General features: G+C 41.4%; 1 protein-coding gene and 1 long non-coding RNA gene across 2 annotated transcripts; one reads left to right on the forward strand and one right to left on the reverse strand.

The window, feature by feature from the left end:
* Positions 1–17,317: 17,317 nt before the first annotated feature.
* On the forward strand, positions 17,318–44,225 carry PCTP (phosphatidylcholine transfer protein). The gene is made up of 6 exons (XM_049636467.1): positions 17,318–17,750; positions 34,960–35,077; positions 37,649–37,728; positions 40,896–41,067; positions 41,940–42,007; positions 43,139–44,225. The coding sequence occupies exons 1-6, from the start codon at positions 17,607–17,609 to the stop codon at positions 43,202–43,204; spliced, it is 648 nt and encodes a 215-aa protein (XP_049492424.1). The 5' UTR covers positions 17,318–17,606; the 3' UTR covers positions 43,205–44,225.
* A 758-nt stretch (positions 44,226–44,983) lies between these two features.
* Positions 44,984–48,644, reverse strand: LOC125926738 (uncharacterized). The gene is made up of 2 exons (XR_007459150.1): positions 48,071–48,644; positions 44,984–47,177 (listed from the first exon to the last, which is right to left on the reverse strand). It is a non-coding gene; the product is annotated as an uncharacterized LOC125926738 (long non-coding RNA).
* Between the last annotated feature and the right edge of the window lie 23,445 nt (positions 48,645–72,089).

Below are 72,089 nucleotides of genomic sequence, written 5' to 3' on the forward strand. Positions count from 1 at the left end.
TCCCACTTTAGCTTCTCATGTGTATGGGTCAGAACAGTATCTAAAATTCCTTAGTATTTTCTTTGTGGTGGGATCGCAATCTTACCACCGTCAAATGTATTCTGTACACCAGCAAGGATTTGGACTCCTAGCATGGGAACTGCACAGGGCCTTTGTCAAAAGTACGGGTTTCTGGGCTCTGTGCACTGCATTACAGAATCAGGGTTTTTGGTTTCATGTGTGTGTGCAAGAACGTGTGTGTCTCAAAAGGTCAGGAATCTGCATTTTTTTTATACGTGTCCCAAAGGGAGTTGAGAGCCTCTGCGTGACATTAATATAGCAAGCCATCGAGGGTTTGAGCCTAACCAGACCACTCCCCTGGATAAAACCCAGCAGTGATGTCTCTTCATTGAAGGTGTGGAACCTCAATAGGATATACAAAGCCTCCCACCTCCCACGAACCAGCCCCTTCTTCCCCAGCCTCAGCCCCGGCTTGGATCAAATTAGGAGTTACAACTACAACGCACTTTTTCATGTTCCTTATGACCTGTTGGTTCCTACTTGTGGAGACTCAAGATGATGTGTATTCCTCTTTCCCAACTATCTCCAGCATCCCCTTGACGGATGAGCCCTTCCCCATCTTCAGATCAGGCAGGCATCGTGCCCTTCTGCCGTGTCCCCACCTGCTCGAAGCCAGGGTTTCTCAAGCTGGGCATGTTTGACATTTGGGTCTGGATGATTCTTTTTTGTGGAGGGGCTGACCTGCTCATTGTACGATGTTTTGCAGCATCCCTGGCCTCTACCCACTAGATGCCAGTAGCAGCCCCCAAGCTGAGAACCAAAAATGTCTTTGGACCTTGCCCAAGTGTCCCCTAGGGGCAAAACTATACCTGATTAAGAACACTGCTCTACTTGGGGCACCTGGGTGGCTCAGTCAGTGAAGCATCCAACTTTGGCTCAGATCATGATCTCGCAGCCTCATGTCAGGCTCTATGCTGACAACTCAGAGCCTGGAACTGCTTCGGAGTCTGTGTCTCCCCCCCCCCCCCCCCCCCTTGTCCACTCACACTCTCTCACAAATGAATAAATGTTAAAAAATTAAAAAAAAAAAAAAAAGAACACTGCTCTACTTACGTATAGTCCTCACCAAATTATGTGGCAAGTAAGCTGTTTGCTTGTTTATCTCCTCTGAGAGTCTGAGAGTTCAAGTGCAGGGGCTGTAAAAAATGCATTCTTGTGACCCCTGTGCCAAAGCATAGCACCTGATGCATAGTAGACATAGAACATGTATTCCCTGTGTAGCGTAACTTTGAGCGTTAGATATCAGAAGACCTAGACTTTAGCTTATCTTGGTCGGCTCTGTTGCTTAAAATGTTGTGACTGTGGACAAATCGGGTAGCGTCTCTGCGCTTCGGCTTCCCTCATTTGGTTCTGGTTCTTTTCTGCTTTGTTCTGGGATGGCTGCTTCCTGGTATGCTGACCTTTAATGTCAGTGATAGGAAATTAAGCAGGTTTTGCATCTGCAACTGCTCAGAATTCACAGTGTTAGAAGAGAGACTCATCCACTCTGAAGGATGATTTTTTTCCCCAATATACCCTACGAAATACCTCTCCAGTTATTTATTATCTTCAAGAAGGGCTCCCCCCCCCCCCTCTCTCTCTCTCCCTTCTTTATGACTTTCTTTTATATTCTGGGCAGGCCATCGCTGTGGCCTGTGTGTTCTCCCAGCACTGTGGTGGGCTGGTTTATGTATCTTGCTCCCTCCTTTTAGCAGAAAGAATTAGTTTCCAGATTGAATTCAGCTGACGAGGACCCCTGTTGCAGGGAAATGTGGACTCTGCCACCATCAACTCCCTTCCAGCTGCAGCTGGCCAGGGCTTTCCGTTAACCGTTTCGTGCTCTGAACATGGAAGTTGCAAAAACACTTACAAATTGTAAAATTCTATACAAACGAGTCAGAAGGTCCCAGACACTTATCTTTTAGTCTGCAAGGGGGCTTGCAAATCATCTAGCCTACCTCTTTCATTTAAAAAAAAAAAAAAGTTTTATTTATTTTTGAGAGAGAGAAAGAGAGAGAGAATGAGTGGGGGAGGGGCAGAGAGAGGGGGAGACACAGAATCCCAAACAGGCTCCAGGCTCTGAGCTGTCAGCACAGAGCCCGACACGGGGCTCGGGCTCACAGACCGAGAGATCATGACCTGAGCTGAAGTCGGAGGCTTAACCGACTGAACCACCCAGGCACCCCCTAGCTCTTTCATTTTAAACTTGAAAACAGTGAAGCCTGAACAGATTAAGTCACTCACTCATTACTATTTTCTTTGCAGGTTCTGACTATCTCAAGAAGTCAATCTGAATCATTCTGTTGCTTTCTTAGTGCATCACAGCTAATCTTTATTTTCCATCTTTTTATATACTTCATGATCCTCTCTTTAAGCTTAAATTAACAATTTCCTTTCAAAAAAATAATTTCCTTTCAATAGGGTTTGAGGATGTCTCATCTGAAAGAGGTGAGGGATTTTTTTAAAATAGTGAGCTCTGTGTTTCTATGTCCACAGTAGCACATGGTTTAGAGGGATGAACAGGGTTTTGTTTTGTTTTGTTTTACCCCCAAGGGACAATTTTTTTCATGCAAATTGAAAATAGCTCTATTCTATTCCTTACATTTTTTTTTTCTTACAACTTTCTTTTAAAAACTTCCTAGGCAGATTACCAGAATGTGTTCGTAAAAAGACAGCTGTTGAGAAAATATGTGGTGCTCATTAGCCACTAACATGTTCCCATTTGAGAATTTTGGAAAACTTGCCGTGTGAGTGCACTGCTCTATTAGTTTACCTGATGACTTTATTAAGAAGCTTGGCAACTTGCTGTAGCCTGACAGTCTAGGATTGCTCATTGCTGACCAACAGTGGTGCTTCCTTGGGGACTCAGGTGAGTAAACAAATCTAGCGGGTAGGGAGAGACTGACCTAGGATTTCAAACTTGTTTTGCTAAACAAGTACTGGAAAAAAAATAAAGAAAGAAAATAAGAAGACCACCATCATCCATAACTATGATTGGTTCTTGAAAGAAAGGGTACTATTGCTCAAAACCAAAAAATCCAGGATATAATCTCACCACACTGATTTTCCTTTTCACATTTTGAACTGCATGTCTCCAAACTGGTATTTAGAAACCACCAAACCTAGATTAATTATAATGGGAATTGTAATGTCAAATCCTATATAAAAAAAAAAGGACTAAAAATTTGTTTGATTCATATTGGTATTAACTACTGCTCATATCATTTGGTTCTTCAGTGAGGCCAAGGTGTTATTTATGTCTGAAGATTTCTAGATTATTGGAGAAACAGCACGGCGGAATCAGTATGCCCAGACTCACAGAGCCAGCTGGGAGAAATTCCAACTTTGCCACCACATTCCATAAACCACTTAACTTGTTTGTTTCTTCATCTTGAACAAACGGGTCTATTTCACAGGATGTTGCATCAAATAAAATAATAAATCTGCAAGCATTTAATAAACTATACAGTGGTCTGTAGCTGTGAGATTTTGTCAATAACTCTAAACTCTGTGGGCTTAAAAAAATTAAAACCTTCTCTAGGATGTTTTAATCTGTCTGCAATGTCTGATGAATTTATAAAACTACATTTTACGTAGGAGATTACAATATATAAAGTATGTGTCAATGCCTGGCATAAGCTAAGACACTCAATTATTTTTAATTTCCTTTACCCACTGGGAGTACACGTTTGACTCTCCACATAACGTAAATGCCGAACATTTTGTAACATAAGTGATAGCCAAACTGCAATTATGTGTCTATGATCTTTTTGAAATTTTCTTGGATACATGAGTGAAAAGAAAATCAAAATAACTTTCAGGTTATGAAACCATTCAAACCAGCTACACACTAGCTCTTTCACCTCTGCGCCCTCTACTGGCTGAAGGTCTGTATTACATTAGCAAATTTTACCATTTCAAACAAAAGGATCACAATTTCCCTCAGCGTGTGACTGAAAGTCCTAACACACAAATCGCCACTTTAAAGAATCATGGTGTCTTCTTTTTTCCTTTTTAACAACACCAGGAAAAATTATTCATAATGTAAAAATTAAATGGGGATAAAAACAAGTAGGAAATAAAAATCAAATGTCAACTTCATCTTCAATGGAACTGTCAAGATTGTGTTTTATCTTTACTCTATTTTCTCTACATAAGATGTATGTTATTTGTCTTACAAAAATAGGATTATGCTGTATATAATTTTTACAAACTTGCTTTTAGTACTGCTTACAGCAAACATCTTTCAATGTCAATAAAATGGACCATGTAATGGTTACATAGTATTCCATTGCAAGGATGTCCCATAATGCCTTTATAAATATTTATAAAGTACACATTCAGTTTGATTTCAGCTTTTCTTATTGCTGTGTTTTAAAAAAAAAATTTTCTCTTATGGCCCATATTCTCCATGAAGATATGTCAGAAGCTAAAGCAAAAATTGATAATACTTCATGAACAATATCGGGGGCTAAAAATGATACATCAGTGCCCAAGGTCTCCATATACTGTATAGTCAACGATTTCTACTTCCGGTTTCCATTTCCTGTACTGAATATGCTTTTCCACTAAATCGTATTAACATATATTTATCATAAGCAAAGAGTGAACATTTTTAAAAGACTTAAAGTCTTTTTCTCAGTAAAATTCATGAAGATATTTCATCTCAAAAATGAGAGTTGGCACCATGAACAAGGAAAAATCTGAGGTCTGGAAAAACTGGGTGAAAATTAGAAATAGATTTACCATGTTCAACTCCCAGTGAAGGAAGGAATGTCCTCTATTACACTGAGAAAAGCCCAATTAGTGAAGCTGAAGGTAAACCAGAGCGTTTTCTCAAGGCTCACAGGTAATAATAATTAATTGAAAATAATGAGAGAAAAAGATAGGAAATAAGGAGTCTGAAAGGTGTAGTTAGTGCAAAGCAGGAATTCCATAACAGGAGCTGGAACCATGAGAACACAAGCAAAAATAAAAGCAACGGAAGAAGAAATTTTTGAGCTAAATAAATATTTGAGTCTGAAGTTTTAAAATGGTTCATTGAAAATAAATTAAACACGTGCCTTGGTATAACCAGGCAAAACTCCTGGACATAAAAGGCACATTAAACTTTCTGTTAGAATGGAGACTTTTAAAGGAAAACAAATATGTATCTTAGAGAGGAACACAAGTCAAGCTATTCTCCCTAAAGCTAAATGCCAATCTTCAATGTTTATAGGACTTTGAGGATTAATCAAAATTAAGAACTCAAGAATAGTGAAGATGTAATTTAAATTTTCCTTTCACAAACTTCCTTTCAGAGCTCCAGTGAGGAAAACCAACAAAAACTTAGTGCTCTTGTTTGTGGAGCAGGGAAGGGGGGGCTGGAGCTACACCTGCTAGTTTGCCCTCTGTCCAATGATGGAGCCAGAAGTCTCTCCTCAGACATTTTGAAAACCACTGTTTCAGTCCATTTAATAACATGGGGAAGGAAAATAATTATATAGCTATTGAAAAAGCTAGGTGAATTTAACGTTTTTGCCTCCCCTGGCAATATGATTGTCTATGTAGAAAACTAAGAACAATTTAAAAATGAATGGAGCCTGGGTGGCTCAGTTGGTTATGTGGCTGACTTTAGCTCAGGTTGTGATCTCATAGTTTGTGAGTTCGAGCCCCATATAGGGCTCTGTGCTGACAGCTTGGGATTCTCTTTCTCTCCTTTCTCTTACTGCCCCTCCCCCCACCAACTCTCTTTCTCAAAATAAATAAACTTTAAAAAAATGAATGGAACTAATGAAAGAATTTAGTAAGGTGGTCAGTTTATAATATACATTCATATATATGTATGCATATATTACACATGTATATATACGATCAACAAAATATATGTATATACATACAATGTATGTATGTATATAAATGCATATAGATTTATAGATTTATTATATATTATTATGTATTATTTATTATATATACATATATATATATATATATATATATATGAAGATCAACAGAATTCTACTAATTCACTCAACAGATATTTATATACCAGATGTGTGCTAATAACTAGGGACACAGTGGTGAGGGGGATGGACAGGTCTAGATGTTGAACTTATGCTCTGATGAAGGAGACAGATGCTCAACTAATTACAGATCAAGATCAGTGCTAGAAAGCAATTAGCATTTATTTGCTTACTTTTTATTGTTTTCCTCCTGCAGGTTCCAGCACAAGTGGAAATCAAATTTGTACAGGAAAAAAAGGCAAAGGCTGAGATAGCACATAAAAGAGGCTGGGAGAGAAGACTCTATAGAAAAAAGATTTGGGCTAATGCCTGACAGATGAGAATGAGTGGGGAGTGTGGGGAGAGCAGCTGAGACAGAGAAAAGCTCAGGGGACACTTGGAGTGACCGCAGACACTGAGGGACGGAGGCTGGAGCACAGTGAGGGGACAATGGGGAAGATGGGGATGGGGGCACAGGAAGGTCTAGTCAGAGGGAGGCATGGGACACTGTAAGGGGGGGTGAGAACTCTTAATGTTGTTTTATGCAATGTGAAGCCGGTGGACGGTTGTCAGGAGAGGAGTGACAGGAGCAGTGGACACCACATTTTAATATAGCACTCCCTGTCTCTCTGTAGGGGGAGTGGATGTCTTACCGACTGGTGGGAAGGACACTGGGCAGTCAGGGGAACAGTGATGGTAGCCTTGGCCGGAGTGGGCAGTGTGTATAGAAAGAAGTGAACAAACTCAAGCTATGTGGAAAGTACAAATAGCAAAAACTATTGAGCAATTGTATGAGGGGTTTGAAGGACAGAAAGTAGTATCAGTGTAAGGTTTTCAAACTTCCAAACAAATTTGATGGACACACGACCGTAGGGAGATGGTGGCAAGGAGAGGCCACGCGAATGAGGCCTTTGCCCAGGTAGAACTGGCCTAGGTTAAGCAGGCAGAATTCACCAAGGACTTGGTCTACGTTCCCAGAGAAGACAGGTAGGCTTCTGACCCAGACTTGAGAGCTGCCCTCTGCGAGAGGATCCCAGGTGTACAGAAGAAAAGGGCAGCGGTGTTTATGCTGATGAGTATCAGAGTGTAATCTGGGGGCCACAGCCCAAGTGAAACCCTAAACTTTTGTCTGAAATGCCCTAGTGTTGACCTCAGGTCCCCTGCAGTGATTAGTCAGGGCAGCGGAAGGGACTTGGAAATACAATACTTCCAGCTCATCTCTGGAATCCCTTTACTGGAAGGAAGATGGTTGGCAACTTATTCTCTGACCCCCTTCCAGGATTTAAACACCCGGTTTTCTGAACAGTCAATTTTAAGAAAGTTGACATAAAGTATATGTCCCATTAGGTAAAATTATAAACCCATCTTCCCTAACATCGGGTTTGTATGTCTTATTTTTTAGCAGAGTATATAGACTAGGGATCTTCAGTCTGTATGGGTCTGTGACAATATGGTTTGACTAACTGAATCACCAAGTTGTTATCCAAAGTATTATCTCTGTGTGCCTTAATTCTCTTATTCTAATTCTCTCTCATAAAATAAAAATGGTGCCACAAAAGACCCTGAATAACCAAAGCAATCTTGAAAAAGAAAAACAAACCTGGAGGCATCACAATTCCAGACTTCAAAGTTATATTACAAAGTTGTGGTCATCAGGACATTATGGTACTGGCACCATAAAATTAAAGTGCTGGAATATAGATACAGATGTAGATAGATATAGATATATATCACATAAAATAATTTCTCAAACTAATTGTTCATGTGTTCATGAGGATGGCATCTCACAACTTTGTACCCTCCAATTGCTGTTACGGCCATAAAAACATAAAAGATCACACTTAAGGAGGATTCAGATATTGTCTTTAACTTATCCTTTTATCTATTAATGTACTCACTTGTTTGATAAATATTTACCAATGATAAGTATTTATCAAACAATTGAGTACATGAATACATAAGCGAGAACAAATTAAAGGCAATATCTAAATCCTTTTCCGGTACTAAATGTTATAGTTTTATGGCTAGAATGGTTCATAAAAAGTCTTTTAGGAGTGAAGACCTTCATGGATATAATTGAGTTGCAGCTACATTCATTGTTTTGTGTCTATCGATCCTATGTTGGTAATAGAAGATGTAGGTATGAGAAAGTAGGCTCTAGAACCCAATAGGACTGACTCCAAGCCTCAGCTCTGCCTTTGACCTACCCCTGTGACCATGGGAAAGTTCCTTCATTTCTCTAAACATTAGTTTCTTCATTTAAAACCTGGAGATTATAATGGAGCTGATTTCAGAGTAGTATTGGAAGGATTAAATGAAAACACTTAGCATAGTTTCTGGCTCATAATGAGTACTCAGCAGGCTTAGGCTATTATTAACTGACTTACAGGTTATTATTTTATAAGCTTTGGAGCCCAGTAACAGCGTCATCACCCTCTTTATTTTCTCCACTGCCCTAGCAAGGCAAAACTCTTGAGCATTTTAATAAGAGCAAACGTTCAACAGTACAAGTCAAATAGAAGTAAACTGATTTGGACAGCCATTGAGACAGATTAAATTCAACTCAGCTATAGAATTGAGCAATAACTATTGAGAGAATACATTACATAAGGGTTCACTTTCACATTACAGAGTGCTTTCATTTGTATTATTTGTATAATCCTCTCAGCAAATCCTTGAGATAGGTATTATTTTTATATTACTGTTGAGTAAGTAGGTTTAAAAAATTAAAATGATCTCCCCAATTCTTAAAGTGACTAGAACCCTGATCTTTTGACTCCAAAGCTAGCTTTTGTGACCATGACTCTATCTTGGGAATCCACAAACCAAATTAGTTCTGTGCTGTGAAAAATATCACTGTGGGAATCTGATCTTTACCCAGATGTTTTAACCATGATGCCATATAGTTTGTTCTTTCCTCAGTTGCTTACTAGTAACTAAGGACAGGTATACTTTTAGTCCCCCAGTTAAAAAAACACACATAAAACAACACTGATCAATCACAACAGGTAATCTATAGCTGTTCTCTGTGCAAAGTTAGGCATTTGTGAACATTCATTATTCATTCACTCATTTTACATGGTATTCCAGAATAGTGTTTTTCTTTTCCTTCTGCTATTTTTAATGGGAACTATAGTATTATATATTTATTGGAATTATTTATTTTTTATTATTTTTTAAATATCTTATTTTTGAGAGAGAGTGGGGAGGGGCAGAGAGAAAGGGAGCCACAGAATCCGAAGCAATCTCCAGGCTCTGAGCTGTCAGCACAGAGACTGACGTGGGGCTCGAACTCACAAACCGTGAGATCATGACCTAAGCTGAAGTCAGACACTTAACTGAATGAGCCACCCAGGTGCCTCTAGAATTATTTCTTTAACTTGTTTACATTACACAAATTTCAAATATATAGGAAAGTGCAGAGAATAGTATAACATTCATGAACCCACTACCCAGCATATACATTAATATTGTGCCTTATTTGCATCATAATTTTTTAAAGAAATAAAATGGAACAGCTACTCTTGAGAAACAGCTACTCTTGATGTTAACATGAATCCTTCCCAGTTACATTTTGAAATTTACAGACTAAACACTACTAAATGCTATAAATATAAAATATCTTATTCTGTACATCCTTCTGCAACTTGTCTCCTTCATTCAAGAGTGTTTTCAAGATTTGTCTACCACAGACAAGTAGATTCTTTTTATTAAATGTTTATTTACTGAGAGAGAGAGAGAGAGAGCGAGCATGCACATGCAGGTGCAAGCCAGCAGGGGAGGGGCAGAGAAGGGGGGTGGAGAGAGAATCCCAAGCAGGCTCCATGCTGTCAGTGCAGAGCCCAATGTGGGGCTCCATCCTATGAACCATGAGATCATGATCTGAGCTGAAATCAAGAGTCGGACCCTTAACCTGCTGAGTCACCCAGGTGCCCCCAAGTCGATTTTTGTTTGTTTCAAAAGCTATATAATGGATATACCACACTTTATTTATTCTGTGTTTGGAGAATATTTTGTGTTGTTTCGAATTTTTTGCTACTGGAACACTGTGCCTATTTACATAATTATTAGCGGTTCCCTCAGGTATACCCATCAAAATGGACTGCTGAGCCAAGTAGCATGTGGATAGTCAATTTTAATAGGTCTTTCCAGGTTGTTTTTCAAACTATCATTTACATTTTACCTAGAACATTTTATGACAGAGTTTTCATTTCCTTGTATATTTACCAACTTCTAATTAAAAGAAAATTTTTTAATGTTTATTTTTGAGAGAATGAGAGTGCACGAGCAGGGGATGGGCAGAGAGAGATTGGGACAGAGGATCCAAGCAGACTCTGTGCTGACAGCAGCTCGCCCTATGTGGAGCCGGAACTCACAAACTGTGAGATCATGACCTGAGCCGAAGTTGGTCACTCAATCGACTGAGCCACCCAGATACCCTACCAACTTCTAATTTTTAAGTTCTTGACAATCTAATAGCTATGAAATGGTGTGATTTATTTTGCATCTCCCCACTTACTATGGAAGTTAACTTTTCATGTGTTTATACGCCATTTGGGTTTTTTTCTCTGTTCATATTTTCAGCTGCATTATCTGGGTTTTTCTTATTGATATATAGGAGTTCCATGTATATCACCAATATTGATTTTTTGTTGTCAATGTACCAAATGCCTTCTACCAATCTGTGTGTTGGGTTTTGATTTATCTATAGTGTATAATTGAACAGGGGTTGTTGCTTTCTAATTGAAATGTTATTTTATGGTTTCTGCTGTTTTATGTCTTTAAGAAACCTTTTCTTAACTCTTGGGTCATAAAGGTTTATTTACTTTTATATTGTCTTCTGCAAATTTCAACATTTTGCCTTATGCAGTTAAGTCTTTATACATCTGGAGTTTACATTTTTATGTGACATGATAATGGAAATTCATTTTTGTATAAGGAGAGTCCCTTGTTCCAATACCATTTTTTCTTTACCATATTTCACTATTGTAGTATAGTTGACAAACAACATTACATTAGTTTCAAGGGTACAACATAGTGGTTTGACAAGTCTTTTCATAATGCTCTGCTCACAAGTGTAGCTACCATCTGTCACCATGTAATGCTTCCAATACTATATTTTTAAATTATCCATTCTCTCTCACATGCTAGGGTTCAGTATGCACATGGATTTGTTTCTAGAAGGAAAGCTGTTCAATTATTTATTTTTCCTAGACCTGAGTCAGTATAACAGTATTTTCTTTATTATTGATCCTAATATCTGATAAGGCAAGTTTTCTCCCCCCCCACCTCAGAAAGGTACTTTCCTACTTTTTCAAACTGCTTGATACTGTTAGGGTCAGCCGTTGGGCACGGTAAAGATAGGAGTTAGAGGCTAAAAAAATTTTAGCAGTCAAACGCTTTATTGGGAACTAAGGTTCTGGGAGAGGTTCCGTGACTCAGGGAGTGAGAGTCAAGGAAGCCACGCCTGGGTGTGGTGGGGTAGGGTTTTTAAGCTACAGTGGTTCAGGGTTTAGGTCCGGGTGGGCCTTTTTTCGCGCCAGGTTGTGCTGTCGCCCGGTGATTGGTTGACCTTCAGTTCGTTCTGGCCCGCCGCTTGGGGCTTTCCGTTGGGTTGCGCTAACAAGATGGCCGTCACCTCCACTGTGGTTCCAGGGACATCCTAACAGATACCTTTCTTGTGAAGTTTAGAATAGGTGTGTTAAGTTCTTTGAACACTCTTAATGGATTTTTGCTTAAATTTCATTGGATTTATAGTTTGAATTGATAGTGTTGGGAAAATAAAGTTTTACACCATAAGATGGCCGAGGGGACTAAAACAAGCTCTGGTCTCTAGCTTGGAGACCCCTCTTCTGGGTTCTTCTTGCCCTGTTTGCCCCGCGTGCAAAAACCCACCACAGATGTGGAAGCTGACAACTATAAATTACCCTTCCCCCCCTTCATTCAGAGCTCGGATCTTTGGAGAAACGGTCTCCTCTGAGCCTGCTGGTGTTAAATCGATCCACCAAGATCTCCGAGTGCCGCTTGGTTTTTCCACCAGTGTTCCAGCCTGGTTCCATAACAATGGAAATGCTCTTCTTTAAAAAATTAAATATCCTAATCTATGAGTAAGATGTCACACAGGAATAATTACAGAAAACAACTCTTCTCTAGGTGTTTTAGGCAGAAAGGAATTTGATGTGGGGGATTAACTGCTGGCTAAGCTCCTAGAATAAGTATGTATTTGTTTTGTTTTTTTGTTTTTCAAATATGTGAGGGCAGGGATTGGCTATTTTTTCTTTCTTTTTTTCTTTTGTTTTTGCATTGTCATCAGAGAATGATATATATTCTTTAGTGTTTGTTGAAAATATCTTCTGTGGCTTACAGGGTCATCAATTTTAATGAATGTTTAATGAGAGTTTGCAAATTATACGGGTGTTCTGGCTATTGGGTATGGGGTTCTCTAAATGTCCTTTAGATCAAGCATATGAATTATATGCTAGTGTTCCATCTCTTTGCCAATTTTTTGTCTGCTTGACCAATCAATTTCCTAGAAAAGAGCCTTAAAATGTTCCACTGTGATTGTGAATTTGCTGATTTCTCCGTGTACTGATGACATTTTTTGCTTTACATATTTGAGATGATGTTGTGAAATAAATATAAATTTAAGCATTCAGAATTCCTGAAAAGTTCTGTCCTTTATCATTATCCCATGAAATCCTATTTTTTTTCCTTGCCTTAAATTCTATTTTGTTTGATATTTTTAGAGCCATACAAACTCCTTTTTGTTTAGGGTTTTCTTGTGTATGTTTTCCATACCTTTCATACCTCTCATTTTCTGTGTCATTATATTTTAGTTATTTCTCTTGTAAACATATATAGCTGGGTTTTCTCAAAGTTTCTATTTTGAATAATTTTAAATGTGCAAAAAAGCTGAAGGAATAGAACAACAAAAAAAATGTTTATCTTTCCCCTAAATTCATCAATTGTTTGTATTTTGTCGCTTTTGCTTCTCTTTCTTACAATTACCCAGTTTATCACATCATAAATATTGCACAATTATTTTTATTGAACTCTCTGAATGTAAATCACAGGTATCGTGATACCTTACTCTAAAATTATTTATGCTAAATTGCATGCATTCCATTATATAAATATATACACAATATTACAAATGCATAAGCACACACACTCATATATACACATTTTAATCATTTAACATTTTATTGCTGAGTAATTCATTGATGGGTATATCACAATGTGTTGTGATAAAATCAATTCACCTCTTGAAGGACATTTGTGTTTTTTTTTTGTTTTTTTTTTTCTAGTTTTGGGCTACCACAAATCAAGCTGCTGTGAACATATGTGTACAAGTCTATATACGGACAGTGCTATTTTTTTTCTCTTGGATATATACCTAGGAAGTGGAATGCCTGGATTCTATGGTAGGTGTATTAAAGAAATTGTCAGTTTTCCAAAGTGCTTGTTGTATCATTTCCATTCTGCCAGCAGGGTATGAGTGTTCTATTGCTTCCACATCCTTGCCAGCACTTGCTTTGATCAATCTTTTTAGTTTTAGCCATTCTGATAAGTGTATAGTGGTACCTCACTGTGATTTTATTTTACTTTAAAGTTTTCATTTATTTAGGTAATCTCTACACCCAGGGTGGGTCTCGAGCTCATGACCCCAAAATCAAGAGTCCCATGCTCTTATTTTAAATTAAATTACCCTACTGACAAATGATGATGAATATTTTTTCATGTTCCTATATGCCACTGATATATCTTCTTTGGTGAGCTGTTGGTTTAAACCTTTTGCCTACTTTATTGGTTTGTGTTTTGAGAATTCATTCCATTAAATTTTAACATGTGCAATAGACTAAAACTAATCAATATCTCTTGTTTACCTCCTATAAATAAAACTCTGAACTCACCCTCCCTGTTTTAGGTTTTTGCTCTTTGAGTTCCACTTTGTTTTATTTGTCCATTTGTCTATTTCTTCCCCACCTGTCCATCCCATCTCTAACCTCTCCCTTCTCTTTTTTTGGAACTCCAGTCAGAAATGTTTTAACTTTTCAGTGTATCCTTCATGTCTCTTACTTAATCTTCACCTTTTCCATTTCTTTCTATCTCTGTGTTGCTTTCTGGAGAATTGCCTCATAGCCGCCTTTTTATCTAGCCCTTTATTTCTCTTGAATAATTTTACCTGTTCTAATTTTAGTGACTATTGTATTTTTCATTTGCAGAAGGTTCTCTTTCAGATTTATTTTTTTTTTCTTAGTGTTCCATTTCTAGACCTTCTTTTATTTAGTTGTCATAAATGCATATTGAAAATTACTCATATTGGCCTGTTGTTACCTGTAGTTTTTTGGTTCCGGTAATCCTGTTTGCACATCTGCTAACTCTCTCACATGGAGAGTTGTTTCCTCAGATCTTCGTAACTCATTTATTGTATATGTATCTTCTGTGGGTGTTGTCCCGCACCTCGGTAATTCTCCTGGGTAATTCCATGTGTCCTTCTTGTGAAAGTGTCCCTGTCTCTAATTCTGGCAGGATCTCAGGGGTTTCAGTGGTCCTGAATCAGATCTGGTGCTAATTTCTCTCTTTGTGGCTCCCATACAGGGCAGATGACATAAATTTAGGTCACATCTCTGGCATACACTCGGAGTTTGGTTTCTCCCAGCTGTCTTTTTATTTCTTTCTACTTAAGGCTTCAGGAAAAGCATGAGCTTCCTTGAGGGCCCCATGGTCTACAGCCTGGAGATTTTTCTGGTTTACTTGGAATGGAAGGGTTAGATCTGGAGGGATCCAGGCTTTATGAGGGTGTCCCCTGTCCAACCTCCCACCAACTATGGCCCAATACCAAGTCTTCAGTCCTTGTGTGAGTATTAGAACCCCAGCCCCAGCCCCTGGGGCGTCAGTCTGTTTGGATTTCAGGAAGCTCCAAATATATTATTCCTCTCTTCCCCACCAGTGCTCTGAATCCATGAGCTCTGAGCTCCAAATCCATTTAGATACACGCTGAAGTCTGACAATGGAAATTAGCATTTCCCCTTTATTACAATGAAGCAGAGGCAACTAAAGAATTACAACACTGCCTGAAACCAAACTTGCCCTCCAGGCACAGGCTGCAGTAAAAAGTCTCAATTCCAGTCCCACAGCCCACACTCTGGAATTTACTACATAAACTAGGGCAGATAAAAATGTGTATTTTCTACAAGTAGGAGGAGCCAGAAAGGGTTGATCTGGGCATATCTAATAGTTCCTGTTCTCAAACTCATCAGCCATTTAAATCACACATCTCCTGAGAAGGAGTGTGTGAATGAGTGAGGCCAGGAGGATTACTCTAAAGTAGGGAAGTTCCTCCACAGAGAAATACAGCATGGGGGAGTGTTGGGCGGGGCGGGGGGGGGGGGGAAGGGGTAGTCAATCCCTTCTAAAGATATCCCTTGTGCTTGCATCTCTGGCTTTCATTCTGTCTTCCCTTTCTGAAATCTGGTGCATACTCTTCCTTTATTTTCAGCTAAACTCTATATTTAAGACTATTTTGGTGTATTTTGCCCAGAATTCCCATGTTTGAGGCCAGGAGCTTCAGCTGTCATGTTGTTGGAAGTTCTCTAGAGAGTGTTTTCACAAAGGAAACAGGATGGCCTATTAAAATAGGCAAGTCCTGAAGGAGAACAGGCCGTTTTAGACCTTTCTCCAAGCCTTTTCTAGGTTTCTCTGAGGCTGCACAAAATAAAAGCTATTTGCTTCTTCATTCATAAACTGTAATAAAGTAAACATGTGCATAAACCTCAACATACCCAAATGTATGTGTGCTTACCTTCCGAGTTTAGTAGATAAACACACTTTTAAACATATGCAGTACATGCAATTTGAATTTCTGGCCTTATATCTCCTATCTCACAAAATGCCATTTACATAGCATTTACGTAGCCATTTACATAGCATTGAAACATTGAAGCATTGCAGCTTCATCAAAGCACGCCTTTATAATGGGATTCCTTGAAGATGTTTGAAAATACTTCCTAGGTAATGGGTTTTGATGAAATTTCTTTTTTCAAGCAGTTGAATTTCAGTTTAAATATAATACAGTTTTGGGGCGCCTAGGTGACTGCCGGTTAAGCCTCTGACTTCGGCTCAGGTCATGATCTCGCGGTTCCTGAGTTCGAGCCCTGCTTCAGACTGCGTGCTGACAGCTCAGAGCCTGGAGCCTGCTTCAGATTCTGTCTCCCTCTCTCTCTGCCCCTCCCCTGCTCGTGCTCTCTCAAAAATAAATAAGCATTAAAAAACCATATATATACATATATATAATACAGTTTGTATAAAGAAGAGAGTTTAAGAGGCATTACAAAAACACTAGGAAAATAGGTCTCTAATCTCTTGTGCATTTTGTCTAGAACCATCCTCATAGAACAAAACCGAACCAGCTCATAATTGAACAAAACAGTAGCATATCTGTGCTGCCAGATCTGATCTTATTTCTCTTTTTGGAAATTTGCATGAACATAGAGTTTGCCTTAATTTCAAGGCTTTAAGTTTAGAAGGAGAAACATTTCAATATAGGAATGCAAAATACACGGACATTTTTATTGAACATGTATTTACTTTGACAGGCAATGTGCAAACATGTTCTGTGTTTATTTTATATGGTCACCTCCTCAGTTCTCACTGATTACACAATTCTTACCCCAGTTTACAGATTAGGAAACATGGATTTTCAGAGCGTATTGACATTGTGGTATGACATTGTTTCAACTACTTACTCAAAGCCAATTACAGGGTGCCGGTAGCACATATACTAACACCCAAAGGAGCTGAGGGAGCAAAAAGATCTTTGAGTTGCACGAAGATCTGAATTATGCAAGCAGCAGAAATCCTCGGTGGACACCATGATACCTTTTAGATTATCTTTCACCCTCCAGGGTGGCAAATTACCTGGTAGACCCATTATGAATTAGGTTATTTAATCCTTTTTGTGCCATGGACCCCTTTGGCCTCCTGGTGAATCCCATGCACCCCTTCTTGGAATAATGTTTTTAAATGCATAACAGAAGGAATAGAAATGACATTGGAACAGTATTCAGTTCTAGCATCTGATCCCGGAGATTTTCAAGCATTTCTGCTCTGTCCCTCTCACCTCCCAAGTGTACCAATCCCCTCAGAGACTTTCCCTGCCTTCTTCAGAGAAGGTAAAGGAGGGACACCCAAGCAGGTTTTAGGAGGTAAGGGGTGGGGAGGAGGATGAGATGGGCTAAGGAGCGGTTTCTGAGATGGCGTTAGTTTCTTCCTTTTCCCTTCCGTCTACAAGCCTCCTCACTCCCCTAGCCCCTGCATCTTGCCCGAGATCAAGTCCAGTACTTCTCTGGTTTTTCTTCTCTTCCATCTTCACGATCTCAGGCCCAGCCCCGCCCACCTCCCTAAGCCCGCCCTTCCGTGGCCACGCCCCCGAGGCTCCTCCCTCCCCATAAATCCCTCCAGTGCCCCATCGCGCCTCTGGTCCTTGCCAATCACGCTGGACCACCCTCTCGGCCCGCCCCAGAGCGCACACCCGGCGGGTCCGCGGCTTCGCCCCGGAGGCGGAGAAGCTGGGGCTGCCAAAAGATGGAGTGTCGTGCGGTCGGCGGCTTCTCCGAGGAGCAGTTCCGGGAGGCCTGCGCGGAGATCCAGCAGCGCGCGCCGGCAGGCGCCAACTGGGAGCTGCTGGTGGAGACCCTGGGCTTCAGCATCTACGGGCTGCTGGACCAGGTAGCGGCCGGCCAGCTGGAGGATCCCAGGCAGTCGCTTGTCGGGGCCAACCTCCCCAGGGGAAGCGCGGGGCAGCGGCCTAGGAAGTCAGGGCCGGAGTTGGTCACGCGGAGCAGGGAGGAGCGAACGCTGGGGCAGTGCTGGCAACTGACTTTGCCCCTGCAGTTGGGAGGTCATCCGAATTCAGCCTAAGTCTGAGGCCCAGGGCGGGAGTGGTTTGTTGGAAGCTAATGATAGGGTTAAAATGCAGGACTGCAGAGTCTGAGCCCCATGCACTTGGCTGCAAGGGACGTGGATCCTCCTCCCGGGTGGGTGCCACTGATGTGTGTATGTTGGTGGGGTGGAGAGAACCTTAGGGTTTGCATACAGGTGGGAAGGAGACCAGACTTTTCAGAAACTGACTGGATGTGCAGGGTGATAGTGTGTGTGCAGAGCAGTGTGGCTGAGAAGGGAGCTAATATCATCTCAGTCATTTTAGTCATTTCATTTCGCAGCTGCCCCTTTCTTGTAAGGGGCACTTAAGAATTTGGTCTGAAGCTTTAGGGAGATTAACTTAAAGGGTAGGAGGAATAGAGTTGGTTATTAAGCAATTCTCCAGGCACTCCCGGAGGCCTTTGGAACCAGGTAGCTTTCCAGGTGGAACGATTGCGTTGTACCTGAGACCTTTCATCAGTTACAGTGAGTGATAGTAGCTGAAGGCACATGGGATAATAAATCACTTTTAGGCAAGTGAAGTGAAATCAAGGTTTACTGGCAGAGAACCAGAGTAGCATAGAGTAGGGAGGCACTCTGAACGTGTGTGTAGCAGGGCCACGGAGTGTGACAAAATGAACAAGAAGCTCACAGTCCAGCGCAGGTGGAATTAATTTCTGAGTGTAATTTCATTAGCTGCCTTGGTGCCAAAGTGGACATGTTTTCAGACAAAATCTTTTATTCTTCTGACCATTCCATTTTCCTTACCAGCCATATCCAGGCATTTGCCAAGTTTTGTCAATTCAGCTGCTCAGACAAGCTTGATATCTGGCCCCCTTCCCTTCCGTTTTCATTCCTTTGTGGTTGGCACTTTGGATGGTACCTTTCACCTAGAGTTGCAGAAGACTTCTGGCCTTCCTCCTTCCTCTCTGATCCCTTCCATCCTACACATTACAGCCTGATCAGGCACCTGAAGGAGAGGCTGTGGTCTTACCACTCCCCTTTCAGTGGCACTGTTGATTGCAGATTTAATACTATTATAATAGCTCACACACTGCATGCTGTCTTATGTTCCAGGCACTGTTTAAGTGCTTCACAGGTATTGACTTACTGAATCCTCATGTCAGTCTTAATGTAAGGCACTGTAATTATCACCTTTTTACCTATATGGAAATGAATGTGTGCAAAGGTTAAGGTGATTGCTCAAGGTCTGAACTGGGATCAGAACTCACCTGTCTACTTCCAGACCTGTGCCATGAGCAGGCTCCTGCATTGCCTCTCTGAGAGAAGTCAAATGCTGCTGGGTAGACTATACAGATCTTTCTCAACTTATGATGGGTTTACATCCTGATAAACCCATCATAAGCTGAAAATATCATAAGCTGAAAATGCATTTAATACACCTCAACTACTGAGCGTCACAGTTAGCCTAGCTGATCTTAACTGTGCTCAGAATGCTGTCATTAGCCTATTGTTGGGCAAAATTATCTAACACAAGGCCTATTTTATACTAAAGTGTTGAATATCATGTAATTTTTTGAAGAGTGTACTGAAAGTGAAAACAGGATGATTGTATGGGTGCAGAATAGTTGTAAGTGTAGTGGTTCACTGCCCCTGCCCAGCATCAGAAGGTACTATATCACGTATCACTAGCCCAGGGAAAGATAACAATTCAAAATTCAAAGTACTGTTTCTACTGAATGCATATTGCTCTTGTACGTTTGTAAAGTCAAAAATTATAAGTTATCCTGTCAAGTTGTTGACTGTATTGAATTGCATTAAGGCTTTTTATTTTATCCTGTTTCTTTTTATTTTTTAATGTTTATTTATTTTATTATTAAAAAAATTTTTTTTAATGTGTACTTTTGAGAGAGAGAGAGAGAAAGAGAGAGAGACAGAGTATGAGTGGGGAAGGGCAGAGAGAGAGACACACACACACACACAGAATCCCAAGCAGGCTCCAGGCTCTAGGCTCTGAGCTGTCAGTACAGAGCCTGACACAGGACTTGAACTCACTGACTGAGAGATCATGACCTGAGTCAAAGTCATCCACTTAACTGACTGAGCCATGCAGGTGCCCCAATGTTTGTTTATTTTTGAGACAGAGAGAGAGAGAGAGAGAGAGAGAGAGACCGAGTGGGGAGGGGCAGAAAGAGAAGGAGACACAGAATCCTAAGCAGGCTCTAGGCTCTGGGCTGTTAGCACAGAGCTTGACTAGGGGCTCGAATTCAGGATGGTGTAATCATGACCTGAGCTGAGGATCAATAGACTGAGCCACCCAGACGCCCCTCATACTTCCTGTTTGTTAATACCATCTAAAGATTTCCACTCTATTGAGATGAGTGAACTAGTTTGGTCCCAACTTACATTTCCAGCTTTATCTCCCATGACTCATCTGCACACCCCTTGTCCTCCAGCCAGCCCAGAGCACTCTACCCTTTACTCCAGTGAGCCTGTGCTTTCTTGCTTTTGTGCTTGTGAGCTGAGACAGTGCCTGGCTTTCTATTGTGTCTTGTTGCCATTGTGTATTGTTACATTGCAGGGCCTGCCTCCCTCCTGTGGGGAGGACATGAGTGGTATTCAGAATAGTTCCTATCCCTACTAATAATACCGTATGTCTTATTTCAACCTGCTTAGGGATAAGGGCAGTCATGGTACACTGATGTAAATTACACGTGCTCCCAGGTAACTTCTTTAAGTTTAAAGGGCGTGGGATTCCAGTAGGTGTGCCCTGAGCCTCAACAGCTAGGACGGAGGGCCATTGCTCCATGGCCACTTTGTTCTCCATCTGTATTAAAATGTCAGGAGGCCCTACTGAGTTAGGGTATAAGCCCTTTCCTAGAACCCTTCCTGGGTTCTAGCATTTTCCAGCATTATTTGCTGCCTGGCCCACTTTGCTAAAGCCTCATTTTCTTTCCAGTTTGACTCCACGTTTTGCCTTCTTCCCGGAAGAGAATTCCCTCTAATTTCCAGTTAGTAAATCTTTTCATCCGAATACAATACCTTATCAAAAGTGAATTCACTTGTCCCACGTTCTGCATAGACCTGCACCTATCTGCCCCAAAGCCCTTTTCTGTCTTGTGGGCCAGTGGTGTTTAATCCACCCTGCATGTTACCATTATGTGTCTTTTCTTCCACCAACCCAAACCATTTTACACACATGAGTGTATATGGCCTTGGGTCCTCAGGTCCCCAACTGGGGGCTCAGACCAGAAGACCTTGGTCCTTCTGTTAGTCTTCATCTTGATTAATCTACTTGACTATTGCTGCAGGTGAGTCCAGGTGAGGTTCAGTATTTCAGTTTTTGCTTTCTGGCTTTTTAAATTCCAACAACTGGGGTAAACAGAGTGGACTTGTTTGGAGCCCTTTAATGTTGAAGGGACAACAGGGGGTACGACTAGTCCATCTAACTTTAGGTAGTGCTACTTTGCCTCAACCCCATCAACATTGGCTTCATTCATCCTGTTTCTTAATAACCATCTAAAGATTTCCACTCTATTGAGATGAGTGCTCTGATTCTCCCCTCTCTTTCCCCATTTTCTTGTTAGTCTAATTTTTCTTGGCATCTTTAACATCCATTTAAGGGATACTGAGATAGGTAATCTGGTAAGTCTTCTTGGATTGCTCGAATTTTGCAGAAGTAAGGTTACACATAGTACCCATGCAAAGGGGACCTCCTCTATCAAAGTATTTACCATGATTTGGCTAAAAAGCATATTTAATAGATGAATATCTCCATCATGATAAAGCCAGTCCAACATGACTTGCATATAAAGCATATTAGTGGCCTCATGGGGTGGGGTAGTGAAAAGCAGGTAACACTAGGAATTTTTATGATAGGAAGAATCGGGCAGCCACCCTTCTCAGTGTAAACAGATTTTGCGGTGGCTTTTATCCATTCCACCAGGTTGACTGTTCCCTTGGGAACAACCTACTATGTGTCTGGATCACGTATAGACATTTATGTTAATCCACCATGAACTGTGACGATGATCTATTTTGCATGTTTTGAAAAGACTGAAGTGTAGGGGCATTTTAGTTATCTGGTGTAAAAAATAAATTATATTAAATTAAAAAAAAGATTGTAGCCTTTTCTGTTTATGTTTTTTATTTATTTTTGAGAGAGAGAGAGAGAGAGAGCGAGCGAGAGCGCGCAAGCAGGGGAGGGACAGAGAAAGAGGGAGACACAGAATCTGAAGACAGGCTCCAGGCTCTGAGTAGCTGTCAGCACAGAGCCCGACACAGGGCTTGAACTCACAAACCACGAGATCGTGCCCTGAGTTGAAGTCGGAAGCTTAATCGACTGAGCCACCCAGGTGCCCCATAGATGGTCACTTTTGATATACAGTATTTTGATACTTTTTCATTTTCTCTTTTTCTATTAAATCACAGGTTTTTGACGTTGAAAGTTTCTTTGCAACCGTTCTGTTCAATGCCATCATCTTTTTCATTCACTTCTTTTTTCTACTTCCTTTGCCTGCTGTTTCCTTCCTCTCTTCTCTTTTTTCCTCCCCAGGTTGTAATGTCAATAACTTACCATTACATAGTGATTTAATTTACAAAATGCTGTCACGTGTAAGTTTCCTTTATCCCTGTAAACAAATCTGGAAGATAGGTAGGGACAGGCCTATTTTCCTATTTTACAGATGGAAATAATACCCAGTTGTTAAGTGAGCCACACAGGACCTAATTACTAGTAACTAGACATGAACCAGCCTACTTTGATAAGCATAGCAGCAAATATACAGCTTGCTTCAAGGCAAGAATTACTTTCTCTTTCTGGAGGATAAGCAAAACTAGCCCCGAACTGCCACATGGTATCATGGGAAGAACATGGGTTTTGGAGGCAGACAATCCTGGGTTAAGATCTCCATTCTGCCCACTGTCATTCATTTTTTTTCATTCAGAGAAGATTCATCAAAGTGCCTCCCATGTGCTATTGCCCTCACAGGCACTGGGGATAAACAATGAATGGGAAGATGTGCCACTGTTCCAATGAATGAGTTCTTGAACAATGAACGACATTCACTGATGAGAATAAACCCATAGCATGTAATGATACATTGGGTGAAAAATGCTATGAAGACAGTAAAGTGGGGTAAAGGGATAGAGAGATGGTATCACAGTGGTGGCCAGGGATGATGTGATGTGTTTTAGATGAGGGAATCTGGAGAACCCTTCTGCCGAGGTAACATTTTAGTGGGGACAGAAATGAAGCGAGAGATTGCATCATGCAAATATCTGGAGGAGAAATGTACCAGAGAGTGTTTTTCAAAGCGCAAGCACATTAGGATCGCCCTGGGAGCTATTAAGACATGACCAAGCCCTACTCTAGAATCCCGGAATTAATTGATCTGGGTTGTGGCCTGGGTAGTCCTTTGAAAAACTCCCCTTTCATTACAGGGGTTGATCATTCTGTTGTCTCTACTTTTGTGTATGTTTGAAATGCTTCATAATCTGGTTTGTTGTTGTTTTTGTTTTCAATGTTAAAACTTCCCAGGAGATTCAAATGGACTTGCTGGGTTTTAAATCACTGTAGTAGGGGGAACACTGAGTGCTAAGTCCCTGAGTCAGGCGAAGCTTGCCTTGTTTTCCAGGAAGAGCCAAAAGGATACAGGACTGGGGTGAATCTATGGTTGGAGAGTAGCCAGGGGCCAGGCCCCACTTACTAGCTGGGTGATGTTATTCAGTTATCTTTTCATTTTGAAATCCCAGCTTCCTCATTTTCAAAACAAGGATAATATTTACCTTTCAGAATTACTGACCTCTCAACAGTCATCAAATGAAATGGTATATGGCACAATGGTATTTCTTTTTTTTCTTCTTTTTGTGTTTTATTTCTAACCAGTTGCCAAGTGATGCTGAAGCTACCAGTCCAGGGACTATACCCTGAGTACCACCAATGTATGGGGACCATCTAGAATGGTGCTGGGGGGTGGAGAGTCCTAGAGAAGCAGTGAGTGGAAACTGAAAGGTAAGAGGGAGAAAGAAGAATATCTTAAGACAAAAGCAACACCATTTGAAGACTTACTCTCCTGATTTTTAAGTTAGTGGCCACCTGGGGGAGTGAATGTTGACTTCTGAGCTGTGCCAAGAAGTCTCCCTGGTAGAGAAGGGCCACAGGTCACTTACAAAAGCGTTCCCAGTGATCTGCAGTCAGGTCTCCTTGGAGCTCTGGGCCACATCATCATGCCAGTTGACACTGTGACATGCCTACAGAGAGTGTGAAATCAGCAGGCAGAGCTTTGCACCCTCAATTTAGACCAAGTAAGTAGTGGTCTGAGCTGATGGGGTTAATGGCTTGACTTCTTAACATTTTTAAATCTGAATGTCTGGCGCTGTGAGAAGGGACTGCCTGCAGTGTGCCTTTGTCCTTTAATGGGCCTTCTAATCAAGAAGTTTGCTCAGGAGCTGACAGCTCTTTTCCAGGGACTGTTCTTTTCTATGCTGTGTACCTACTAAAATACAAAAAGCCTGGCATTCCTAGGAAAATGGTGTTTAGCCAGGCTGGGCTAAGGGACAGTTTGGCCTTTAGGTGGGAAGCACAGATTTAACTCCCACAAGAACAGGTTTACTTCAATGGCTGAGAAGTTTCCACTAGCACCCCACAGGTGAGATCATCATCATCAGGAGTGTCTTCACTTCCAGATTACAGGACTGTTCTGCCCCCTTCTCTCACCCTTTTACCTCTCTGCTAAGGGAGGAGTAGCTACCGGCATGAGTGACCTAATGATTATTGGACCTGGGACACTTATGGAGCCACATTTTACCAGTGGGCAGGGCCACCATGTTTGAATGCAGAGCACCCATGTGTGGCATTCTTCTACCTGCTACAGACTGAGGCCAGCTCTTGTGCTCTCTTGCTCATGCTCTCTCTCTCCCTCTGTGTGTGTCTCTCTCTCTCCCTTTTTCCATATTCCTGAGCAAGCAGCTGGATGGATATATCAGAGCCTCAGGTCTTCCCCTCCTCACCTCTCTCTCCTGATGAGCATGTGGTGTGAGACTGTGTGAGAATGCTGGTCCCAAGGTTTAAATTGAGGGGACTGAGAGGAGAGGGCTGAGCAGGACCTCCCACTCCCGTCTTGGTATAAGCCAGGCTTCATACCCTCACCCTGTCTTTCACCAAATTCCTCCATGGGGATCACAGGAGGTGACTATTAATAAAGCAAAACTCTGATTTTCATTGGGCCTTCAGGACTCTGAGAGCAGAAGTGACTTGTCAGCAAAGATTTGGACATTCTGGATCCCTGGACACAATACCATACCAATTGAACCAGGGGCTGAATTGGAGCAGTGTCAAGTGGAATATGGTTCTTGCTGGGTCTTCCAACCTGCTGTTGACATCAGAGTCACCACCTATGGGTGGAAGGAGAATTCTAGTGGGCCCTTCAGTGGGAATAGTTTGTTACTTCACAAGCTCACAGTCCCTGGACATAATTTTGTGAGGCTATTTTATCCATCAGGGAAATTATGTAAATGAATGTATTCATGTAAGAAAGGGAGCATCCATGCAAATACGAACCTTTGAATTTTAGTCTGGGACTTTTAATGTGTTTTGTTTTTTAGGGGGAGAGAGAGAGAGAGAGAGAGAGAGAGAGAGAGAAAGGAAATATGAATGAGCCAGGGAGAGAGGCAGAGGGGGAGACAGAGACAGAATCCTAAGCAGGCTGCATACTCAGTGCAGAGACCCATGCTGGGCTTGATCCCACGACCCTGGGATAATGACCTGAGAGGTGAAATCAAGAGGTGCCCCTTTAATGTGTTTTTACGACCCAGAAAAGCTTAGATGGGGTGCCTGGGTGGCTCAATCGGTTAAGTGTCTGGCTTTGGCTCAGGTTATGATCTCACAGTTTGTGAGTTTGAGCCCCACATTGGGCTCTCCGCTCTCACTGCAGAGCTTGCTTCGGATCTTGTCTCTCTCTCTGTCCCTTCCCAGCTCTCTCTCTCTCTCCCTCTCTGTCAAAAGTAAATAAACACTAAAAAATTAAAAAAAAAAAAAGACCCAGAAAAATTTAGAGATAGACTTAACCACCTTATTTTGCCATTTAGTTTAGGATAGATACCTCTCCATAGCTACCTTTGGGTGAATGAAAACTCCAAAATATTTGTTCATGTGCTCGTTCAAGCAGTCTTTAGGACCTGTTGTGTGCCTGGCATATGCTAAATCCCGGTGATACCTGATGAATAAGACAAAGTTCATACCTTCAAGAAGCTTTAAGACAATAAAACAAGCACTTTATATATTATATAGATCTGAGTTTCTGACCTTTATCATTTTTTTTTTTCTCTCTTGGAACATCTTCTTTTAACATTTCTTCCAGAGTAGGTCTGCTGCTGAATTCCTGCAGTTTTTATTTGTTTGAAAAACTTTTTATTTCTCCTTCACTTATTTATTTTGAGAGAGAACAAGGGTGAGCAGGAGAGGGGCAGAGAGAGAGGGAGAGAGAGAATCAGAGCATTGTCAGCACAGAGCCCAACGTGGGGCTCAATCTAGCGAACCAAGAGATCATGACCTGAGCTGAAATCAAGAGTATGTCGCTTAACTGACTGAGCCACTCAGGAGCCCCTCTCCTTCACTTTTGAAGGACAGTTTCACTGCATACAGCATTCTAGGTTGGTGGATTTTCTCTTTTAATACACTATGTATTTTATTCCACTCTTGTTTTACATGGATGGTTTCTGACAAGATGTCTGGTGTAATCTGCATCTATGTTCCTCTATAGGTAAAGATTTTCTTTTTCTTTTCTGAATTTAAATAGGATATATTTTGCTACCTAATTTGGATGTAAATTAAAAATAAATTAATTAAAAAAATAAATAAATAGGGTATATTTAAGGTGTTTTTTTTTTTTTTGTATTTGTCCCGTGTGGCGTGCTCAAGATGGGCAGATTTACTTTGAAGGGTGGTCTGAGCCTGCACAGTAAACACCCATGTGATTCAAAATAAAACGTAAATATGACTACGACACAAAGTTTCCTCTCTTACATGTGTAATTGCACTACGACTCATTGGCAGTTCAGAGTTTTCCGGAGTTGTATGTTTTGGAAGTGGTGGTAGCAATGGTCTCGAGCAGGGATCACCAGACTTTTCCTCTAAAGGGCCAGCGAATAAATATTGGAGGCTTTGTGGGCCAAGAGGCAAAATGGAAGATATTATGTAGGTGCTTATATAACCACCTAGAAATGTAGAAACAATCCTTAGCTTGTGGACTGTTCAAAAATAACCAACAGGACAGATTTGGCATCACCTGACTAAAGTATGTTTCTGACACCTGATTGCTCGGTCATTTTAGGATTTATGAGCCTGAGACTCTAGCTGGGTTCTCAGTTTCCTCATCTGTAAAGTGGAAATAATTCCTGTTCTGCCAAATTTGTATGGGGATCCAATGAGAAGATACATTTTGAAACACACAGTAAATTAAATGGTTTTTGTTGTGAGCCATAGCTAAGTGTATATGTCCTACCTAATATACTCCCCAGAGGCCTGGTTTATACCTGTTGTCCTGGTGATATTTTTACCACATCCCTTTCACTCTCAAAAGTATGCTGGTTGGAATGATAAATAATATGGTCATCCTCGCTATAACTATATGCACTTCAACAGCTTTCTTATTTATCCAATGGTATGTTTGGAGAGGTCAGTGACAATCCAGAGGCAGTATCACAGACCATGACCTCAGCTGTCCGATCACTGGCTGCAAGGCCAGGTTCTACGGTCATTATTTGAGTGACTTTAGGTGAGTTTCACAGACTTTTTTTTTTTTTTTTTTTTTACAGCTCTAATGAGGTATCATTTGTATACCATAAAATTTACTCAGTTTAAGTGTACAGTTCAATGAATTTTAGTAAATTTATGGAGTTATGCAGCCTTCATCACAGTCTAATTTTAGAACATTTGTGATATCCCCAAAAGACACTTCTTGTGGTTGTTATCATTACCAGTCCAGACAGCCACCAATCTGCTTCCTGTCTCTGTAGACTTGCCTTTTCCAGAAATTTCTCCGAACTCCTTTAGCCTCAGTTTCCTTGTCTGAAAAATGGGTTTCCCAATGAGCCACACTTCATATTATCATTGCGTGGATTAAGTGAGATAATCCGATATCAGTCCAGTGTCCGGTATTCAATAAGCACTCAGTGAATGTTAGCCATCATTATTATCTTACCTAGCTATGTGCAATCCTTAGGGATTAAACCTGCCATGTTTTCGTAGAGAGATCTAAAATATTAAATCAGATTTACTCAACTGCCTTTTTTTTTTTTTAATGTTTTTATTTGTTTTTCAAGGGGAGAGAGAGACAGAGCATGAGTGGGGGAGGAACAGAGAGAGAGGGAGACACAGAAGCTGAAGCAGGATACAGGCTCTGAGCTGTCAGCACAGAGCCCAATGCGGGGCTTGAACCCACGAACTGTGAGATCATGACCTGAGCCGAAGTCAGACGCTTAACTGACTGAGCCACCCAGGCGCCCCACAACTGCCTTTTCTTTAATCTTGATACACCCTTCCAAGTGGCAGCTGTAGCTTGATTCCTGTCATTAGAATTGATGCTCCTTGGTGAAAAATGCTTACTTTTCTTAACTTCAGAGCCTGTTTACTTGCCACAGAGTGGCTGGAGTTGGTCAGCTTCCACAGTCATAGTTGAGATCTTGTCCCCTCCTGCGGAATGGGAATGAGCTCTTCTTTGAGAGGTTAAGAAAATTCAGCACACACTCAGAGGTGCATTTTCAGGATTAGACAAATGTGATTTATCAAGACTGTCTCCCAGTCAGTGAGGTCAATGCAGATGAACATCATGATTTACAGAGACAGGGTGACACCTTTCTGGATCAGGTGGGGGAGAGGTAAAGGAGGTCTAACAGATTAGTCCTCTGAGGGAGCTGCAAATGTCAAATGCAAACATTGTGACATTTTGGCATTTCTCATATGTAAACACATGAGCTCTTACAGAATTTATCCTGCTCAGGACAAATAAGTGTGCTGTTGGCAGTAGTGTTTCTCAAAATATGTTAACCTTATAAATGCAGTTGAAAATAAAATGTCCAGTTCTTTTGTGCATTTGAATCAGCACTGCTAAGAAATACAACAATCTGATGTTTAGACAAGTGTCCCAGAATAAGAGTATCTTAAAAATTACTGATTAGTGAGATCAGTAGCAAATTGCCAAACCCTGTCCCCACACCTCCACCATTTCTTCATTTATAAAGTGGAGATAATAATATGCTTACCTCATAGGATTATTTTATGTATTAATCACCAAGCACAGTGCCTGGCTTCATACTCCATAGATGTTAGTTTCTCTAAAAAATGTGCATTATGTTACAGTTCTGAATCCTCAATTATTTAATATGGAAAAGGGGATCATTGTACCCACCTTATGAATGACAATGACATCTAATATCTGCTAAGTACTTATGTGTGAGGCACAATGGTAAGAATTTTAGATGGATTAGCTCACAATCCTCATAATCATCCCCTTAAGTACAAATTCATTAGACCCACTTTGCAGCTGAGGAAAGCAAGGCTAGTGGGTAGAAGAGCTTTGACCCTACTGGGTTGTGACTCTGAGCCCATGCGGTAACCACCATGGGGTATTTTCTGGTTTTTGAGATGACTCTGGAATAATACACGTAAAGATAGCAAAGCACTAGTCCGTTGAAAGTTCTGTTATTCATCCTTTCCCATTCCTGCCTATCTCCTGCTCTGGATCTGAATCTCTATAGAAGAGGCATCTAAAAAATATTCCTCTGGCTGCTTGGAGGCCTGTTAGACAAACACCAGGCTTAAGGCCTCAGGGGAGCATCTCAGTGGGCGGTCCATTCTGGGTGGTCCAGGGAAGGAGCAAGAGCACTGGCTTGGGGACCAGAAGGAACAGGTTCCCGTCCAGCCTTTGCAACCAACAGCTTCATCAGTGGGACCCTTGGCAAGTCACTGACCTCTTTTACGTAAAGGTCTAAGGCCCCTTCTGGCTCTAAGATGCTATGTGATGGGTCTTCTTTATCTTAATCATTAGATTGTGGTTTGGAACAGTGGTTTGAAGGAAATGTGCAGACAGTAGGGCTAAACAGGAGACACTGAAGGAAGTAGAATGGCCCATATCACCTTCTTTCTGGCTGTCCCAAGTACTAGCTGTGGGACTCAAGCAAGTAATTTAGCCTGCCTGAGATAATTTCTTCACATAAAGATGGAGATAACACTAACATCCCCATCTCTATCACAGAACTCTGTTAAAGATTACATGAGGTAATGAATATAAAACTGAAAACTGAACAATTACTAGTATTAGTAAAATAATTTATAGCAGGTCAAAGTGACCAGAAAACTTCAAATACAGAATGCATGGCTATTGCGTGACTACTGACATCACCAGGGGGAAGTATGTTCCAAGCTCAAAAGCCAAGAATATGTGTATGCCCGATTTCTTCCCAGGGCCAAGGATACAGTAAGTCCTAGCAAGTTTATAATTTTATAATAAAATTTGTTAATTTTTTGTAAATATACTTTTTTCTGACCTAGTGGAAGGAGGTGGCACTTTCTATAACAGTGTGTGGAGTTTCAGATATGCAAAATTAAATATACTTACTGTTGATTAACACTGGCCATGATCTCTTCCCTCTCTTCCTTGACAATGCATTGTAGCAATGCTTATGTACTTCTGTACTGTTTTAATGGATTTATACATAATAGTTTCTCCTTGTAAATGCATCTAAGTCTTATCAGCACTATTCTGGCCGTCTGCTTTTCTACTTTAGAGTAATAATGCCAAGTAAAAACAAACCTGGACTCACAAGGAGAGACTTTTATCCAAAAGGATTATTGCAAAGTGGGGAGAGAGATTATTGTAATAGGGAGAACGCTTTGACCATAAGATCTGTGAATGTCTCAAGAATGAGGCAAAAAGAGTTTTTCTTTTATAGAGATGAGTATACAAGGTGAGAAACCAGTGTGAGGAAGTGAGATAAAAGGTGGCATGCCTGGATAGTAGATCAGAGAATATTTTGCCCTGAGGCTAATCTGTTCTCAGGAGGGGCTGTATGCTGGCTCAGCCTGAGGGTGGGCCAACATTTAGGGGAAGAATGAGAGAAACTTAACCAGTCTGGTTCACAAGCATTTTGTTCTGATCGGATCAGTGGGGACAAGCAGTTCAGCTAATCATTTATGAGGCAATGCAAGGGAATTCAGAGCGTCTGTGTCTGGCCTTGTCACAGGTAAACAAGGGCAGCATCTGGGAGTCTTATCTAAGTCCTATGGGGAATGATGGTTCTTTGCAACAAGCTCTTTTCTGGAACACAAAGGAGAGGGGAGTTTTCTTAACCTTCACTGTTCCCCCAAATCACAGGACTCCTGTAAAATTCATTGTTGGAAAGGATCATTTTTATCAATTAAGATTGCTTTTAGCTGCAAGTAACAGGAAACTGTACAAACAGTGACTCGAAGAGGGGTTTATTTTTCTCATTTAACAAGTAGAGCAGGGGTCAGTAGTTGATGACACTGGTTTAGCTGATCAATGATGCCAGTAAAACAATGAGTCTTTTTAGTCTTCCTCCTCATGTTTGGTACCTCTTCATTACAAAATAGCTGCTGTAGCTCCAAATAGCCATAGTCAAACCAGTGTAGGAGACCGGCAAAGTCATTAGTTGTGTACATTGCCACAGAGGTTCTCTTAGCAAGAAAGAAGGCACTCTGTGCTACGGTAAATCTTCTGTTTCTTCTGGTCACTGTATTCTACACAAGGTATTTACTGATTCTCTACCACCGAATAATTTTTTTTCAATTTTATTCATACATGGAGAATTAGAAAAATATACACCAAGTTTTACAGCATGATAAATAAATGGAGACATTCTTACAAATGATTTTCTGGAGGAGCTTCAGGAAAGCCAAGAATCTCTTGAGTAAACTTATTTGGAATCATTTATTGAATCATCTACTGAATCTTACACATAATGCAGAAAGTTTATATTTCTAATTTTAAGGAGATCTTACACATCAGTAATAAAAACTTTGCCCAAATCAAGCCAAGCTTTATTCCCTTTCCTATCTATTTGCACAAACAATGGTACCCAATCCTGATGAGATGTTCCTGTGCTATTGGCAAGAGTATACATTGGTATAAATTCTTAAAGCCTTATAAAAAGCATGAAGAACCTTAAACTTATAAAAAAGCATAGAGAACCTTTACTAAAATCTATCTCTAAGGAAGAATGAAAAAAATTAGAATTATGGACCAAGTTGGTCCATCTGAAATAATAATTATTCTAGCAATATTTATATTTGTAAAAATATTAGAAACGAAGGACTGAATGAGAATAATTAAATTAGGTCTGATCTCTCCATAGAGAATACAAGTTGTTTAAACCATATTATTCCGATTTTGTAACATATAGAAGTATTTATGTACTTAAAAGAAATAATGTCAGATATTACTAATAGATCTTTGTGGATTATGGGGTTACATGTCATTTATATTTTCCTTATTCAGTTTTTTGCATTTTCCAATTTTCCTATAATGAGTATTATTTCTACAGTTATAAAAAATTCACTTTATTTTTTAAAGGAAAGTAAAATCGTGTGTATGTTTGCAGAGATCCTTGTCAGAAAGAAATAATAGGTGAAAAGGTGCCTTGATCCAAGAATTTTGGTGGGCTGTTTGTTACTTGAAAAGAACATTTTATTGATAGACGAGGGAAGTGTTACCAAGCATTTTGTTCCTCTGGAGTCCTGGCATTTCTCAGTTCTGCCACGAAGGGAGTGTTTAAAGGAAGTTGTAACAATAGTTCGTTCTTCTGTATTCAAGTAAATCACATCGTTTTATTTTTCTCTTTCTAAGAGGGCTTTCTGTTTTTCTTTTCTGTGATATGTATAGGACTGAGGTCACTAAGGACAGTAACTAAATTCAGAAGGGGAAGGGAAGCAGTGTAAGGAAACAGTTTGTCTTAATTTATCCAGATAACCAAAGTTAACTCATTTAAGCTGAGATCATTATCTCAATGCATAATTATCCCTTTTGCTCAGTATGTACAGAAAATGGGGCCCCAGCATTCCTGAACAGGGAACTGTCTCTCTTCCAGAGATGATTAATAAATGTATGAGTATGTATAAACCCTCACTATCTTCCCATCTGTGTGAGGGGAGGGCACAGGAGGGAGAAGGAGGTGTTTCTCCTGATGTTTGTCTTTTGGGGTATACAAACTAGCAGATCTAAATACCTCGCGTGCTGTGCTCACAGCATGTGAGGTGTTTAAATCTGCTAGTTTGTCATTTGCTGGTTGGAAACCTTTGGTATAAAGTCACATACTTTTAGAGCTGGAAGAACTTTATGAATTCCATTTCAATTGCATCTTCCATTTCTTACCAGTTAATTTAACAGATAGATGAGATTCTTAAACTAGGATATGTTTTGCCCTGGGTTATGCCCCCTGAGCCAGGAAGCCCTTGTAGCCTCAAGATCTCTAGAAAGCTTCACCATGTTTACCTCTTGACTTCACATGTTCGATTAGCCAATAACATTGCTTTAGCACATGGAAGAACGTGTCATTCTAAAAGCATCGTTTTGTTTTATTTGTTTGCTTTTGCATGGAACTTAATCTAAAAGCCTTTGGTTTAATCTTAACAGTAAAGCCTTTAGGCAAGAGGAGGGTCAGGAATTGTTAGTTGCCATTGTAGGGAAAGTGAAATGCATAACATGGCCAACTCTAGCCCCAGAACCCTCACAGAGGAGGATATGGTCTCGCATGAAGGAAAAAAAAAAAGGCCAGAGGGTGGGGGGGGGGGGGGCGGGGAGAACTCTCATCCTTTGGAATCTAGAAATGGTCTCTCTCTCTCTCTTTTTTTTTTATAAAGAGGACTAATGTGATTTGAAGCTGATGTTTTATACACAAGTTCTATACATAAAAAGGAAGTTGTTGACAGATTCTTTCTTGGCATTGATAAAAACAATGTGTTCGGTTTCATTATGCCCCATGGATATCTAAAATAGTAACCTGTCCCCTGAGCATTAGCTGCCTATATGACACTCCCACTTGGATGTTTAATAAGCATCTTAAACTCAAAAGTAGAATTCTTGATATCCCCATAGCTCACATATCACCTCTTCCCAAGTGTTCTCTATCTTAGAGCATGGATCTCTCATTTACCTAGTTCAAGCAGAGGTTCTAAGTAATTCTTTACTTTCTCTTCTCCACAGGCAATCTGTCAGCACTTCTTGCTAACATTACTTCTAAATATAACCCTAAATCACTGACTTCTCTCAATCACTGTTGTCACCTCCTTGTTTAAATCACCATCATCTCTTATCTGCAGAACCATTATCTGAAGACCATTGCACTGGTCTTCAAACCATCTCCTTGCTCCCTTATGATCTGTTTTCTACCAAGCATCAAGGATCATCTTTTTATTTAGTGTTCCTCTGTTTAAAGTCACTCATTGGTTTTCCTTAGTAATTAGAACAAAATCTTTATCCCATCACCCTGGTTTACAAAGCCCTGTGGAGTCTGGACACCACTGTCTCTCTGACCTCAGCTCCTACCACCTCTCCAATCCACAGTTCTCTGGATCTTATGACTTCCTGTTTTTTGAGCATGAACGTTCATAAATGTGAAGGTCTTCCCTATACCAGGAATGGGTTTTCCTTATCTTCCCATGGCTGGTTCCTTCTAATATTTAGAATAAGATGTTCTGATAAAGGTTATCCCTCATAGAGGTCTTTCCTTATTACTTGATTACATAGGACACCCCTTGCCCCCAAAACAGGCACCACTGATGACATAACTTTCCTTATATACAATTCAAATTACCTAGATAGCATTTATAGCCACCGCCACCACCACCACCAATGTCTACAATAAATGTATGATCCACTAGAGCAGGGGCCTCATCTGCTTTTTCATTATTGTGTTACCAAGACCACAGAGGAGGTACCTCAATAATTGGTGTTGTATGAACATCTGCTTTTCATATGCTGTGTCATCCGGCTGTCTATTTGGAAATCAATAGATTGTTTTGCCTGTTCTGTTTTTACAGCAGACTGGACTTTATGAGTATAAAGTCTTTGGTGTTCTGGACGACTGCCCTCCGGCTTTACTCGCAGATGTCTACATGGACTTAGACTACAGAAAACAGTGGGACCAATATGTTAAAGGTGAATAACGTCTATTATTAAGAAAAAAAAAATCTAGAAAGTAGAATCTATTGTTACTTATTCCAGCTAGTAGAAAGCAACAGGTTCAATTTCTACTATGTTATGTTTTATTTTTAATTTTGGCATGAAAGTCTTAAGTGTTGGGCTGAAACGTGATTCCTTTGTGATTCCTTTGTGATTCCTTGCATTCCCTTAGCTGCTAGTCTCCAGTTTGCTCTGGGGGCTCCTTTGTTCTCACTGTAAGTTCAACATCATCTCACATATCTAGGTAGTCATAGGCAGCTTCTTGGAGGAGGTGGTGTCCGAGCTTTGTTTTGGAAGTTGAATCAAAGTTTTATCAACAAGAAGAATGCATATAGGTGAGAGGGTGAGAAGGTGAGGGGATGGGGGGCTTGAGGCCATCTGAGGCCCAGGGAACAGCATGAATAAAGGGAGGAAGGCATGAAACAGCATGGTATGTTCAAAAACTGTGAGCAGTTTGGTTTTATTGTGTTATTGGGGTAGCAGAATGTAGAGCTAAGGGAGGAGGAAGGTCCAGAGCTCCAAGGCTCCAGTTCTTAGATTTTGCCCTGAAAGTCAAGGAGGAGGGGAAGGGTGATGCCCTGAAGGAGAATGCCACCTGTGAAAGGCATTAAATAGGGGTTCCTCCTGTCACTTAAAGGTGGGAGTGGCCTCTGCCAAATCAGTCACAGTGGAAGAGAACTGCAGAACTAGCCAAGGTGCATGTAAACTCTGAAAGACCTTTGCTATAGTCAGGACTTTTGGTTGCAAGCAACAAAAAGTTAACAAATGCCAGTGTAAGAAATGGAAAAGAGTTTATTGGTTTCATGGCATTGAAAAGTCCAGGGGTATCTGACTTCTAGGACAGCTGCATCTAATGCTTAAATAACTTCTCCATCTCGACTCAGTTTTCTTCTGAGTTGACCTAATTCTCAGGCAGATTCTTATGTCATGGCAAAGATGGCCACCAGAAGATCCAGGCTTATAGTCTAACCATATAAATAATAACCCCACAGGAACAGGAAGGAGCATTCCACTTTCCTGCTCACGGCAGCCAGAGCCCCACAATTTGCTCTCATGGCCTCCTGTGGATGTTTGTCATGGTTGTGGTCTCCTAGTGTTTTCCAGTACCCTTTCTATCTAGGAAGAACTGTGATACTTGTCCATTCAAGGGAGAAGCCAGATGTTCTCTGTCCCAGTCTCCTCAGGGATGTAATATAGATGTTGCCAGTAAGACACACATGCAGCTTCAATGTGAGAGAGAACTGCAGCGTCCAAAATCAATTTTCTGGTGATGGTCAGGGCTAAGGTGTCTGACACTGGGAGAAACAGTTGCAGAGCCTCTGATGTTTGGTACTTGGCATCAGCCATTCACGCTATGGTGTCTAGTCCGGTAGCAGCAGTAGTTTGGCTTCTCTGGAACAATCCTGAGGTTCTAAGCCTGGCTCTGGTCCTTCTACATATTCTGTGAGCTACCTGAGGGCCTTTACTAAACCACAAGGTAAGACCCTGGCCAGATGCACCATCCCCGAATGAATCACTGTGGCCACATCTTGCTCATTTTCCCAGCCCTGAAATTAATGCTGAGTCAGTCCTGCTTAAACCGCATAGTCAAGGAGGGGAAGGGTGAAGGAGAATGGAGATCACTGGTTCAAGAAGGGGGAGGTGATGCTGAGTATGCAAAGGTCACAGATGTCTACTTCTTCCCTTCCTCTCAAGGGCTGTCTTTAGTCTCTTGTGGCACCAATGGGCAAGCTCTTTAATCCATGGTCTTCTAACAGATTTTCCTCCCAAAGCTGAATTAAAGAATACTTTTCCCCCATCAGCATCTCCTTAAGGGTCTGTCATGGTTACTTCAGCAGCCTTGGCTTGCCTCCTTCTTTAAATAAATGCTTAGTATGAAGGCATACTGCACAGCTTGGGGTCAGAGGGTGTACATGCCATTGAATGCTTTTGCTCTCTCCAGCCAAGTTAGCTGCTATTTGCACAATATAGAACGATCAAATATTAAGGGAATCTGGTCATTGCAGTCGTGGCAGTGTATAAAGAAACAGGGGAGAGAAGCAAGACACTTAGGGTTAGCCACAGCTATGCCACTTCCTAGCTGTTTAGGAAGGACACTGCCCTGGCTAGAACCTTCATTTCCCAGTTGAACGCACTAGACTGGGTGACTCAGTTCAGGGCTAGCTGTAATAGGTCAAGAAATCTAGAGAGAGAAATCAAAAGCAAAACTACTGGTACTCTAGTGACATCTGCTGGCTGCCCTGATTTTAAAACCTGAACGTTTAGTTTTGGATGCCTGATTTTGTTCCATTGCATTGTATTTGAGAATCTTGCTTGTGCTATACAATGGACACATTTTGTTATTTTATTTTTACTGTGTTTTAATGTCTACTAGACTCTGCTCTTGGGCAACAAGCTTTTAGCATTAATGAATCTTATTTCTCCTAGAGTTCTGTGCCTTATGAGTTAGTGGTTTATCATTACCCTCAGAGATAATCACACCTAGGCTTCTTGTTAAATGAAGCCCAGAAAGCTTCCAGATACATTAACTTCTTTTGTTCTCCTTAGAACTCTATGAAAAGGAATGCAATGGAGAAACCGTGGTCTACTGGGAAGTGAAGTACCCTTTTCCCATGTCCAACCGAGATGTATCCTTTCTCAAGGCACATCACTACTTGACTTCCTAAGTGTTTCTGTGCCCCTTGGCTATTGCCCAGTGGTGTCATGCCCATGGCAATGTGGACAGTGTTGTCCTTTGATTCTTGCAGAAACATCTGCTGAAGCTGTTGCTTCTTGTGTGGCTTTTGGAGACCTCAGAGTGTGATTTCTGGGCCTGACCATGTGGTGCGTCTATGATTGTGGTCACTGGAGGGCAGCTCAGACTTTCCTGGAAAGTTTTCTAAGGCTTGAATTTGTTGGCTCCAGAAATGGGGACCTGGAGAGAAGTTCTTCTAGTGTTTACAAATTCCCTCGATCTAGAGGTGGAAGTGAGCACCCAGGGAGGTAAAGTGACAGAGGCATACATACAGAGTGGGGACTGCAACTCACACCCTCACTTTTCCAGCTCTCCCCATCTCCTCTCCAGTTTGAGTGACCCCACAGCGATCCCTCCTTGACTGCTGGCTCTGGGTACTGGGGATATGTTTCTTCCCCAGTTTCCTCATTTATCATTAAAGCAGTTGAATGGAATGTGGGGAGTTTTAGCTAACACTACAAGGTTCTAGGAGGCCCTCTCAGGATAAGCCTCCTATGGGGGATGGAATTTCAAGGACAGGCAGGGTGGGGGCAGGATGACTGAGGGGTGAGGTTTCCACCCCTTCACCGTCCTCTTCAATCACAGCAGTCAAGTGTTTTACACACTGAATTTCCATAGAAGATCCTTTCAGCAAAGGGTCTTGTGGATTAAAAAAAGTTTGGAGAGCCACTGAATTTCTAGCTCTGACATTATACAAGTTTGTATGTTCTTAAATAATTATTCACAAGAAAGAGAAGGAGCATGCGGGTGTGTTTTATAGAAATTGTGTGTGTGTGTGTGTGTGTGTGTGTGTGTGTGTGTGTGTGTTGGCCTCTAAGTGTATGTGTTTACCTTGGCTCCAACCAGATTATAAAATCCTTAGGGGTTTATTTTTATTTTTATTTTTTTTTTAACATTTGTTTATTTTTGAGACAGAGAGAGATAGAGCATGAACGGGGGAGGGTCAGAGAGAGAGGGAGACACAGAATCCAAAACAGGCTCCAGGCTCTGAGCTGTCAGCACAGAGCCCGACGCGGGGCTCAAACCCACGAACTGCGAGATCGTGACCTGAGCTGAGGTCGGACGCTTAGCCGACTGAGCCACCCAGGCGCCCCTTAAGGGTTTATTTCTTGCCCGCATACTGCTAGGTAGTTGGTCCACACATGGTACATATTTCAACAGATCGTGGATTACTTCTTAGGTTTTATGTGGTTACCTCTGATCCTACCAACAACTGTGCAAAGTGAGTTCCATCATCCTCATGTTGTAGTCAAGGGAACTGATGCAAAGAGAAGTCAGAACTTTGCTGTGGTTTACACAACTAGTGGGTGGCAGAGGCAGGTTCTGGACCTGGGTGCAGCTCTTTCCAGAGATGGTGACCTTGACCAGGGCATGAGTCCATCTCTCTGACCTCACTGTGACACTGCTGGGTAGGTCTTAGGAGTGGACACTTGGGGCTACTTGAAGTTCTATTTAATTGGATTTCCAGGCCCCACAGTCCCACAGTGAGTTTCTCATATGCACATATGTCTCTCCACTAAGGGTTAAATTTTTGAGAACAGAGAATAGCGCCGTGGAAAAGAACATTCATTTTGAGCCAGAGATCCCAGACTGAATGTGAGCTTATTCCCTGATTTGTTGTGTGATTTTGGAAAAGTCCCTTCGCTTCTCTGGACCTCAGTGACCTGGTGGTTCTCTGTTCATAGGCTCTATGGAAGGTCCAGCAACCTCCCAACCCTTTGAAGACCTTTGCCAAGTCTTAATAGATCAGCTGATTTTTCCTCAATGGAGTGTCAGGTGATATCTGTCACATGAGCTGAGCAAGTTTTAGGAGAGAGTAGGACAATCTTGGCTGTGAGGAAAGAGGCCTGGGGGAGGAAAGCCAGAGCCAAAGCAAATTCATTTCTCCCCCAAGACATTTAAGAACTTTACTCGTCAGTCCACAGAGAGCAGGGGCAACAGCCCATCCTGCAGGCTGTCTGAGTGAAGGCTGGGACCACTGTGGGTGCTGCAGAGACTCTGAGGTGGCATGGGGCTATGGTTGTTGCTGTTATAGTAAGTATAATTGTGTTATACTTAGGGTGATTTTTTTTTTTTAATTGTTTAGTCTTTGAATTTCTTCTAGTGCAAAACCTAAAATTCTATTGAGGCCTGTCTAGCTATGAAAGTCTAACTAGGTTTGGGGGCCAGATCTGGGCTTGCATTCAGGTTCCAGTTGAGCTATGGGTCTTTGGCAAGTTTCTTTACTTTTCTGAGCCTCAATTTTATCATCAGTAGGATGGGGATACTTACACTGAACTCACAGGGACCATTTCAGGATCAAAACTGGTGCTACATGTAAAGCACATAGTAATGGCTGAATAAATGGTAACTCTCACTGTTTCTTAGGATTAAATTATCTTCTCTAGAATAGTGCCATAGACATAGTGAGTGTTCTACAAGTGTTTATTGAGATGAAATGGCTTTGTTATTTTTGGTGAATCAATGTTGACCCAGAGGGGACATCTACCTACTAAACATTCAGGTGCTTAGGTTTCTTCCTATGACCAGCAGGTGTAAGTAACATTGCTTGGCCATCCTCTGTGCATAGAAGTCAGCAACTAGAGCTTTGGAGGAGGGCAGGACAAAGTTTATGGGGTGCCTGTCCTGCCCTGGTTTCTCCAGTGCCTCCACCAAGCATGCCTGCTGAGCAGTGTAACCCCCTTTCCCTACAGAGGGAAACTTAGCCTCAGAAACAGGGAGTAACCAATGCAGAATCACACTGCTGATGAGTGATCAAACCTCTGATACCTCACAGTGCCTTCTTAGAGAAGGGAGGAGGGGTTTCTGTATATAATTAAAAGCATCAAGGACTCGTTCACAGGTAGGTAAGGCATGCTGTCAAATGAGAACATCAGACAGTATGGGACACCATCTTACAGTGCAGGTAGAGAGACAGGGCAAGGAAGTGAAGTAACAGTATAAGGGAACAAATGCCAGGTGAGAGGAACAGAGTCCTCTCCCTTTGCCTCTGGCTTGTGGGGTTTCCTTCTGCCCATCTATAAGGCTGGCATTGATATCATGCCTTGACTGGCAGTACAGTACATCTACATCCGGCAGCGGCAAGAGCTGGACGTGGAAGGGCGGAAGATCCATGTGGTCCTGGCCCAGAGCACTTCTGTGCCGCAGTTTGCCGAGAGGCCTGGTGTGATCCGGGTAAATCGGTACAAGCAGAGCCTCGCAATCGAGAGTGATGGCAAGAAGGGAAGCAAAGGTAAGGCCGGGGTGCATGTTGGTGCACTGACCAGGGCCACCTGTATCAAGGCCATGCTGATTGTGAGGCACGTAAAATTCATGGTGCTTATTCCCCGAGTTCAGAGAACAGGCACGTGTAGAAGACAACACCCGGAGAGAGACTCCATTCTCCCCCAGAAACTTGAGTGCATGGGGGACATTTAGATCTGACTCAGCCCATTCTTTACTGACTCTTGCACTGTCTAGATGAAATTAGAGCCAGAAGGTTTAGAAACTCTCACTTTAGATTGGTCCTCGGGATACATACGTTGGGCCTGAGGATGGGCAAGAAGGCTGGCAGCACTGTCTCTGAGGACGCAGCTCCTGCCCAGCAGAAACCCAGAGACTCAGGACTTGCTTCTCTGGAGTTCCAGCCCACGTGGAGAAAAGCTGTGAGCAGAGTAGGCATACGCAGCCGCCTACAGGACTGGAACGAGTGTGGCCTTGCATGTGAGGCAAAATCTGAAGCTTAGTTCTGACGCTTTTCACATGTCACCTTGAACATGCCACCTAACTTCTCGGAGCCTCCATGTTATCATTTATAAGCTTGGGTTTGTTCTTACCGACTCCATCGTACCATGAAGGTAATAAAGAGAGAAGTAATTAAATGAGATACTATATCCAAGTGTATAGAACATTGCCAGGCATTTAATGAGTAGCAGCAAAATGTGCCTGTGACTGTGATTTAAAAATGTTTACATATAAATATTCTGGGAGACAGGGAAGAGAAGTGCTCCTGAATCCTGTGCCCCCTCCCTTCTTTCTGAATCTAAAAGGGGAAGGTTGGCAGGGTTTGTTTTTGTCTTTGTAACATTTTTCCTCCTCCTGAATTGTCTTTTCTTTCTCCTCTAGTTTTCATGTATTACTTCGATAACCCGGGTGGCCAAATTCCGTCCTGGCTCATTAACTGGGTCGCCAAGGTGAGATCCCAGGAGGCAGGAGGGGGAAGTGTGTTTGACAAATGTTGACTTAGTCCAAGGGGCTGTCCCGCTGAAGAGACATCCTATCTCAGGCCTAATGAGGCTCTTTTATGAAGCAGCTTGGTTGAGTGACTACAGTTAGGACTGAGGTTGCCAACACCCAGGATGTGGAGGCTGGGACAAAAGACAAAGAATCCTTAGCTAGAATGTCAGACCCTCCCTGCCGGCAACACCCTGCTGGGATCACTGTCTGGATCCTCCCGACAATAGCCTGCTCATTATAGAGAAAATGGGGCCTTTAGACCCTGCCCTGCTTATGGAGGAGCCTGGAAGGCTAACCTGGCTCCAGAGACAACCAGATGTGTCCAAGCCTGGAAGCCCCCAGTTTTGTTACTGCTGTTGTGTTTTGTTTCCCTGTAAGGAGAGGGAACTGCTGTGGTACCGGATCACTGCAGACTGCCTAGGGACCTGGCTTGATGAGAATCATTCAGCCTGCTTTGGAGGAGACCTACTTCTTGGTGGGAGGGCTCAGCACATTCCCTGGAGAGTGAAAAGCGCACAGGCTTTGAGTCAAATACATGTGATGTTGAATCCTCGTCCTGCTTCTGTCTGTGTTATCTAGGGAAGCCATCAATTTCTTCCCTTTTAAAAATGGAGATGGATACTACCGACCCTGTAGAGTAGTAGTAAATAAAGCAGTGTCTGGGGAAAATCTTGTACGGAGTTCGGCACTGACTAAATAATAAAATAGCCTAATCCTTTGCCCCCACAGCCTCACCATTTTCTAATTCTGTAAAAGAAGTCCTTTCTCTGATTTCTCTGGAAGAATCCCACAACCCAAACCAATCCCATTTCCTATGTTTTTTCTCTCCAAAAAATGGTGTCTCAGAAACATCTTAGCTTTTTACTAGTGAAAGCCAAGGCATACAACAGTGTCCCCTGCTGTCTAGTCTCGCCTGTGCCTTGGGTCTTCTGTCATTATCTGTAGCAACATTCTGTTGAAATTGGACAGGGGACCTACTGTCATATTTATTATTCTCAAGGCATCTTTGTTTACCTTTGCCACATCCCAAAGAATCAGGAGTAATGTCTGTGAAGACACAGAAGTGACAAGTCTTCTTTGCTTTGCAGAATGGTGTTCCTAACTTCTTGAAGGACATGGCAAAAGCCTGTCAGAATTACCTCAAGAAAACCTAAGAAAGGGAACGAATGGTGTGTCCATGGAACGATGTCTCTGCAAGTGCCACAGCCCACTGATGCTCAGCTTTTCTTTCACTATTCTATCTTCAGAGGCCTGCACACTGTCCCACACATCATCCCCAAGTGTGTTTGCCTGATGCCTGGCTTCCTTTCCCACTCTCCCCACCCCGGGACTGGCTGCCTTCTTCCACTATTGAATGTGGGTCAGATTAGGGAAACTTTTGCTTGTTTATTTTTAAAAAGGGAAGTCCTCAATAGGGAACACAATCATTCCATTGTGCCATTTTAGGGGAATGGGTGGGTGGAGGAACAACAAATGCAAGGGAAACCAATCCTGGCAAGCTGGCTGCTTCCCAGAATGTGACTTCTTGCAACCCAGGAGGGGCTGCTGGGATGCCATCCCCTTCAGACTGGACTCTTGGTGCATCAGACTGGGAGACACGTGCTGATGTCCATTTGCCTGATGATTTGGCTGGGGTCTGAGGTGATGATCCAGTAAGTCTTTCCACCATTTGTACTTGTAGAAGATCATGAGCTATTTTGATTTCAAACCATGTTGAAACACATGGCAGGCCTGATTACGCACTTAATGTGATAGCCATGTTTTCTCATCATCTATGTCTGGGATTCTCTTTCCCACATGCCACTGGAGAGAGGCTGACCATACCTCACTTGCTCTGCATTTTATCAGAAACTGAGGCATCATGATGGCTCTCTGGTGGTTTGCAAAAGTCAAAATACTGTGCGCACAGCTGTGATAAAGTGTCTTTATATGCAATAAAATGAATTTCCCTTCTAGAATGTTTGGAGATTCTGAAGGGATAAGAGTTCACAACCAGGGAAATATTAATTAGTGGATTGGATGACTCTACAACTTTTTTCTCAGGAATTCTACCTAAGATGTCTGCCTCTTCTACCGCTAAAAGACCTCCAGTTTCCTGTTTTCTCCTGAATTTTCGTAGAGCAAGATATTCTGTGGCTCAAGGCATAGCCTTAATGATCTCAGGGAAAAATTTTAACCACTGTGTGTGATGGCACTGAACCCTGATTAGGGGTCATAGACATTTAGGATGTAAAGCCAGAAGCAAAGGATTTATTAAAATGGGATACCTCAGACTGTATGTTTTCTCTCTGGGAAGAAAACGGATTGAATACCAATAAATACAACGTGACATAAATTTGTCCTGTTTGTAGTTTTCTTCGTACCTTGCTCCTTTTGTGAGAATGAACCAGTTGGGTCTCGTTTGTTTGCAAGACACATCCAACCTGAGTAATGAACTTGAGCATAAAAAAGAATTTTAGGTGCACTTACATGCAAGGCCAGGTGTAAGATGGACTCAGGTTAGGGTTGATAAGACTGACATTAGAATTTGGCTACATTTGTCTTCAGGTTATCTTTGACGTTGGGCTTTGTCTGGTGGCATGATTGCTGCTGACAGCAAAGGGTAGGCCTACATCTTCTCAGGCTCTTGCTGAGCCAAAAAAAGACAGCATTTCTTTCCAGTAGATCCCACACTATCCTATGACTCAACCATATGCCTGTCCGTTCCCCAGTCATTTTGGACATATGGATAGGCTTATACAAATAAGTGAATGCTTCATAAGTTTACCATTAAAAAAATCATTATCAGTAATACAACTGGAATTTAATTTTAGATAGGTGAAATCTAAAAGTCTCTTGTAACAGAGGGCCAAGTTGAAATTGTAAGTATAGAGTCACTGAAACACAGGCACAACGATTATAGTCTTTGAGCAGAGAATCGACATGAAATGGTGTCATGCAAACCATCTTTAAACAGTGTTTAATAATTTAAGAACTCTGAGAACACGAATATGGAGTTTCTAGGTAAAGTAGTACCAAAAAGCAGTCACAAAGTTTGGGATAATTAGTAGAGTTTTGACTCTTTGGCATTTATGTGTGCTAATTTGGAGAAGACAGTCCTACACAGCATTGAAACATGAGGTCATGTGAAAAACTGAGAACCCATGAGCCAATAGTAAATGCCAGAGGTGCAGAAAATGTAGGACTGGTGCTCTTGGGGTTGTTCCCGATTCCTCAGGGTATGCCTCTCTATGACCGCTGGATGCATTGCTTGGAATTTGAAAGTTATATATTGTCATTCCTCTAGCACTTTGGTTCACTTACTCTTTTCCATTCTGTCTCTCCAAATGGACAATAAGATCTCTGGATAGAAACAGTTACTTCACTTTGATTACCAGCCCCTAGGGTTCTAGACAGTAGGCACTCAAGTGAGTGATTTAGAGAGATGGACCAAATGACACACACTCAGAAGGCCAAGCCTATTCAGATATGGAGGTCTAATTCGATTACATTAAACAACAATTCAGGCCACATTATTTCCTTAGTCATTTTTTGTGTGTGTGTGTGTGTGTGGTGAGGGGGCTCTAGATTCCTTCGGTTCCCATTGGTCCTTTATTTGTTAAGGGGTGGCTTTGCTGGTGTGGTTACAGGTTATTTTTTAATGTTAGAGAAATGGTACAGTCTGGACACAGTCCAGTTGATTAGTCAGGATATCAGGATTTTAATGAAAAACAAAAAATAGCACTACTGTTAGAGCTAAATTTTTTCCACAGGTGAATTAGTCACATTGCATAACAATCCAAAGCTATCGACCACATTGGAATTGAGGGGTTCCAGCAAAGGGTCACCTCCCATGAAAATGTTCCTATTTCACAATGACAGTCCTGGCCTGGCTCCCTGGCTGAGGTTCTTCACCCAGAGTCCCCATCTATAATGCTTGTCCTTCAAACCTCCTGCTTCCCAGCTGGATTTGGGAGACACAGAGCAGGAAGAGCCCGTTCAGTTCTTATGTTTCCAGTATCATCACGCAGTTGGCTCGGAGAATTATCCTTAAAACTTAAAAGCTTTGAGACATGCATTCACTGAACAGCTATTTCTTGAGTCTGGTGTCCACCTGGCAAGGGGACCGCCATGGCAGATCCTGGGATGGATGAGACAGGCTTGGTGTTTACCCTCACGGAGCTCGTGGTCTAGTGAAGAAGACACCGTGGACAAGCTGTTGAAAGATGATGAGTTTTGAGAAAGGGCAAGTAAAGGGTGCCAGAGGTTGTAAAACTGGGGGCACTAACCGAGTTTGAGGGGTCAGAGAAGAACATGTTGTAGTGGGCTGCCTGTAGGCTGGAGAAGAAAACTGATCTGCGAGGAAGGAACCATTTACATAAAGCTGCTCTGGCAAGAGAGCCAATCACATCTGAGGAAATACCAAGGCCAGTGTGGCTGGGGCAATGGGAAGGAAGGAGAGGCATCTCACGTGTGGCTGAAGAAGCAGGCAGTTACACCGTGGGTGATCGTGAGAGCCATGGCAAGGATTTTGGACTCTATACCCAGAACACCAATAAGCTTTGAAGTATTTTAGGCTGACCTAAAATCAGCAGTGACCTGATGAGTTTAATCATTCTTTTTTTTAAATGTTTACTTATTTTTGAGAGAGAGAGAGAGAGAGAGAGAGAGAGAGAGAATGAGCAGGGCAAGGACAGAGAGAAGGAGACACAGAATCAGAAGCGGGCTCTTCGCTGACAGCAGAAAGCCCGTTGTGGGGCTCAAACTCATGATTTGGGAGATCACGACCTGAGCCAAAGTTGGATGCTCAACCGACCGAGCCACGCAGGCACCCCAAGTTTAATCATTCTTAACAGCTGCTCATTCCCTCCCCCCTCCATGGTTCCTTCTTCACCACATGGAACAGTCCGTCCAACACTGTCAGTGGGGTACTCTCCAAGGTGCTTTAAGCCTTGTCACTTGGAATCCTCTCCACTGTCAGGTAGAAGGCACAGTGGCTCACACCCAAATCTAGTTTCCGAAGTGGAGCATCAGCCTCTGAAGTCTAACCAGAAAAAGAGAGGCAGAGAACCTCATGGTCCATGCTGGTGTACCCCACACCCTCCAATGGGTGCATCACACAGCCCACACGAGCAGAACTGTCAGGATCTGGAGGTGGGAGAGCAAACAGGCATAAAAAAGGTAAGCAGGTCTGCTTTCTCCAAAGTTTCTTTTTCTACACTCCTCTTCCTCGTGAGAAGACAGAAACATTGTTTGTGTAGGTTCTCAGAGTTTAGAGCTAACAAGACAGGAAGGCTTCAGAAAAATTATTTATATTGCTAATCTACTTGTATGTTTTTGTATGTGTCTGTGTGGATACACATTATATGTACTCCACTTCATAAGACAGAAAAACGGAACTAAGTGACATTAACACGATAAGCCAGGTTGGATGCTAGGCAGAGGAGTTCATAAAGGTGGAACAGATTCTTCCACTGGGGACACAGCAGTCTGGAGAGGACTGAAATAGGTGCACAGTTTATGATAATGACAATGGGATCACCAGCACATGGAAGGAAAACATGTAGTATTTTAGGACTTCGTGGCAAACTGCGGTTAAGACAACAGGTCCAAAATCGAATTGCTTACACCAAGTCCCACTCCCCCAGTGAAGATTTAACTTAATTACAGTTATGGCTCACCCACAAATGGAGTCTTAGACCCGTCAATCAGGAATCACCTGATCAATCCTAGTTAGGTAATCTGCCTGACAAACCCGTGCCATCCCCTAAAGGAAAGTGACCTTGCAATAACCGCGCTGCTCTGTGGTCTAGCATAATTCTCGAGTTCTCAACTCCCTTCTTCCTTTTATTTTGTACAGCTCCTCGGAGCTCCTTTCAATCTGTTACACTGGATGCTGCCCGATTTGAATCGAGTTTTGTTCACATACGCTCTTAAAAGTTCTACCATGCCTCAGTCGATCTTTTACCAGCTCTGGTCAGAAGAGGAAACAAAAAGAGACCCCCAGGAGCCCGCAGGGGCAAGGAGCCACCAGGACCTACCTGCTGAGCCCCCTGAGCTTCTGCTTTCCCGCTGCCTCTGGAGGCTGTACGTCCCTGTTGGATGCTAGCTCTCAGCTCTCAAGGTGTTTCAGATTTGACCCGAGCATTTCTCTCTCCGGACTGAGTCCAGACACCGGCTGAGTCAGATTGGGCCCAATTTAGAAACTGGACGAGGCGCAGGGTGGGCCTGGGTATGACTTAGAAACTAAGACTAGGGGCCGGCTGGGTCCAACATAGAACCCTGGGTGGCTGGCTGTGAGGAGACTGGGCCACGCTTAGCACGAGGACCAGGTCGGAGGGGCCTACTTCCGTCTTAGAAACCGGAAGGCTCTGGGGCTGAACCGGGTCCCACTTAGAAACGGGACCGGGTGTGCGCGGACTGGGTCCCGCTTGGAAACCGGACCGCGTGGGGTCCGTAGAGGGGCCCGCTTCGAAACCGGACCGGGTGCCCATGGACTGGGTCCCGCTTAGAAACTGGGTCCTGCTTAGAAACGGGACCGGGTGGGGGCGGACCGGGCGGAGGAGGACTCGGTCCCGCTTAGAAAGCGGACAGGGTGGGGGCAAATCGGGTCCCACTTAGAAACCGGGCCGGGTCCTGCTTAGAAACCTGACCGGGTGGGGGCAGACGGGGCGGAGGCGGACTTGGTCCCGCTTAGAAACTGAACCGGGTGAGGGCGGATCAGGTCCCACTTAGAAACCGGGCCGGGTGGGGGCGGACCAGGAGAGGCGGACTTGGTCCGGCTTAGAAACCGAACCGGGTGGGGGCGGAGCGGGGGGGGGGGGGGGGCAGTGTGTGGCCTCAGGTGGATGAAATGTTGTTTTAAGCCTGAGCAAGCAGGTTAGCCTTACCAAAGGTAATCTTGAATTACTGTGGCTGCAGTGGAGAACTTCGACATAAAGTTCATCCATTCAGGAGGTGCCCTAGAGCTAAGCACTCATCATAGGGGTAGGGGGAAAACTGTTTTTCCTCCTCTAAAAGTTTCAGGTGGCCAGAGTGTGACCCTCTGGGACACGCCACACACTCCAGGGCCTGCGGATGGGATCCTGAGGAAACTGGCAGAAGCCTGTGAAAGGTAAGAATTCTTAACCAAAATTAGCTTTGCCGTTTCCATCTCTGTCTGTGGGGCCTGGCTGAGAGAAAAAGGTAAAGTTTCATGTTGTCCCTACCCTTCTAAATTCAGATGGGCAGGCAAAAAACATTTGTTAAACAGAGTGAGGTCTTTGCATTGTGACTGGTGAACGCGCTTTTGTATACTCATTGGTTGTCAAACCCTTCCCTCCAGGGACAGCTATTGTCTTCTTGTTTGTCTCATTTTGGGTCCTGAGAACATGGCTTGGCAACAGGTTGGGGACCCTGATAATATAGCTGTACAGAAATGTGGGATGCTCTCCATTTGTGGCTGGGATCCTACCCACTGTTGCCAATTCTTAGGGGAATGGTCTTTAGGTTATCTCTGGGGGTGGCTGTGGGTCTTGGAGCATAGTATCTGTGCCTGTGGTCCCTATGGGGTTGTTCCTTCATGATGGGAAAATTTATTGCTTGTCCAAGGCTGAAATTTGTCAAGGTATGCAAAAGGATTTTTTTTTCTCACTTTCCTTCTTTTTAAAGTAGTTCTGTGGACAGTCGTTGGCCAAAGTGGAAGCTGATATTTATTTAGAGCCTGAAAAGAAATTTGTTTTAGGCCTTACCCCTAAGCTAAAGGATACTATGGACCCAGAAAGAAGAAAAACATCTTGCACCCTTGTCTAAGGATTTACTAAAGCATTCCAAAGACACACGGCTCTGAATCTAAACATAGGAATCTCCTGATTTCCATCTTAGTTGAAGGTCTCCCTGATGTAAAGAAGCAAATTGAGGATAATGTAGTTGGATGGGTGGGACAGTCTCCATATCATTCTGGTTGCAGCCCAGTTCTTTGAGAAATTAAAGGCAATTATGCTTATCTTACAAATCGAATATAAGCCCAGAAATGTGGTTCTGGAAACAGTTCAAAGTCCACTTATCCATTTTTCCAGTCCCCAGATCTCTTCTAATCATTAGAAAGGCTTGCAGATTTTGTAAAAGATCTGGACTTGGGAAACAAGAGTCATTTTTGACGGAACTTGCATTTTTTCTGTGCCTGTTGAGATATACGTATTTTACGTAGTCTTTTCCAGGAACCAAGGGACTTCTTATCGGGGGAGGAAAAAAAAAAAGGCTATTTTGAAAACTAGTTCTGTGAAAAGTCTTAAAAAGTCTCTTCCACAAACATTAATAAAAAGCTATCTGAGCAGGGGGAACTTATTCCATCTTCCAAAAACACAATTTCGATCCAACTGCCCTTTTATAAACTAGTGTCCTTTTATAAACTTTTACATTATCATACCTGTCTTATGGCTACAATTTTAAAATGAAAGCTGTAAGATCTGTTTGAGCTGTTTGTATATTTATGTACAGTTGTGTATTTATGTTATAGGTACATGGGGAGGGGGTTTGTACTTCTGACTGGTATTGCCAAAATTAGTTTTTTATTTTAAAGTTTTAATTTAAATTCCAGTTAGTTAGCATACAGTGTAATATTAGTTTCAGGTGTACAATATAGTGATTCAACACTTCCATACATCACGTAGTGCTGGACACAAGTGCATGCCTTAATCCCCATCACCTGTTTAACCCAGCCTTCTACCCACCTCCCCTCTGGTAACCATCAGTTTGTTCTCTGTAGTTGAGTCTGCTTCTTGTTTGCCTCTCTCTCATTTTCTGCCTTCTGCTCATTTGTTTTGTTTCTTAAATTCCACGTAAGAGTGAAATCATAATGTATGTCTTTCTCTAACCTCACTTAGCATAATACTCTGTGGCCTCATCCATGGCATTGCAAATGGCAAGACTTCATTCTTTTTTAATGGGTGAGTAATATTCCATTGTGTGTGTGTGTGTGTGTGTGTGTGTGTATCACATCTTCTTTATTTATCAGTCAGTGGACACTTGGGCTGTTTCCACTATTTGGCTATTGTAGATAATGCTGCTGTAAACATCGGGGTGCATGTATCCCTTTGGGTAAATACCTAGTAGAATTGCTGGATTGTAGGGTAGTTCTGTTTTTAACCTGCCAAAATTAATTTGAAAAGAGTTCTATTTAATTGGCTTGAAGACAAATACGTATTATATAAATATCCTCTGAGAAATATAGAAACTAGCCCAAATATTTTGCAAGTTCACATGATCTAGGATAGTCCTCAGTAAATAAAAGCTAGTTTAAATTTATTGGTTTAATTAAAACCAGAATTTTAGAGTTATCAGTATTAAATGTAGTACTTTTATTCGACCTCAGTTTACTAAAAGTCAAATAAGCTCATGTTAAATTCATATCAACTTCTGTTACAGAATTTTTCAGCAAGAAAGATAACTTAAATGATTAGCTGTTTAATATCTCATGAAATTTTCACAAATAATCTAAATGTAATGGTTAAGAATAGGTAAATTAAGTAGATTTAAGTAAGACAGAAGTTTATAAATGAGCTTTCCTACAATGATTATGTTTTATATGTTTACTTAAAATTAGTTTCCCAAATCTTTTTGGAACGTTTCAGCCTACATAATCATGTGACGTACTTTTTTATGATAAATCTTGAATTTGGACAGAAATTTGGCAAAATTTGGGGAGGATTTTCTTCACAGACTAAAAGAATAGCCTGAGGCATAGCCGAGGCTGGAGAGTGAGAGACAGATAGCTATGGGCAATTGGGGGTAATAGCTAATAACAGCCAACATTTATTGACCACTTATGAAATGTCAAGCAGAGGCTTAGCACTTTGAGTACATTAAATTATTTCATCCTTGTTCACCTACAAAGACTCTGCGAGAGCATGGTACCTTGTCTTGTTCCCAATTATATTCTGAATACATAGAACACAAAAAATATCTGACTGTCTGCTGAAGGAATGAGTGAATCCATGGGGTAGCAACAACCCTAAAGCCCTATGATCTCAGTTTGCCCGCTATGCCAGAGAGATGGACTCCCCCCAGATTTACAGCTAATCCTGTGCTGCGCTTACTTCTTACCAAAGAGTGGCCTTTGAGAACAAATGAATTTTTGGAAATTTTTTAAAGCTAGACTTGCTTTATTTTTCAGTTATTTTGTGTGTGTGTGTGTGTGTGTGTTTAATTTTTTTGTTTAATTACTTAAAAATTTTTTTTAAATTCTTCTTTGCTACCCATTTTGATCCAACACCCTTAAAGGACTTCTGCCAACTATCTGGAAGTCCACACACTGGAAGGGTATTACTGGTTTAACTGGGGGAGGGGAGAGAGGCAGGCGGCAAAGCAGAAGAAGAGAAGGAACTTTTCATTTGCAGGCCAGAATCCTGAACATTCAGAAAACCTGTATTCCCCCAGGGACAGGTATGGAGGTTGGGTGGGGGCAGCACACCAAATCCATTTTCTTCTATCTATTTTACCCAGTGTTTCTCTAGCGGTTCAGAAACTGAGAAGAAGCCAGTGGATACCAAGCAGGACAAAAACAGCACTTAGAGCTCAGTGAAGGACATACGGCAACTTTTGTTTTATGTCAAACAGCTTACGAGGGGCTGGATCTGTTAAGTGGTCATGAGTGTGGTGTTTCATTTTCCAAGGGAAAGTGAATAATGGTTCTCATCAGGAGCCTGTATTTCAGGCCTGGTACTGAATAATTACTGGACTGCTGAAAGCTTCCATGTAGAAGTTCACCCTCCATTCTACTGCTTGGCTCATGTTCCCATTTGAGCTACTTTAAGCTCTTGTAAACAGTGTTTGTTTTCCATTACAAGCTAGGAAATGTGACTGTGTGGCGACGGTGCTGGGTCCCTGGAGAGGGCCTGCCAGGGAGGCCTCTTCCTCACATCTCATTTCAGTGTGTAACTTGCTGTCAAGGTTGGGTAATCACTGAAGCTCATGTCTTCCCATCCTATTCTGTTCCACTAACTTATAAAACGGCCAGAGACCCGCTTGAGGACTGGCGGATCAACCAGATGTTTCCTGAGCACAGACAGTGTGCATTTCCCCTTGCATATCATCTTGTGAGAGGGGAGGGCTGGCAGGCGCTCACCCCGGCTGACATCATTGGGCGAGGTAGCCTGGGGAAGAATTTCAAAGCAGAGCAGCTTGGCCAGGGAAGAGCTCAGCTGGCAGACCTGTGCTGGGATTAAGTGACCCAGATAACTAGGGAGAAGGAATCAGCAATTTACGTGTGTTTATTCTCTGAGAGGAAGTAGACCCTCCATTCCCTGAATATCCATGGGCTACAGGGTGAACTTCCCCAGTGGCTCCACAGACACAACCAGGAGCATGCTCACTGTATGGCTCCTCATCCAGCTCCTTGTTTTCCCTGACTTTTGCTTGAGGTTGATGTGGGTGGGACAAGCTCTGTTGATTGCAGTGAATAATAATAAATAATAACCACAAATTAACGAGCCCTTCTTTCCCAAATGCAACATAGTGGAGCTCAGTTGCTAAAAAAAATCTATGATTCTGAATCATCTTATAGATCACTAGCTTGTCACATTCAGGGTGGTAGGAATGAATAAAATAAAATAATTTTTTAATATAGAGAACAATTGACATGGAGTTGCCAGCTCCCCCCTAGAAAGGTCATTAAGAATAAACTCAAAGAAATAAATGAATAGAATGTACCATTTACTATCACTATAATTACATAAAAGAAAGTTTGGTTTAACTTCTTTTGTTCAATCCCTCCAAGGAATGTTCTTCATAGCTCATAATCAAAACAAAACTAAGAAGACCTGAACAGTTCCATGTGACCTAGGATCTGGCCCCTGCCTACTTTTCAAACTCCACCTCCTTTTCTTATGTGTCTGTACCTCAAACTTCTCTCTGTACCTCAAACTTGCCTTGGTCTTTGCATTGCTGTTCCCAACATCTAGAATGCTATTCCCCCAGATCTGTATATAGTGCTCTGCCAATGGGGAAGCTTTCTGATATGGCTGCCAATGATCCCTACCTCCTGATATTCATACCCTTGTGTAATCCTCACTGCCCCTCCCCCCCTGCCCCCACCACACATACTGTATGTGACCTGGACCTAAAGACTTGCTTCTAAAGAATAGAATAGAATAGAATAGAATAGAAGACTTTCTTTATTTTTTTTCCAATATATGAAATTTACTGTCAAATTGATTTCCATACAACACCCAGTGCTCATCCCAAAAGGTGCCCTCCTCAATACCCATCACCCACCCTCCCCTCCCTCCCACCCCCCATCAACCCTCAGTTTGTTCTCAGTTTTCAAGAGTCTCTTATGCTTTGTCTCTCTCCCACTCTAACCTCTTTTTTTTTTTTTTCCTTCCCCTCCTCCATGGGTTTCTGTTAAGTTTCTCAGGATCCACATAAGAGTGAAAACATATGGTATCTGTCTTTCTCTGTATGGCTTATTTCACTTAGCATCACACTCTCCAGTTCCATCCACGTTGCTACAAAGGGCCATATTTCGTTCTTTCTCATTGCCATGTAGTACTCCATTGTGTATATAAACCACAATTTCTTTATCCATTCATCAGTTGATGGACATTTAGGCTCTAGAAGACTTTTCTTTAAAGAGTAGCAACAGTGATGGGATGTCACATAGGAATTAGGTTATAAGACTGTGACCCATAGAGATTAGGTTATAAAAGACTGACTTCATTCTTGCTTATTCTCTCTGGCTCTTGCCTACTTGTTCTGATGAAGCAAGTTGCCATTTGTGAGCTGCCCTATAGAGATGCTGGTATGACAAAGAACCGAAAACGGGCTCTCGGCCAACAGCCACTCAGAACTGAGACACTTAGTCCAACAGCCTGGGAGGAACAGAATCCTGCCAACAACCTTCTGAGTGAGACTGGAGGCAGATCCTTCCCTGTTGGGCTTTCCTGTGACTGCATTTCCAGAGGATGTCTTGGTTGCAGCCTTGTAGGAGATGCTGAGCCAGAGACACTGGAACCAGCTAAACCATGCCCCGCTGCAGGCACTTTGAAACACTGAGATAGTAAAGGTTTTGTTTTAAGCCAGTAAGTTCTGGGTTAATTTGTAACTAACACACTGCCTCACTTTATGTAGGTCTCTGCTCAGATGTCTCCTTCCTTAAAGTAGTCTCTCGCCTGCAAAACAAAACAAACCAAACAAAATTAATCACACGTTATTCTCTATCCCCTTACCCTTACTGTATTTTTATTCATGGAAGTTATGACTACTTATATTATGTATTTATTTATTAGCTGGCTTTTATACTAGAATGAAAGTTTAGTCAACACCCACTGTATCTAAATATGAGCACTTATTCATGTCTGAAGAAGGTGGACGTATATTTGCCCTGATAGTGCTTAAGTTTATTTGACAAATGCTTATTGTAGGCTACTATATGCCAGGCCCAGTGATTATAGGTTATTTATTCCTGTTCTCTGGGATCTGGGCCAGTTAATTTTAGTCTGTTGGCTAACCTTTTTTTTTTTTTTTTTAAAGCTAAGTTACTCTTTTGATAATGCACCTTTCTGTGCCTCTAAGCATTTGATAAAAATGCCATATAGGTTGGAGTCAAGGCTAGAGCTGTATGTGCTCTATTGAAGTTCATTGTTGGATGAACATAATTTTTTGAAAAGTTCTTATTTCACACTGTGCTGAAGTCTGACTTTATGCTACTTTCATCTACTGGCCTTAGCTTTGCTCTCAGAAATAATAAAGAACATATCTAGTCTTTCCCAAGCCCTGTTATAATTGCTTCATTAACTCTGCGTCTTTGGGTATACGTTTTATTTATTTCTGCTCTACACTTTTCTTGGATATTTGGTTTTTATTCATTTTATGAGGTTGATATTGCAAATTCAGCTTTCTGCTTGCTTGAGAGGCAGTGTGTGAGCTATAGCTATGGCCCTCTCTCCACCCAGTTTCCAGTGGAAGTGGTAGGGCCCATGGTCCCCAGGGATGGTATCCTGAAGCAGCAACACCTAGGAGCTGTCCTATCTGTCTGTCTTAAGCCCTCACATTCACCTTTCTTATCTCAAGGCAGATTCCTCCATTTCTGGGGTATGTGTGTGTAGGGAGTGGGGGTGGGGTAGATGGTGGCTAATCAGCCTGGCTGTCCTCCTCCTTTCATGGAAAATAACAGAGGGAGACCATCTCTGAATGTGGATCATCCTGTTGTCCTCATCCTTGACAACTGCTTTTTTCTTCCCGTGAGCTCTGATCTCCACATTTCTCTGCAATTTTATCTCTATTTTCTCTTTACTTCTGGGTCATGAGTGTAATAGTTCTTATGTTTCAATCTTTTTGTTTTAATTCTGATGCATGTATTTGTGTGTATGTATTTTGCATATTTAAAAAATATATGACTATGTGTATATTATATGCATAAATATATGAGTATATATTTTTCAGATGGCTTAGCTGCCATCTGAAACCATTATCTCTCCTTCCTTTTTTATCATTCCTTCAGATACTTGAAGATCATCACCATTTTCTCCCTCCTTGGTCTAGACATCTCAAATCCTTTTTCTCCCAGATTTTTGAGAAACAATAGACATACATCACCATACAAGTTTAAGGTGTGCAGTGTGATGGTTTGATTTACATAGATTGCAAAATGATTACTACAACAGGTTCAGCCAACAGCCATCATCCTACATAGACACAATAAATAGAAGAGAAAAAAAGTTTCTCCTTGGGGTGAGAACTACCAGGATCCACTCCTACAACAACCCCCCCCCTCCATAACATACAGCAGTGTTAACAATGGACACCAATGCTGCATGTTACATCCGCAGTTCCTTTAATGATTCTAAGCTACAAGAATTTTCTGAACCCTTCTCACCAAAAAAAACACCTCCTCTATTCCTATAGACACATTATTTTATTTAATAACTCCCAATGTTGAGAGGGATACTCAGAATACAGCGGGATTATTACTTCTTGTAATCTGTGCTCCCCCACCCCCTGACCCGTTCATGCTGTGTGGCAGATCATTTTTTAACCACATATTTATACTGTTGGCTCAGAATAATCAAATCCCTTTCCACCTTCCTTGCAAATTTTAAATATATAAACTCTGTCAAGCAACAGTTGCCCCATCCTCTACTTGTATAATTGATCATTTCACCTAAACGAAAGACTTCCTACTCACCTCTCTTGAGTTTTATCATGTTAGTTTTAGCCTCCACATCCTGTTGTAGTGAAATTTCAGGAAATGCAGAAAAACTAGCTTCAGTTTATTCTTGCCTTCACCAAACTGATGCTCCTTTGATATACTGATCCCCAATGAATTGTGGCTCCTTCCATCTATATAACGTTTTCTCCTCTTATTCATTTATCAGAGAGCATACTATACTAGCTTCTTTAGCTGAAGCCCATTTGAAGCTGAAGCCCATTTTTACTCGCTGAGATTATGTTATTCATTCACTCAGTAAAGATTTATCAAGGGGCAACTCTGTGTGGAGAGCCAAGCTGGGCATTGGTTATACAGAGATAAATGAACAAACATGGTTCTTGACCTTACAGAACTTATGGTAGACTATTTACATTTTTATACTCATTTGTAGACTTGTTATCATACTTATAATTGCTAGCGTTTACATAGTCTGATTTTTACCTTAAAAAAAAAAAAAAAAGACCAATCTTGATAAAGCAAAAACTGTAGTATCTAGGTCGTGGGTTGATGGGTGTTCACTATACAATCCTTTCAACTTTTCTGTATATTTTAAAATTTTCATAATAAAATGTTGGAGGAAAATTTGTGTTTCATAAGCTATATATTTTTTAATGGTGCTCAGCCATGGGAGTGTACATATCCTTTTTAAAATATCTTTACATTGTTTTCCTTTTTATGTAATTCAGGATACTGCAGCCTCCTTCCGCCAGGGTTCTCAGGAGAAATTATCATGTAATAGAACACTTGCGTTGGAGATGGAGTAGGTAGGACTCCAGCACTTAGTGGCTTTGTGCCCCCATAAGTCATTTAATGTCTCTAAGCCTTGATTTTTCTCATCCCTAAAGTGGGGGTAATCATATTCATACCCCAAGTTCTTGTGAAAACTAAATCAAATTGTGTACATGCTCACTTAGCATATTTAAAATGCATCCTGCCCACTTCTACCACTCCCTCCACTCGTCTACTTTGTACATACCATTATTTCCTTCCTTAACAAATGTGAATTAATTAATCCCCATGCATGCTGCTTTTCTTGTTTTACCCTTTGAAAAATAAAATTCCTAGAAACTGAAATCCCTAATGTATTACTGGATGCTTTGGGTTAGCAAATATGGTATCAAAAGATACGAATTCATCCATCACCTTCAAGTTTCCTTTTCAGGTATGGGATTGATGTTAAGGAAATGCTGTTCATATCCTGACCAGGTGGTCTGAAATTGCTGCTATGTTGTAAATGCTTTGTTGTCAATTCCTGTCTTGATTTAGTATGTTTATGCTATTGTCTGTGTGTCCTGATTGCTCTGTCTGCAGTATCTTCCCCCTTCGAACCTGCAAAAGCCCCATGCTTCCTTTGAGAACAAGTTCAATACTGTGTCTTTTACTCTTGATGTTTCCACTGTATCATGTCATTCTCAAAATATCTTAAAGAGCTTACTACTAGATGGTAAGCAGAGAAAAGCAACTCTTCCGTCTTTGAATTCCCAGCACATAGGACTGGGAGCACCACGTAGGCACTTGTTAGAGATCACTCATGGGTGCTTGCATGGATGATGAATCACTAGAATTCATCATCCCTGGGTCTCAGTTTATTTCCATGGAACAAGAGAGATAGCCGTGTTACTTCAGAAGCCTGTTTGAACACTGAAATGCTAGGATTCTTTGCTTTTGTATTATGTTACATACAGTATACCATTTTTTATTTCAAGTATTGTCTTAATGCCAGATTTCTCAAAGTCAGAAGCTTCTTGATTTTTAGGCACTTGGGATTTGGATGTTTATACATCCCCTCTCTCTGACTCTTTGCCCTTAATTGCACCAAGGGTATGATTGAGTCGATATATCTAACCAGTCCCTGACATATCTCCCACTCCAAATAAACAAACATACACCTCCCCATCTCTCTCACCTTCCATCCCCTCTGTCTCCCAGATTACTTAGTTTAGAATATTCCTTCGATCTTGTGGCCTAACTCCGAAGGAGGTTGAATGGATTCCTGTCTCCTGGAGGAGCCTGCTGGGTCTCTGGATAAGTACTAAGATGATGCTAGTTCTTTGAGGCTCAGATCCTTTATCCTCCAGCAGCTGCTGAGTTAGTTTCTTGGAAGATATTTAAATTCTAAATTCTAAGATATTGTGAGCCCCCCATTGATTATTCTGGAGATTGAGCAGCACTCAGGGAAGACAAGGAGGCATATTGTTAGGGAGGCATTAGACCACATCTTAAATGTATTTATCTCTCCTCACCCTTTAAGTGGCAGCATTCTGGACATGTTTAATATTCTCAATTCTCTACTTTCTCTACTAGTCACACTCTTCAAATCCTGTCCACCCTCTCTGACTGCTAAAGCTTATTCATCCTCTGCGGCTCAGTTGAAAATATTACTTCCTACAGAAAGAATTTCTCGATTCTCCTATTGTAACACTTAACAATACTGCTTGGTGATTGATTATTTGTGTGATTTCTTCACTTAACTAAATTTCATGTAGGAGGAGATACCGTCTTTCTTGTTCCTTGTTGTATCCCAAGAGTTTTAGTAGTGCTTGACACACAGTAGTTTCTCATCCTATATCTATGACGTGAATTAATAGTAGTCCCTCTTCTTACGGAAATTGACATAAGATGCACAAAATAAGCGTACGATGTCTATCACTGTATATTAATACAATATGAATGAACAATGTATTAATGCCCCTCATTGTGCAACTCCTAAGGATCCTGTGGACATAATATTGTTTCTCTCATTTGGCAGAAAAGAAAATTTAGGCTGAGAAGTTACATCATTTCCCAGGGTTACACTACCACTAGAAAGTAACAGAATTGGATCTGAACTCTAGCCTTCTGATATCAGATTAAGTGCTCTCTCCATAACGTTGCAGCAAGTGTTGTAAGATTGTACAAAATTCTGCTGCATTGCAGAAATGGGACAATTCACTCCTAAGATAAGATGATATTTGAATTTGGATCTGAAAGAAAAATAAGATTTGTTTTTAATTACCAAAATCAAACAATGACCCTTAGGCATTTTAATGAATTCAGGTAATACAGATGTATTTAATGTAAGATATGAAAGCTCATCCTTCCTTATTCTAATTACATTCCCAAGACATATCATAAACCATATTTGTGTATATATACACTGTGGTGGTTTTATTTGTTTAAAAGGAATCATACTGTAAATACTGTTATTCATCCTCCTTTTTTTTTTTTTTTTTAAGACTTCAGTACAACTTGGACAACCTGGTATGTGTTGTATTTATATTTACAGGCTGCATTGTTAACTGCTGCATTTCATCCTTTCTTAGGAATGTTTCAGAGTGTGTTTAACCAGTCTCCTATTGTGGGCATTTATGTAGGTGGTTTTCCATTTTCTCCTTTGTAAAAAACTGCAGTAATTCTTCTGAGTCCTTGTTAAAGATTTTCTGTCTATCCGTTCCTAAGAAATGGGACCCCTTGTGTCATGGGTTATATGCAATTTAAATTGTGAAAGAGGGGTATCTGGGTGGCTCAGTCGGTTAAGCGTCTGACTTCAGCTCAGGTCATGATCTCATGGTTTGTGGGTTCAAGCCATGCATCGGGCTCTGTGCTGATAGCTCAGAGCCTGGAGCCTGCTTTGGGTTCCGTGTCTCCCTCTGTCTCTGCCCCTCCCCTGCTCATGCTCTGTCTCTCTCTGTCTCTCAAAAATAAATAAATATTAAAAAAAGTTTTAATTGTGAAAGAAACTGACAAAAAATGCACAGAATGTGCCAAAGCTGTAATTGGAGGGCAAAAAACATTCAAGGTGGAGAAAGTCACACAGATAAAGGTGCCAAAAAACGTAAGTCACATTCCTTTGTTGTTCCCCAGATGTTTCAGCATTTTGACCCTTTGTGTGAGCTCTGATGACAAATTCCAGCTCCTGCACAGCGCCCAGAAGCTATTTGTCAGTACGTCTCTTTATCCTCCCTCCTGTCCCTTCAGTGATGAAGTCCCTAGAGGTTAAGCACTCTCATTATTAATCTTAACACAAGAATCTCTGAAAACCAATGTTTGCTGCCCTTTGGTTCTTTACTTTCATGACTCCTCACCACACACAGACCCCTTATTGTGCTATTCACAACTTTCCAGATGAAACCAAAGGCTTGATTCAACTGTAGTCAAAAGAAACGAATTCTCCACAATTCCACACACATACGTGCACTAACCCTCCGCTTTCCACCAGCGACTGAAACTTAAAATTGAATGAACAAGACATGAGATGTTTCTAAAGAGCTATCCCGTCACAATCAGCTTTATAAAGGCACAAATGTGCAGTTGCATTTAATGGTGTTTATTTTAAAACATACGATGTTTACCCTTGAAAGCCTATTATGCATCTCTCACCTTACAGTGAACAAAAGGGCATTGTAACTTCATGTAGGCTGACTGCTTGCTTAAATTTAGGTCTGCACTCAAATGAGAAAAATACTTGAGTATCAGTCATCTTGGAATCCAAGGGACTTATTCATAGAGCATGTGGGGCTCTATTCATAAATGATTTATGTCTTTGTATAAAGGAGAGTGGGGGTTGTGTGTGTTGCTCAGAGAACCATCGACTGCCTCTCCTGAGTAATTTATACAAGATCAATATTTATCAAAGTGAGCCAAGAATTGTGCCATAACTCTCAGAGAGCCAAATACTTCGTTTACAGTTCCTTCACCCATGGAAGGGAGCATGACAGATTAAAATGTTTGCATAAAAGCTACTTAAAGTGGTTCTCACTTGGTTCCTGTTGCTTTAGATACAATGTGATGTTTTGGCAGAAATTGCAGATTTCTGTCATGGATGTTGCTCAATGACTAACACATAGTAGATGTTTTTAAAAATGTATTTGTTGAATTAACGACTAAAGGGAAATAAGCAAATGTTCCAAAAAGAAAGGAGGGTTCCCCACTGTATTTATTCTTTTAACATATATTAATTAAGCACCTGCTAAGCCTTATGCATTGAGTGAGGACACAGTTATTACCTGGAATGATTCTCTCAGACATATGGGTAAACAATTAAAAGCATATTAATGAAAAATGCTATATGCTTTGTTAAAGGTTTTAAAAAAAGTGTTTTGGAGATCCTGAGGAAGGAGCAACTAATTCTGCTCAGAGAAGTTTGGGAAAGGATAAGAGTAAGTAGGAATTATACAAGTAGATAGTAAATGGGGCAGGGAATTTTAGAAAGAAATAATGGCATGAACAAAGGAAACATGAGAGATCTTCAGAATGCAGGAATAGGGAAGATGTGTTGCCATGAGAGATTAGAGTATTTGTGTCAATAATGGGAAATAAGTATGAACTTTTCCATTAGGGTTGGATTGTGAAAGGCCTTATACACTCAACCAGTGAGCTGTTGCTTTATTTTGTGAGCAAGAAGAGACTTCCACAGATTTTTAACCACAGAAGTGACGTCATCACATTTCTCTTAGCAATATATCTCTGGTGGCACAATTTATACTATCTCTATACCATCTGGTAGAGAAGGGTAGAGAAGAGATGACGAATGGCTTTCAATTTGTTTATCAACTCTATGAAATTTATATACATCTACAGGAAAACAAAGTATATCAGAACATGTGGAAATATAGCTATGAGGGGGACAGTGATTTTGATGGTGGCAGTCTCTTCTTGATTTCCAGAATTTTCCTTTGATGAAGGAATTAGTCCATGATGGAGTCTACAAAAATGAGCTCTGAATGATAGTGTAATCCTAAGGCAATAAAATCATGCTGATGTGTTATGGTGTTTTCTTTTTATTGTCAACATCACCACCATGACTGCTACTTAGAAACCACCAAGTTTAACAGCAGCTGCTAATTGTTCACTAATGGCCTGCACTCTCAGAAGTGTTTATAGAACTAATACAGCTAGATTTCTACTGGCAGAAACTAGTTGTCAGAATTCTGGGTGTCTTAGCTTCTATTCCTTTCTCACATGGGGCTTGGCAAGACTGACTTATGTATCCCGAGAAACTTAACAGAAGACAATGGAGGAAGAGAAGGGAAAAAAAAGTTAGAGAGGGAGGGAGCCAAACCATAAGAGACTTAAAAACTGAGAATAAACTGAGGGTTGATGGGGGGGGGGGGGTGGGAGGGAAGGGAAAGTGGGTGATGGGCATTGAGGAGGACACCTGTTGGGATGAGTACTGGGTGTTGTATGGAAACCAATTTGGCAATAAATTTCATATTAAAAAAATAGTGAAAATCAAATAATAATAAAAAAAGAACCAAATGTACAACTTTTTTTGAAGATGGACTTTCTTCTCCCCCTACCATCTCCTCTGGCCACAAAAAGAATCCTTGGATCATTATTATTTTGCTCCCTATTCCTAGGTTTAAGAAAACCCTGTCTTTATAAGACAGTAAATCATCGACTGATGCCCCCTCCTTTTTGATGGCATACCCTGTGAGATTTGACTGACCTTGTTAAAGCTTCCACATGAAGCCAACGATTGAGCAATAAATATATAGCTGACCTTTATAAATGCAAACATCATGGCCTGGAGAGATGGGTGAAAGGTTTTTGCTTTTCATTTTAAATCTTCAGCATTGTCAGAAGTTAAGACTCTGGCTAAGACTAGAATCAGGACAATTTTGAAGTGCACAGCAATTACCTTCCATTTACTTTATTATATTTGCAAATTATATTTTTTCAATTTCTTCAGATTTAAAATAAATTCCAACGCTTTAAAATTGCTTCTCGGGGCTCCTGGGTGGCTCAGTCAGTTAAGTGGCCGACTTTGGCTCAGGTCATGATCTCGTGGTTCATGGGTTTGAGCCCTGTGTCAGGCTCTGTGCTGATAGCTCAGGGCCTGGAGCCTGCTTCAGATTCTGTGTCCCCCTCTCTTTCTTCTCCTCTCCAACTCGCACTCTGTCTCTTGTCTCTCTCTCAAAAATAAATAAACATTAATTTTTAAAAAATTGCTTCTAATTTGTTTTTGGTCCAAGGTAGTTTAATAAGCACTCTCTTACATCCTTCTAAAATACTAAGAGTAAATAAAGTAGAGATTAGTGATAGTGATAATTATAGTATTGGTAAGAGTAATGGTTTTGATGATGATGATGGTAACTACAGTTCATTAGCATTTCCTATATTCTAGGTCTTGTGATAGTTTCTTTACATGTATTCCATCATTTAATCTTTCCAATAATCTTATGAGGTAGAGAACTAAAACCTAGATTGTGATTTGTCCAAGGTTACACAGCCAATAAATACTAGAACACATTAAGGAATTTAAGTCTTTTGTATTCTGGTCCAAGTTCTTTCACCTACGTATTGCCAAATCTGATACATAGAATGCTGTTCCTACTCCTTAGGTGATGCATCTCACCTTTAGGGAACTTGGATTAACCTCACTTCCTCTGAGAAGCACTCCCTGCCACTTATTAGCCATGTGGTTTTAAGTAAACCATTTAACATGAGTTTATTCATCCATAAAAAGGAGGTAACAATATGTGGCTCAGAAGTTGTTGCAAAAATCAAATCCCTTAACCTAAAAGGCCTAGAAAGGTCTGGCAGGAAGCAAGCACTCACTAAATTGTGGTTCATTTTTCTGCACTGGCCACTTGACTCCTTATGCACTATCCTAATTATGAGGAGTGCAAGTGACAAAAAGAGTCATGTGAACCCAAGGCTCACAGACTTTGGATATCAGCACATTATTCCAAATTTCTCATGTGAGCCAGCAAATTGCAATCTTTATGTCTGTCCAAAGCGTTCATCAGCATTGCACTGGACTTTAACCCTACTATCACTAACAGGGAATAAAATGTCCTAAAGGTTGATGTCTGAAGAGAAGGGAAAAACAAAGAACCCTGGTAGGTCAGTCTCAGAAGGAGCCAAAGCTCACACTTCCTCAGAACAAAGGAATGTACGTTTTCCCCTTGCACATTTAATGTATAGTTTCCAAGAGGTCAGCTAAAAGTAATGGACTTCAGCCAATCTAATATCAGGCAACTGCTCCAACATATTTCCCTTTGATACCTGGTGAGGCAGTGGTGTCCAAGAAACATCTAGGCGATGCAAAACAAGCAGAAACCCCGCCAACTCCGACTGCTACATCACTAGTCTCCAAGCTTGGGTTGAAAAACTACAACATAATACTCTACCTTTTTTGCCCACTCTTTCTCCAAATAAGAAAATAGAATTCTGATGTGAAGAAAATAACATTAGAATTCTTCTTTCTTTTAGTACTCAAAACAGTGGCTAGCCTTTTCATGTTTCCACCTCCTTCCATAAAAGCCCTTTTTCTTTTACCTTAAACAAACAAAAACAAACTTTCTATAAATTGAGATTGAGTTCAGTCTTATTTTTCCTTCATTTGAAAAGGTCCTGTAGGTATGATTTTATATCTGTTATCTGTTGGCACTGGGATTCTCTTTAGGGTTAGCAAAACTAGTCTCATAATCTCTATTGTAGTTACGGGAGGAGGTTTAGAAGATTGTGTAATACACCCAGATATCTTAGCTAGTAGGTGGTGGAGCCAGAGCTAGAACCTACAGCTTCTGACTTCATTTGTTTTTCAAAATCAGAGCACCTCAGAGTGTTTTTGCTTTTGTTGCCGTTCTTCTTGTGTGTGTGTGTGTGTGTGTGTGTGTGTTCCTTGTATACACCTAGTGCAGAGTTTAGAAACATAAAAACAAAAACAATGAAGCTGTTACTACCTAGAAATATACCTTCCAGCTGGCAAATAGATGGCATTACCCTAAACAGAAAGCAAAGTCATTGTAATTAAGTGCTGGAACGAGCATGCAAACCAATAGTAGAAATTACATGAGAGTCATTAGGGAAGATCTCCAGGAATAAGTAAGAATCCACGCATCTGTGAAATCCGGAGCCCTGGTTTTCCCAACCATTGTCACAACTCAGGGGTAGAGAGGTGGGGAGGAGTGAGGGAGGCAGTCCCACTGAATGGTCTGTGTTTATAGAAATTCCTTCATTGAGTGTGACTCTAACAAGCTTTTATTACCCCTACTGCCTCGATTGTAGGAGTGAGTTTGATCTCCCTGTTGTCCCTGAAACATGACAGGGCCTATGACAGCTTACCCACAATCTGCTCATGAGAGGGGCTCCCTGTGGATGTAGTATTTGGAAACAGGATTCCAGAGACATGGATCCCCCTGCAGAAATGATTCCCCAAAAGTCTGCCGGAGGAAACCATAGTCAGGAGGGAAATTGGAGTCAAAAACTTAACTTATGAAACCATGGTTTGGCCTAATGGGCAACACCAGGTTAAAACCAGTGGCTAGGCCATGACAGTTAGTGGCTAGGTTGTCAGGAGAATGAAAACAAGGTTTGATGCCTACACAGGTGAAATCAAGACATTTAAGCAAATTCTGGAAACTGTGGATCTTTCCTTTTTTGTGGGAGGAGTTATAGCCAAGCTGCCAGAGTTCTTTGAAGACATTAAGGGAAGGCTGGACAGTTTTTACCAAGCTATTTACCCTTCATGTAATGCTCTTGTCCTCCTATCCCTGACTTTGATTCCTAAATTTCCTGCAAGGCTCGGCTTTAATATTTTCTCCAGCATAGAATTATTCACAGCCACCCAGACAATAGAGATCTTGTTCAGTTTGTCATATATTCAGATAACTCTGTATTATCATTTCATTTGTCATATACAAAGTCTTTTCTCCAAAAAGAATATAAGCTTATGACAGCAGAGGTGAGAATGTGATGCCTTTTGAAAAGTCCCAAATGCCTTAGTCCAATAATTATTATCATTATAGCAAACACATGTCCAGCACTTAAACTGTGTCCCATGCTTTCTTGTAAGCACTTTTCCACACATATTATTTAGTCCTGACAACAACCTACACAGTATTTCCTGTTATTATCTTATTTTACATGTGAGGAAACTGAGTCCCATAGAGTTTCAATGATATTTCCATTGGTTCTTGGTTAAACCACTGAGATGTTGACCTCTGAAATCTCCCCAGAACAATTTTCATAAGCACTTTTGCCTCGCTCCACTGCCAAAGAAGTAGATGTTATGTGGAATCTGAATACAGCACCTGGCTGGAGAGGGTTGGTTTTCTGATGATTCACACTTTTAAATAAAAATAATAAAACCCTTGGCTGGACAGCTTCACTTCCCCAGTCCAGCTGGGATGTGGTCACTGTGGTTCCAAAACACACTTGGGTGATATTCCAGCTTGAATAGCATAATTTGCACATTTGGTTGTCAAAGTTCTGCACGGTGGTCTTGTGATCACACTCCTTGTCCAGTGCCTGCCAAAAGTTCGCTAATGCTTTGGCTCTCTGTCCTGCTCTTTGCTGGAAGTGGCATGGAGGAGAATGCCTTCTTTAGTTGCAAACCTAAGTTAAAAAGGGACAAGCTGGGTAAGTGACCTAAACCTAAGTCCTGATTCAACCATTATTTGCAGGGCACTAGTATGAATCAAGTATTTTCCCGTATCTTATTACATTAGATCTTCCCAGTAGCCCTGTGAGCTGTGTCACTGTCAGTATTTTATAGATGTGTACGTAGATTCAGATGTGCAAAGTGACTTGTCAAAGATCATTATTCAGCTAGTAGAAAGGAAGAGATCCGTTTTCTGTGGATCTCCCGTTTCTGTGCTCTTGCTGCTGCATCAAGGTACTTCCAGCTCACTTTGAGGTGGATAAGGTGAAGAATAGAGCAATATGATAAAGATGATGCTAGTAGTAAACATCACTACTAACATTTATTGCGTCCTCACTATGGGGTAGGCACCATGGGAATACCTTACAAGCACCATTCCATCTCATCCTCACAATAACATATAAAGTAGACACTATTTCCCCCATGTTACAAAGAAGGAAGGTGGTTTTCAGAGGTGTTAAATCATTAGTCTATACTAATACTGTACTATACTAATGATAGCACTAAGATTTGAGCCTAGGCATCTGTCACTATAGCTTGTTGTAACAGCTGTATATACTATGACATGGGAGTAGTGGATCGGATTCTTCCCCTGCCCTGGATCTTCGTGACAAAGTATGAGATGAGCACTTGAAAAAAAAAAAAAAAAAGGTCAGACTGACAGGATTGCCAATGGAATCCATTTAATCAAAGTCACAATTCTCAACTCTTACCTCCATGCTCAAAGATTGACTTAGGAAAATTGCAGACAGACTGCAAGGCAGATGATGGAGTTACTGAGATGCAACCTTACCTGGCCTGGAGATTTAGATGCCCAAGCCAGTTATCTGTGTCATTAAGTCCTTCTCACTCCATTTTACTAGGAGTGAACTGGAAAGGAGATGTGCATACCTTGCCAAGCCTTTGGGAATCCACACCTCTGTCATTGAGATATGAGGAGGGCCTTTAGTTAGTAAGAATTCTCAGACACCTCTTCTGGAAGAGAGTCAGTCATGTGCCTTCTGTTGCCAAGGGGGTTATCACCCTTTTGCATGAGAATAGTGAATCTGGGGGTGGCAGCTACTCCCAGAGTGATTGAGAGCAGAATCATACCTGGCAAGGGAGAAAGGGAAGAGGAATGGCAGATTGAGGATTAGTTTTATATCCAGTTATTAACACACCAAACTAAAAGGAGCAGGGCTCCTTTGCATGTGTGAATTACTCGTTACACTGTTTTCCTTTCCCCCACCTTTTCCTTTCCCCTTTATTTTAATTTTTATTAAAAATGAAAGACTTCATTTAAACAGCATTATCACAACAGAAGGATATTCACATTCTGCTTTAGGTTTTCATAATCCTTATGAGTCTTCCCGCCCCCCCCCCATGTATCATCCATTTCTATGTGACTGTAATTGTAAAAGAGAGTGCTTTTCCATGTTGCCCTATATTTCTTGAAAACATTTCTTATCAAAAGCTAACCCAATGTATGGATGACACAAACTTATTTTTCTTGTCTTCTTCTTTTCATTGATATCTTGATATTTTTATTTCCATTCTAGAGCGTGAGGTTATTCATGACTATTCCAGAGGTGAAGGCCTAAAAATCAAGGGAAATGTAAATTTGTCTATTCTGCCATGTAGTAATGCCTCCAATTAAAAATAAAACAGCTATAAGATAGAAGTGAGGGGGTGGGAAAAAAGGTCAAAACTGTTCATTCAAGTGAGTTTTTATTCTGATTATATTCAAGTTAGGAAAATGAAAGGTGAAGAAACACACTAACAAGCTGACAAACAGCCCTGCACTTGGCGATGGCCCAGCAGCTGTGCCCAAGGGTGGACACCTCTGGCGGTGCCAGCAGCCATGCCAAGGCTGGGTGAGGCTGGGGGGAAAGAAATGCCTCGCATACCTCTGGATCTGTTTAGTCACTGACTCAGGAAATAGGCCTGTGTCACTCAGCTGGTAGCATCATTACTTTGCCTGGGAGGCCAAGGGTTCAAGTCCCATACCAGAAACTTGGCAGCTTCCCAAAGCCTATGCTTGTGTTGTTGTGGGAGGTGGATGATGGCATGCGCTGGAGAAGAGCTGTTTCTCCTTGATTCTTCCAGAGAAATGGGGATCTGGGGAGCAAGGGTGATGACACATCACTCAGCTGAGTGCTTTGACCCACAAGCTCTGAAAAGCTGTAGTAAGGAATCGGCAGAACTATTACCCTTCCAGGAAGAGAGGACAGACTGAGCTCTCTGCCATGGTGCACCACCTCTTTAACTCAATTCTCAGCTCAGTCTTTGTTGCAGCTACAAGAAACATAGAGACCAAGAACAGCAAAAAATGGTGACAGGTCTTTATTGTTAGAGTGAGGAAGCTGCAGTCCTTGGTTAGTGAGGAAGCCAAACCTGGAATGCACATCCACACTCCTGTAGAAAAATCTCTTGATGAACTTTTCTTTAAAATACTTGCGTGCAGCATTGCTTGACAGTTTAATGTGATCTATGAAAGCATTTTGTCATTTGATATTTCAGTTAGCTTAAAAGTTTAGAAAGTATCACATTTAAAAGTACTTGGAATTATGTATATTAAATATACCCAATCATTTTGCCTTTGAGTATGTATTGGAAATCAGGGAATAAACAAATGAAGAAAAAACGGTGGTACAAAGGGGCCTGCCGCTTCAATGAAGGTGGAAGTGGTGATGGATCTTTTAAAATAAAATCAGCTCACCCCAATAAAAGATAAACCATGTAAGCATGAAATATAATTTCTTCTCTTGTCTGAAGAATTTCTATGACAGCTTGCGTGGCCTGAAAAGTAAGTTTGTGTCTGTCATCTGGGCATGGATCAATACTTTACAAGTTGCCACAGAGCTGGTTCTGGTTGATCTACTTTGTGCTCAGCCCTGATGCTGAGCCCTTTGCCCCAGGAGCATGGGAGGCTGAATGAGGCTTGGGATAGTGCTCTTAGGGTGAAGTTGTATAGAATGGAGAGGCCTCAGTAACATGAGTTACCTCTCAGCCTGATGTAAATCACCCTTTCCTCCTTTTCCCCTTTAAATAAAATACTTCGCTTGTGACCAGCTGTAAAGGAGGTACCTACTTGTATAGAGACTCCTTGGGGAGGCCCAGATCTAGTGTTTCTGGTTCCATGACATCTTTTGCTGTGTTCCCATGGGATTCATTTCTATTTAGTTATGAGAAGTTCTCTTCTTCTCCTGTAAAGCCTTCTCTCCTACCCCTTGTGTCTAAACATACAGTGAGAGAGATTGTGGCAGTTCTAGGAAAGAGAAAATCCTCCAAAGCTGGAAGAAAGCTAAGCAGTTTTGGATCTTCCTTAGCATTCTGTGGCACCTGTCTATTGTTTTTTGTGTTTTCCACCTGAAATTATTAGCATCTCTCTTTTTGTGAGTGCACATTTTTAAAACAGCTTTATTGAGGTATCATTCACATACCATACAATTTGTCCATTTAAAGTGTACAGTTCAAGGGTTTTTAGTATATTCCCAGAGTTGGGCAACCCTTGCCACAATCAATTGTAGAACATTTTCAGTACCACCAAAAGAAACCCCACATCCTTTAAGCTAGCATTGTCCAATCCCCTATCCTCCCAGCTCTAGGAAGCCATGAATCTACTTTTGCCTTATGGATTTGCCTATTCTGGACGTGTCATTGAAATGGAATCAAGGATCTATTTAAGCATCCTACTGTTCTTCCACAGAGCCTGGCAAAAGACCTTGTACCTAGTAGGGCTTTGAGTTAGGTTAAATTATTACTTGTATTAGTTATATTGGATAACCTGGTCTTAGGATCAGTATAGTCCATGAAGAAGGAAACTGGATAGACCTAGATGAAAAGCCTCAAATGTCATTACCCAGAGTGTGCTAATGATCTGGACATTATCAGAATGGACGGACAGCCTATGATTCATAGCTTCTCCTAGGTCAGATTCTGCAGACATGGTCTCCTGTACTCCCAGTCTGTTCAATGATATAGCACGGACGCCATAAACTCAACAATTCAGAAATCGATTCCTTAGAAGACTGGAGTTCTCTCATAAGTTGGCACACCACACTGCGTGTTAACAGGCAATAACACTAAAATGCACTAAAGACCATGTAATTTATTCCCAACATGCTGTTATTCTTTCCAAAACATTAGCTTTGGAGCAGAACGTTTGCTAAATGTTGTCTTTATTTCCAAAGCTTGGGGTAAAGATCATATGCAACCAATGGCTGAGAGATAATTGGCCACTTTACAGTTTCAACCTCAAATGAACTCCCCTGTCTGAGTAAATTTCCTGGTAAAAGATCCCATTTTAATAGAATGTGAAAGCTGCAAGAAGGATGGAGCTTACAGATCTCAGTATGGTCTGTTAGATAAATGACCAGGGGTAATATATCTTAAAACCACATTTTGTAGACAGTTAACAGAAAGCCCAGAAAAAAAAAATACTCACTGGTTCAGCATTCATGCCTAAATGAAAATAACATGTGTGCCTTCAGCCCAAGATGTGCCAGGGCTTGGAGGGAAATTG

This window comes from Panthera uncia, chromosome E1, assembly GCF_023721935.1.
Source record: "Panthera uncia isolate 11264 chromosome E1, Puncia_PCG_1.0, whole genome shotgun sequence".
NCBI lineage: Eukaryota > Metazoa > Chordata > Mammalia > Carnivora > Felidae > Panthera > Panthera uncia.

Coding starts and splice junctions, on each gene's coding strand:
- PCTP (XM_049636467.1), top strand. CDS start 17,607: ATGGAGTGTCGTGCGGTCGGCGGCTTCTCCGAGGAGCAGTTCCGGGAG. Junction 17,751..34,959: donor TCTACGGGCTGCTGGACCAG/GTAGCGGCCGGC, acceptor CTGTTTTTACAG/CAGACTGGACTTTATGAGTA. Junction 37,729..40,895: donor TTCCCATGTCCAACCGAGAT/GTATCCTTTCTC, acceptor CTGGCAGTACAG/TACATCTACATCCGGCAGCG.